The sequence below is a fragment of the Oncorhynchus gorbuscha genome, linkage group LG07 (genome assembly GCF_021184085.1).
Source record: "Oncorhynchus gorbuscha isolate QuinsamMale2020 ecotype Even-year linkage group LG07, OgorEven_v1.0, whole genome shotgun sequence".
Lineage (NCBI taxonomy): Eukaryota > Metazoa > Chordata > Actinopteri > Salmoniformes > Salmonidae > Oncorhynchus > Oncorhynchus gorbuscha.
In genome coordinates, this window is record NC_060179.1 from 63,537,688 (window position 1) to 63,609,776 (window position 72,089).

General features: G+C 43.5%; 4 protein-coding genes across 7 annotated transcripts in view; 1 reads left to right on the forward strand and 3 right to left on the reverse strand.

The window, feature by feature from the left end:
• Window positions 1–1,412: 1,412 nt before the first annotated feature.
• On the reverse strand, window positions 1,413–16,043 carry rfng (RFNG O-fucosylpeptide 3-beta-N-acetylglucosaminyltransferase). The gene is given in 11 exon segments (XM_046357183.1): window positions 1,413–2,791; window positions 3,065–3,150; window positions 3,310–3,475; window positions 3,638–3,723; window positions 3,887–4,040; window positions 4,932–5,034; window positions 5,250–5,298; window positions 13,690–13,815; window positions 13,818–13,906; window positions 14,092–14,331; window positions 15,397–16,043. Coding segments are annotated over 10 exon segments (1,074 nt in total). The 5' UTR covers window positions 14,240–14,331; window positions 15,397–16,043; the 3' UTR covers window positions 1,413–2,724.
• Window positions 16,044–16,467: 424 nt separating this feature from the next.
• On the forward strand, window positions 16,468–24,997 carry LOC124040218 (COP9 signalosome complex subunit 1). 4 transcript variants are annotated; one of them, XM_046357180.1, is made up of 15 exons: window positions 16,468–16,893; window positions 17,015–17,147; window positions 18,399–18,491; window positions 19,419–19,600; window positions 19,767–19,934; window positions 20,247–20,382; window positions 20,626–20,703; window positions 20,810–20,870; window positions 21,154–21,239; window positions 21,462–21,556; window positions 21,676–21,781; window positions 22,015–22,095; window positions 23,173–23,310; window positions 23,581–23,715; window positions 24,351–24,997. In XM_046357180.1, exons 2-15 carry the CDS (start codon window positions 17,115–17,117, stop codon window positions 24,423–24,425), a joined length of 1,467 nt encoding a protein of 488 aa, XP_046213136.1. In that variant the 5' UTR covers window positions 16,468–16,893; window positions 17,015–17,114; the 3' UTR covers window positions 24,426–24,997. The 4 variants fall into 4 exon arrangements, with proteins under 4 accessions (XP_046213136.1, XP_046213137.1, XP_046213138.1 ...); XM_046357181.1 differs by having other exon boundaries at window positions 16,468–16,761; XM_046357182.1 differs by having other exon boundaries at window positions 16,468–17,147; window positions 18,373–18,491.
• A 5,100-nt stretch (window positions 24,998–30,097) lies between these two features.
• LOC124039029 (gastrin/cholecystokinin type B receptor-like) lies at window positions 30,098–31,237 on the reverse strand. Its single transcript, XM_046354913.1, has one exon. It carries the CDS (start codon window positions 31,235–31,237, stop codon window positions 30,098–30,100), a length of 1,140 nt encoding a protein of 379 aa, XP_046210869.1.
• A 40,614-nt stretch (window positions 31,238–71,851) lies between these two features.
• The window catches only part of LOC124040220 (fatty acid synthase-like), a 42,759-nt gene continuing 42,521 nt past the window's right edge, over window positions 71,852–72,089 (reverse strand). The window contains 1 exon segment of the mRNA XM_046357184.1: window positions 71,852–72,089. This exon segment is cut by the window's right edge and continues 1,885 nt beyond it. The gene's annotated coding sequence lies outside the window, so the exon portion shown is untranslated.

Sequence of the window (72,089 nt, forward strand, 5' to 3'; positions counted from 1 at the left end):
GTAAGTAAGCATTTCACTGTAAGGGCGCATGTGATAAATACAATTTGATAATCATGAAACACTCACCTCCACCTTTATTTATCTAGATTTCTTTCTTCCTTTCCACGCAATGGATGGCTAACCCTGCTGGCTGAATGTATGGGGACAGTATATCCGGAGAGAGCCATGATTCCATGAAACAGAGTATGTTACAGTCCCTGATGTCTCTCTGGACGGAAAACTGAAAACGCAATATGGTTGAATACCAACAGTGTAGTTATTTCCTCCGCAAGGCAATCAAGGCCCCACAAGGGTGCGTGCTCAGGCCCCTCCTGTACTCTCTGTTCACCCATGACTGCATGGCAATGCATACCTCCAACTCAATCAAGTGTGCAGACGACACACCAGTTGTAGGCCTGATTAGCAACAATGACGAGATAGCCTACAGGGAGGAGGTGAGGTCCCTGGTGGAATGGTCCCTCAACGTCAACAAAATGAAGGAGCTGATCATGGACTTCAGGAAACATATACAGGACCGCAGTGGAGAAGGTGGAAAACTTCAAGTTCCTCGGCATACACATCACTGAAAATCTGAAATTGTCCACCCACACAGACAGTGTGGCGAAGAAGGCGCGACAGCTCCTCTTCAACCTCAGGAAGCCTGTCTCTCTGAACGGAGATCCTTGCCTTGAGCTCATATATTTTATTGTCCAGGGACTGAACGCTATTGAGTAATATACTCGGAAGTGGTGGATGGTATGCATGCCACCTGAGTGTAACTAAAAGCCCACTTCTTATTCCTCTTCTCTGGCGACGTCGTCTTGCGGCAGACCCTGGAATTAATGGAATTCGCTCTGGAAATTCAAACAAAGGAACCAATTCAAGTTGAATTTCTGTTCGAAATGCTGGTGAGTGACTGCCGATCTAAAATCCTAAAGTTATTTCCGGCTGTAGGTAATAATGCAAGAAACTTTGTGAGCAAATATTGTAAGAAATAACACACAAAAAAACACTGCATAGGTGGCTAGAAGCTAGAAACAGCATGACAGTGTATTTCGGCACCATCAACATTGTTCCACTGTCCTCCTGTACATCACTGTGTTGGTAATTGTGTCTTAATAAGTATAATGATAAAATGAATCTGTAAAGCAAAGGGCAGCGAGGAGTGTTTGGTAATGCTGCAAAACATGCTTTATGCTTTATTAAACAAAATAATACAGCAATGGTGAAACGGATGACAGGAGAAGATGAGGAAAAATATCACATCCTGACTCGAATCTGAGTCAGACTCCTCTCTCTCAGCCACTGACCTGCAGTGGGAAAGACAGATTCTGTATTTGTATTATAGTGTTTTCGTGCAAAAAGGAATGTGAGACATCAGTAAAACACACCTACTTCCAGCTCAAGCTCACACATTACAATGAGTCAACAACTCGAATGTAACTTTTAATACACAGAGATATTAAACACGGGAATTGAGATGAGTGCAAAATGTGGAGTCCTTTTGACAGACAAATAACATGTATTGGGGGAAACGCAACAAAGGGTTCTAATGACTGATCTTTAGGATAATGTGCTCACCTTCAAGGAGTCTGTTTTGGTTACTGCAGGGCTGTGTGTATATGTGTGTTGGACACTTGTTTTAATTCCTACTGTCACACATACGATCCCTTTCTTGCCTTCAATTCATTTTTCATTATGTGCTCTTAAGCATTTCCAAAGTCTAGTTGATTGAAACACAAGGCACAAAGTATCATCTTTGGCTATAAGATATTAAAAGCATTTGGATTGAGTGGTTAAACTATTAGGTTGCACACAAACCTGCACATATGTACACACACCAGTTTGAAACCTCTTCTGGTAAGACATTAACTTCAGGACATGAGAGACACAAGGGTAGTCTGTGAAGTGAATCCGACGTGCAGCTAACAGTATAGCTCCCTCCACTGTCCCTCTCCCCATACCGGGCTTCGACTAGTGATCCTCTGCTCGCAAACACACGTGACCAACCTCCTTGACAACGTACCAATCGATTGAGCTATACAAAAAGATCCAATTGGATAGCTCCATCTGCGACATTTCAAGCCAGCCTTGGAGTCAGCTTACGGTACATTCTTAACTCCGTTACATTAGCACAAACGTCTCTCACTCATTACGTAAACGGTCTCTCTTTTCCTGTAACACTGATATCAGATAATCATCTCTGATGACTTCTGGTCATGAGCTCTTGTAAAAAAAACATCAGTTCCGGTAAATGTTTAGACCTAAAAGCAAATAATTTAACATTTCACCCTGTTCAGCATCTTAAGGTACCTTTTCATCAGTAATTTAAGTACCTTAACACTCCTTCAAAAAACCCTCGACCACAATACTAAAAGATTAGAGTTTGGGATTTAAAGCAACAACTGGTGATACACATCGCCACAGCAACAGCCAGCGACGACAACTTACTGCGATGAGTGGAGGGTACAGTACTGATAAGAGTAGTGGGGCATTTCTTCATCACCCCACCATGACAAAAGTGATCCTCACTCCATTTACCTCCGCTTGTCTCCTCTCAAAGAAACACAGACATTTAACCATTTTATCTGAGTGAAGTGGTTCTGTTGGGTTAGCCAGGGTGCCAGTCTGGTTTTGCTTTGGCCAAATTGTCATTTTGCCATGGCAATGATATAGCTAGCATATACACAGGGACACCAGTCAAACAGGCTGGTAGGAAGTATTGTAGATATACTTTAGTGGCCATCAATGGTGACCCTTACTAGGACACCAGTCAGTCTCTGGGTAGAGGAGGCAGTGGACAGTCTTAAACCTAGAGCGAGAGAGACAGAGAGATAGAGGGAGGGGAGGAAGAGAGAGGGGGCAGATGGATGAAGAGAGAGGAAGAGATGAGCAATGCCGGGGGTGAGGGAAATGGTAAGACGAAAAAGAGTTGGTGGAGAGAGAGGGGATAACCATTTACATGTAATTCACAATTCAGCTAGAGCAAACTTTGCACTGAGGCAGAGGTTTAGTAAACCAGTGTCATGTAATTGTCTTGTGCATTACTGAATGCTGGTGGGATGTTGGGTTAATGTCTGATTACCGTGAGGGGTCCTCCACCAGGGAGAAGGCTCCTCCAATGCTGACCACATTCCTCCTGTTCTCAAAACCCCCATAGCTCAGAGTGACCTAGACACACACACAAACAATTGGTATCTGTTGTATACATCACAGACAAAAGACAAAGTAGGGTGTCTCTTTCTCTTTCACCCACACACTTGTGTGTAGACAATCTCTCTCTCTCTCACAGACAGACCCCCTCCTACACACACAGCCCCCCACCCCTACCTGTTCCAGCACGGTGTCTGTGGGCAGCCTCTGCAGGTTCTCCAGGTGGGAGTGGAAGAGGTGGGTGTGTGTCAGGGTCACCTCCAGCAGCGCCTCGATGATGTAACCGATAGTGCAGTCGTCAGGGAGACGGATCTTCTCTGCCGTGCTGATGAAGTTCCCCAGACTAGGGAGGAGGAGGACAGGAAAGAATGAAAAAGAAAAGAAAGGGGGGTTAAGATGTGAGGTTGTGAGTGAACTGCTCAAAACAGTTTGGCTTAATAGCTTAACAGCTACAATAATATGTGCAACTGAAGAACATTGAGAGTGTTGAACTGTTCAAACTCACCTAGCCCATGGACTCATCTTGAGGGCCAGACCACGACTGATACAGAACCCTGCACCTCCTGTGGCGAACCAGAACTTCACTGACACCTAGGAGAAGAAAACAAGGGTCAGAGGTCAGGAGTAAGGGAGAGAGAGATAAAGAGAGAGACAGGAAGGGAGGCATAGACAGAACGACCGAGGTGGAAGGGATGGAGCGAGAGAGAAGGATGGTCTGGAGAAAGAGACAGACAAACAGACAGGGTGTACTCACAGATCCATCACTCTTGACCCTCTCTGCAGCCTCTATGGGGTGGTCGAGGCTGGGCCGGCCCAGGTAAACATCCTGGGTGTGTTGGAAGGAGGACAGCAGCTTCAGCAGACTGGGTACAATCACATAGTTATCATCATCCATATGGCAGAACCATCTGGGAGAAGGAGGAGAGAGAATAGAAAGGGAGGGGGGAGGACAGAGAGAGATGCAAGTTATTACATTAATACAGTTATTATAAAGTTATTACAAATCAATTGTATTAAGTGTTACTGACGTGTTAAGGTGTTGTTATCATCACGACAATGATGGTGTTCATTGGAATGTATAGCAGCTCATAAAGTATCATATATAATACATGGGACTGGAACAAATGTGTCTATATTTTCACTGTTTTTATTTAACCTTTAACTAGGCAAGTCAGTTAAAAACAAATTCAAATTTTACAATGACGGCCTACCCCGGCCAAACCCTCCCCTAACTCAGACAATTCTGGGCCAATTGTGCACCACCCCATGGGACTCCCGATCACGTCCGCTTGTGATACAGCCCGGGATCGAAACAGGGTCTGTAGTGACGCCTCTAGCACTGAGATGCAGTGGCGACGGACTGCTGCGCCACCCGGGAGCCAAATAGGCCAGTGTGTTCCTACAATCTGTGCTTGCCAGAGCTACTGTACGTGAAGACATACAGTCCTATCCATCTGTTGACCTCCTTAACTAAACACACAGAATCTAAGACATATGTGTGAGATGTATTCTCAAAATAGGCCTTTCCTTTTCTCACCAGTAAAGAAATATAAATATTTCTTTACATTAGACAGGCAGTCTTCTGAAACTGAGCGGCTCAGTACTCTTGACAAAGGCAGCATCTTAACCACCAAGCAAGTGGGACTACTTGGCCTCCCTGATCAGGGCAGGAGAACAAACTAACTTCTGAATTGGCTTCTTATTGGCCAAATAATGAAGAACTTAATCTATAGTTATGTTCTTAGCATGCAATGTGATGGTGAATAGCAGGAAGTAAGGTAAAGTATGTAAAGACTCACTTCCTCTGCGACTCGATGAACTTGTCGTATTCCACAGACATCTTACAGCACAGGGCCTGCCGCGTGTGTGCTGCTGAACAGTTAGTGTTGACGACATTAGCCCCTGAGAGAAAAGATGAGGATGTTGAGTCTACTTATCGTACTACTGAGACAGTAATGCTAAGGTATCAAATACACATATGCCTGATAACATATTACAAGTCTTTCTAAGAACACCAATCACATTTGATAAATAGTTACATTTAAGAAGGTACAGTGACACAATAATTGCTCTCCTATTTGTACTTCCAGTATCCACCTATTAGAGAGTAGACTGACCTGCTCTCCTCCTCAGCTCCTGATCCTCCCCATCAGTGAATATAAAGGTCTTGACGAGACAAATAGAGAGAGAGAGATTTGTTAACACTAAGTTCGTTTCCACGTATACACCCCCCTCACACACAAGACAGAGAGAACGAGAGAGCAAAAGAGAGAGGAGAGGGAAGAGAGATCAAAAATGTGGCTTGCACAATGAGGCCTCCATGTCCTAGACCTATACTGCTGATTCATGGAGTGAAGCAGTTGGGTAAAACAATAACCAGACTATGCTAACTCAAACACTGGGCCCATTCTCCCTGGCACTCAGTCCCCCTCCTCCCCTTTACCCTGCTCGCCTCAACTATGGCATGCTCCCTCTTTCCTTTCCTCCTCTCTCCTAATTGTCTGTTACCCCTCCCTTCCTCCTGTCATTTATTCTTTCCCTCCCTCCCTGCTGCCCGCCTGCCTCGTGCCCAGTGGCATGCCTTCACTTTCTATCCCTCTGTCCCCTTTTCATCTTTCTTCCCTCCCTCCCTCATCCCCCCTTCTTTTATCCTCCAGTTGTCTCCTCCCTGCCTCGTGCCCGGTGGCATGCCCTCTCTTTCCTGTGTGCCCTGGGAGATGCTGGGCATCCGTGCCAGGACTGGTGGAAAACTACACAGGACACCACAGGCATGTGACACACACACACACACACACACACACACACACACACACACACACACACACACACACACACACACACACACACACACACACACACACACACACACACACACACACACACACACACACACACACACACACACACACACACACACACACCACCACCAGGACGAGCCAGACCATGCCAGGCAAACAAAGACCTTCCCTGATCAAAGAGGGGAGGACCCAGTCACCCTGGCAACTCAGCAGATCCCTGGCCAGCCAGCAGGGCATAAATGGCCTGGAGAGCAGTGTGGTTGCCAGGGCCCGGAGGCAGTGTGGTTGCCGGGGCCCGGAGGCAGTGTGGTTGCTGGGGCCCGGAGGCAGTGTGGTTGCCGGGGCCCGTTGGCTGAAGTTTTAAACAGATTTCTACCATGTTAAGTCAACCTGCAAGCCTGGGGATATTCTGGCTCACTGTAGATGGTGTAAATTCTCTGACAGGCTGTTAAAACAACACAACTGCGCAAAAAGACACGAGAAAAGTGATAACATCTTGTTAAAACATTTCAAGATACCCTGGTTCTACTCTCGTTCATTCAAAGTTGCTACACCGTGCAGGAGAAAGCCTCCAATCCCTTCAATCTACAGTACCTTTCTTCCCTCCCTCCCGTAAGTCATTTTCCAACAGCTCTATTATGAACACTGTAGAAGGATTCCTAGAATAGTTTCCACATTTGAAATACTCAGAGACTAAAGCTGTGACTCAGTGTGGTTCCATGTCTTCTTTTCTTTCCAGAGAAATCTCTCCACATATATGGAGAAAAGGTTGGCCTCGTGATCACTCAGCAAGACTGGAGCTAAAGAGAAATGGCTGCTCTGTGTTCTCACGGACTCCCCTCATAGGGTTTTAACAGGTCCAAATAAACCCAGCAGGCATCCTTTAAACTCCACTCCAGGTATACATTGCCCATAGTCACAGACCTAGGATCAGCCCACCATTATTCTGAACCTTAAACACTAGTGAGGAAAACACAAAACTGACCATAGATCAGTGTCTTGGAATTAGGACCAACTTCACACTACTCCATAAACCTCACAAGAGCCAGAATGTCTGTTGAAAGCCCATTCTATTTGACCCCATACACCAATCAGACGGTCTGTCTGACTGCCTGTCTGTAGATCCCACTACTCTTTAAACCCTCTCGATTTCCAAACAGTAAAACAACTGATGAGCCTGACACATCCATATGATCTATAAATGAGTGGAACTACCCAGCTGCTGCTCTTAACTGAGGCTCATAACATTTTCCTTAGAGTGGCTCAACCTAGGCCGTCATTTTAAATAAGAATCTGTTCTTAACTGACTTGCCTAGTTAAATAAAAAAAAAATGTTTTGTTAAATTGTTGACCTAAAAGACTGAGAACTAGGCCAATGCTATATACCTGTCTGAGCCAATGGTCAGAACAGTAGCGGTGGTCACACTTGTTCTTTTAGTGAATAGTTGTGCAGGTGGCCATTAGAAGGTAGACACACAGTGGAACGGTGGCACAATGCGGTCTTTGAACACTCCTCTCCTGGTCTGTGTCCCAAATTGCACCATATTTCCTATATAGTGCACTACTTTGACCAGGGCCTGTAGTGTATTACAAAGAGAATAGGGTGCCATTTGGGATGCACCCCTGGAGCTGCCTGGGAGATAGGGTATTTTTATGTCAACACAAATGGAGCTGTGACGTTAGTTACTGAGCAAATTGGGCCAGTGTGTTTGGTCCTGTTAATGTGCAGCTGAACACTGGAACTCTTTGTCTTAAAGGGCCTCACTGCTGATCTGTTTTATAGGCCCAGAGCAGACCCAGGATATGAACCGGTCACCCTATTCCCTATATCCCCCATAATCAACTGGCGAACAACAGTCCAGACTCAGAATGGGGTCGAACTTCGACCCCTGGTATCATTTAAACACAAGTAAGACATGGGAAAATGTGTAGAATTGCAGAAAATTAGCTTCATAACAGCAAAAACAATTCTCTGCCCAATGCAAAATGTGTAGAATTACAGAAAATTAGCTTTAAAACAGCAAAAACAATTCTCTGCCCAATGCAAAATGTGTAGAATTACAGAAAATTAGCTTTAAAACAGCAAAAACAATTCTCTGTCCAATGCAAAATGGTTAGAATTGCAAGAAACATGTTCTCTCCACCAGAAAGAGTTGTGTGAACATTTTGGGGTTGCGAGGTGGAGGTTTGTTACTACACCGATAAATGACTATATCCATCCAGACCTTTGCCACCTAGGAAATGTGTGTGACCAGACATTCTAAAATAGTACTTGTGAAATAAGCATAAGTGTGAAAGTATGTTAATACGTGATGTATGTTGGCTATGGAAAAAAAAAGAGTATGAAGTAGCCTACCCCTTCACTCACACAGCCTACCCCTTCACTCACACAGCCTACCCCTTCACTCACACAGCCTACCCCTTCACTCACACAGCCTACCCCTTCAATTCAACGCTACACACCATTTAACACATGGGTATCTTTCTATAATATACTAGGTTATGGTTCTACCCTATGACACAGTTCTCACCAGCTGTGCTATTTTGCCTGTTGATCTATAATAAATTCTACAGCCTCCAGTTGATTACTGGAGTCAGGTGTGTTTAGCGGAGGCTGGGGCAAAATCAGGCCCCCAAGGACTAGAGTCGCCCATCCCTGTTCTACAGCCTCCCATAGATCCCTGCGTGGAGAATGTTGATCTATATTCTACAGCCTCCCATAGATCCCTGCGTGGAGAATGTTGATCTATATTCTACAGCCTCCCATAGATCCCTGCGTGGAGAATGTTGATCTATATTCTACATCTTCCCATAGATCCCTGCGTGGGGAATGTTGATCTATATTCTACAGCCTCCCATAGATCCCTGCGTGGGGAATGTTGATCTATATTCTACAGCCTCCCATACAGGCCTCCGTGTTTGGAGAAGGATAACACCAGAGAATTCTCCCCACCTCCCCCTCCCTCTGACTTATCCCCTAAACACATCTCTCATTCCTCCTGTGGTGGTAGACCCTGGGCCCCCAGGGGGAGGAAGTTCCTGGGCAACCAGAGACTAAAGGAGAGCAGGAGACGTGTGCAGGAGGAACACACTGCTGTGTTTGCTCTCTCTCTGGAATCTTTGTCCCCCATCCCCTTTCTTCCCAGTTCAACCAGCCTTGCTCCCACAGATTCCTCCTGCCCTCCAGCCTTCTAAATGGTGGGGGTGGGCAGAAATTCCTGCACAGAGAGAGAGCAAACACAGCAGTGTGTTCCTCCTGCACACATCTCCTGCTCTCCTCTAGTCTCTGGTTGCCCAGGAACTTCTTCCCTCTGGTGGCCCAGGGTCTACAACCACATACAGGCCCGCGCGAGAACACTTCCCCACGCTGCACAGGGCATGCCTTTCCACCCTTCCTGCACACACACACCATCATGTGCTTAACCATTCCATGTCCCCTGGCCACCATGGGTACATACCCACCCACACACACTACGACCAGCAAGACACTGTTCTGTAGAGCATCAGTTCTCTCTGTCACGGTCTGACCATCGTTCGTATGTGTTTTCCTTGTTTTAGTGTTGTTCAGGACGTGAGCTGGGTGGGCATTCTATGTTGTGTGTCTGGTTTGTCTATTTCTATGTTTGGCCTGATATGGTTCTCAATCAGAGGCAGGTGTTAGTCATTGTCTCTGATTGGGAACCATATTTAGGTAGCCTGTTTTGTGTTGGGTTTTGTGGGTGATTGTCCTTAGTGTCCTTTGGTCCTGTCTCTGTGTTAGTTTACGCAAGTATAGGCTGTTTCGGTTTTCGTTACGTTATTTGTTTTGTAGTGTTTGTATTTAGATTCGTGTTACGTTTGTTGAATAAAAATGGATCGCAATCTACACGCTGCATTTTGGTCCGACTCTCCTTCACCACAAGAGAACCGTTACACTCTCCTTCTGTACCATCACTACAACTCCTTAAATTCTATCAGCATATCGATTGTGCTACCAGGGCTGGTAAAACCCTGGATCATTGTTATTCTAACTTCCGCAACGCATATAAGGCCCTCCCCCGCCCTCCTTTCGGAAAAGCTGACCACGACTCCATTTTGTTGCTTCCAGCCTATAGATAGGAAGCTCCCGCGCTCAGGTCTGTTCAACGCTGGTCCGACCAATCTGATTCCACTCTTCAAGATTGCTTCGATCACGTGGATTGGGAAATGTTCCGCGTTGCATTAAACAACAACATTGACGAATATGCTGATTCGGTGAGCGAGTTCATTAGCAAGTGCATTGGCGATGTCGTACCCACAGCAACTATTAAAACATTCCCAAACCAGAAACCGTGGATTGATGGCAGCATTTGCGTGAAACTGAAAGCGCGAACCACTGCTTTTAACCAGGGCAAGGTGACCGGAAACATGACCGAATACAAACAGTGTAGCTATTCCCTCCGCAAGGCAATCAAACAAGCTAAGCGTCAGTATAGAGACAAAGTAGAGTCACAATTCAGAGACAAGAGGTATGTGGCAGGGTCTACAGTCATTCACGGATTACAAAAAGAAAATCAGTTCCGTCGCGGACCAGGATGTCTTGCGCCCAGACAGACTAAACAACTTCTTTGCTCGCTTTGAGGACAATACAGTGCCACTGACACGGCCAACTACCAAAACCTGCGGACTCACCTTCACTGCAGCCGACGTGAGTAAAACATTTAAACGTGTTAACTCTCTCAAGGCTGCAGGCCCAGACAGCATCCCCAGCCGCGTCCTCAGAGCATGCGCAGACCAGCTGGCAGGTGTGTTTACAGACATATTCAATCAATCCTTATCCCAGTCTGCTGTTCCCACATGATTCAAGAGTGCCACCATTGTTCCTGTTCCCAAGAAAGCCAAGGTAACTGAGCTAAACGACTACCGCCCGTAGCACTCACTTCCGTCATCATGAAGTGCTTTGAGAGACTAATCAAGGACCATATCACCCCCACCCTACCTGACACCCTAGACCCACTCAAATTTGCTTACCGCCCCAATAGGTCCACAGACGACGCAATTGCAACCACACTGCACACTGCCCTAACCCATCTTGACAAGAGGAATATCTATGTGAGAATACTGTTCATCGACTACAGCTCAGCATTTAACACCATAGTACCATAGACCCTGGGTCTCGACCCCGCCCTGTGCAACTGGGTATTGGTCTTCCTGACGGGCCGGCCCCAGGTGGTGAGGGTAGGTAACATCTCCACCCGCTGATGCTCAACACTGGGACCCCACAAGGGTGTGTTCTGAGCCCTCTCCTGTACTCTCTGTTCACTCACGACTGCGTGGCCATGCACGCTTCCAACTCAATCATCAAGTTTGCAGACGACGCTACAGTGGTAGGCTTGATTACCAACAATGACGAGATGGCCTACAGGGAGGAGGGGAGGGCCCTCGGAGTGTGGTGTCAGGAAAATAACCTCACACTCAACAAAACAAAGGAGATGATTGTGGACTTCAGGAAACAGCAGAGAGAGCACCCCCCTATCCACATCGACGGGACAGTAGTGGAGAGGGTAGAAAGTTTTAAGTTCCTCGGCGTACACATCACAGACAAACTGAAATGGTCCACCCACACAGACAGTGTGGTGATGAAGGCACAACAGCTCCTCTTCAACCTCAGGAGGCTGAAGAAATTTGGCTTGTCACCAAAAGCACTCACAAACTTTTACAGATGCACAATCGAGAGCATCCTGTCGGGCTGTATCACCGCCTGGTACGGCAACTGCTCCGCCCACAACCGTAAGGCTCTCCAGAGGGTAGTGAGGTCTGCACAATTTATCACCGGGGGCAAACTACCTGCCCTCCAGGACCCCTACACCACCCGATGTCACAGGAAGGCCATAAAGATCATCAAGGACAACAACCACCCGAGCCACTGCCTGTTCACTCCGCTATCATCCAGAAGGCGATAGCGGAGCAAGGTGACCAGTACAGGTGCATCAAAGCAGGGACCGAGAGACTGAAAAACAGCTTCAATCTCAAGGCCATCAGACTGTTAAACAGCCACCACTAACATTGAGTGGCTGCTGCCATACATGTAAAAAATGTATCACTAGCCACTTTAAACAATGCCACTTAATAATGTTTACATAGCCTACATTACATATGTATATACTGTACTCGATACCATCTACTACATCTTGCTTATGCCGTTCTGTACCATCACTCATTCCCATAGCTTTATGTATATATTCTTCATCCTTTTACACTGTGTATATAAGGTAGCTGTTGTGAAATTGTTAGGTTAGATTACTCGTTGGTTATTACTGCATTGTCGGAACTAGAAGCACAAGCATTTCGCTACACTCGCATTAACATCTGCTACCCATATGTATGTGACAAATCAAATTTGATTTGACTCTCTACCCCAGCATCTGTCTCATTATGGTCTTGTATATACAGATCACTGAATCCCAGCCAGAGATACAGGTAACTCAAACTTAAGCATAAACCATGCACTGATGGGACAATACATTAGGATTGGGCCATAGTAGCTGACGTTATGAGGGGTGGAGAACACATGGACTTCTCATCTCAGAGAATCTGCTTCAGTTTTACTTTATGGCTCCACTGAACATCAACCATTGCTTTAGTGGAGGATTCTAACCGTGCAGATGAGGAAACACCCAATATCACACCAAACAACCACAAGACCAACAGAGATTGGCAGAAGAGCCAATAAGATGGCTTGGCATCAATTCATCAAGATGAGTTACGTATGTGGTTTGTTAGAATCGTTATAGAACCCGATCCAAGCAGTCAATTGATTCCAACTGGCCTTTATGCTCTTGACGCACATCTCGTCATTCTGAACCACAGGAGCTGATACTCTTGCCAAGGGGGGAGAAGTTGTTTATTTAATGGTTGAGATGTTTTTCTGAGATGAGTTCCAAGTGCTTGAGCTCTGTGCTGACAGGGAGTGAACTGGGTATCTGCAATGCCCCAGATGTCTCTACTTTTGTAATAGCAATAGGAAACCCAGATGTGGGCCAGCATGGGGGCATGAATCTGCAGTGTTGGCTACAACAAAAAAAGTTGTTGTATTGGATAGGTGCAGTGAAACGTGTTGTTTTAAAGGGTCAGACATAGTAGCATGACATCCCTTGAGCAAATTATGTTTAAATGATTTTTTTTTTACCTTGTCGGCTGGGTTATTCAAACCAGCGACCTCTTGGTTGCTGGCCCAACGCTCTAACTGTTAAGCTACCTGCTGCCCTATGACTAAAACCATCCCTATGAGCACATGAAGACATTGGAAAGATGTTGAAAATAAATCTTTTCAAAATCTTGTGTTCACTGGGACAGAATCTTAAACCAGAATTTGCCATAGCAGCACATTTCCTCCACTTCCATGTTCTATATGATAATCAAACCCTTGTTGAAGGAGTACAGTCAACTCTTAAGAGAAATGGACCTGCAGTGTAGTTGCAGTGACATGCAGCCCATGGCGCTAGAAATTATGTTCACTCTTTACTGTTACTACAGCTGCTTGGAGAACAGAGAAAGGGGAAGGAGTCATTGTGTACTCTAGAAACATGCCCTGTCTGGAGGTCTTGCTAACAGTACAAGACAAATGAGATGATCTACCCTGTCGACAAAACATAACCTGGGGGGGGGGGGGGGCTGTGTTTGTATTGACATAACAAATACCCTTATCCAGGGCCATAGGCTGCATCTGAACCTCTTCCAAGTTCAGACTTAAGTGTGTGTGTGTGTGTGTCTGCATGCATGTGTCTGTGTTCCTCCCTACCTGTTCTTTGGCTTTGGACACCCAGGTCTGGAACAGTAAATCCAGTCTGGACTTGTGGTACTTCCTGGTGGTCTTCACCGCTATGAAAATGTCTTTCAGCTCTAGAGGGGTCCTGGACCGAGACCCTCCAGCCCCCACCACAACTCCAGCTCTGTGGGGGGAAGTCCTCCTTCGGCCCTGTCTGAGAGTCTGTATGCTTCCCATTGCCCTGGGTGTCACCTCGACCAGCTGTATACACCCAGTCCCCATCCCCAGTCCTCTTGGTCTCTCTGGGTGTGCCCTGCCCTATAGATCCACCATCAATCCCATAATTTCCCACTGTCACTTTCCCCACATCTGCCTGGAGAGGGACAACCAGACCTCCAGGGTGCTGGGGGATTTTGCTGGCACCTGTGCCCGCCCGGGCAGGCTTGGTGTGGGCCCGGGGCTGAGGCAGGTCCCCCTGATGCTGTGAGGGCTGGAGGGCAGGGATGAGGAGCAGCAGGAGGGCACAGAGGGCCAGAGAGAACAGAAAGCAGAACTTGCTGACACCCATCGAGGAGACATGCATCCTGATTGGCCGCTGGAGGGGCCTTTCAGCCCCCGGCGCCAGCTTTGCTTCCCACTCCACCACGTCCCATCTTTATGACATCACACAGGAACCTGAAGAGACATCACCACCACCCCGCATAATAAGATGACAGTGACACACTTGAAAACCTAATCTGAGTGTATGGATACTGGCTCCTGCATGTGTTTACTCTACCCTGGGTGCCAGACAGACTAGTTCATTTCTGCATCTTGGCCAGGTCACAATTGTAAATGAGAACTTGTTCTCAACTTGCCTACCTGGTTAAATAAAGGTTAAATAAAAAATAAAAATCAATAAAAGGGACAAGATTTCACTGTACAACTCTATATACATTCTGATTGAGTCCCTCTTAAATGGCAGACACTATTTCTTCTCAGTCTGACCACTAACTAAAACAGGCCTGTAAAGTCTGGAAGTTCTCCTCTTGGCACATTGTCACTCATGCCCTTCCATTTGCCAGTCAGTTTATACAGGTCACATTTAATTGACAGACTTACCTTCAGTGTGTGAGCAATTTCCTGTTTGCTGCTATTTTCAGAGGCAATGATACCTCAACCAGTAGCAGATGTCAGTTGTAGGAAGCAGAGGGATGTAATCAAACCCTTTTTTCTTTACTAAAATTAGCCCCCTTAGTAAAATATGAGCTCTCAGAACAGATATGTGGATATAGCATGAAGGATAGTATGGTTTATGAAGGAGTTATACATAATTTACAGGGGGAAATAAATAAATAAACATAATGCATAACATTTCATATTTTGGTGCCTGGTTTGGGATTATGCAAATCTGCAAATCTGGTAGATGCAAATCTGCCAGATTGGGTCACTGCCAATAGAAACAGGTCTGACTGCTGTGGGCTCGGTCATTTAACTGTAGAGTTCACAACAAATGTATGAAAACAACAACGCGATTAACCAAAATTATTGGGTCTTATAAAGGTAACTTTAAAGTTTACGGGTATGTTTAGGAGTTGTTCCGTGTGCATGTCGTGCACATACGGGTCTATAGGCTGTCCTACGGTAAACAAAAGAAAGGCAAGAGTGTTCAGTCAATAATTTGTTTTCTATGAAAACCCCGGTTTATGACGAATTACTTAAAACACTTATTCTGTGATCACGAAAATGCCTTATACTTACATGGAAACAAAATAAATCACGTATTTAATCCGATGTGCCTCCTCCCAAATGCAGCAACAAAACACCAGAACTGGTCACCAAAAATGAATTAAGTGAACAGAATCTGATCAAAGAAAATTAAAATACAATACAGGGTTTCCAGACGCTTTTATACTCAACGATCTTCTCTTTTTTTGTCTCCTTGTCTTGACAATGATTGGATTGGGCTCAGATTTTAACCATTAGCAGCCCGTTTTCTCTATTCGACCGCGATTAAGAAACCTAGCTGTGTGCACTCATCCAGTCAAGTGCAAGCGAGTCAAACAACGTCATTTGTTTCTATTGCGATTATAAACGACCTCTGTTTCTCGGATTCTTCTCAAATCACCTACTGTGTGATTCTCGCTCCAAACGCAAATTATCTGAAACTGAGCGCCCTCTGGTTGATGCTGACCTGGCCTTGCAAATTAAATGTCCCTGTAGTGTAGTAGGCTACAGCTGTTGGGGTCGCCACTGTGTTGCTATTTTCGCTCTGGATGTCGTAGGATCTCGTAGCCTATTTTGTGCTGACAATGGAAAAAGTTGTCAGACAAAACAGCTCGCGGCAAAATCCCTCCTGTAGACTTAGCCAACTAGTGTTACAAAGTAATTTTAAAAAAAACACGTTTTCATCTCAAGGGTGACCTCAAATAAATAGTTAGAATTTACAATTTGAGTAATTCATTTTTAATATCTGAACTAATATCTTAACTAGTTGTATCTTAATACAAATTACCATCAGTTTGCAACTGTTTTTTGTTGATAGAAATATTCCACGTTCAAAACAACTGGGAACTCGGGAATCTCTGACTTTAGTGCGTTGAAACAACTGGGAACTCGGAAACAAACGATCTCCCATTGGTAAAAATCGATCTGGGAATATCGGGCCTCTTTCTATTAATTCCGAATTTTCAACCTGAATATCACTGACGTCAATGTTTGACCTCGTATTTTTCCGAGTTCGGCGTTGATTTGAACGCTGCAATAACACTGCCTCGGACACATCTGGAGCAGCGCTGACGTCATTACGTAAAAGAGCCCTGTGAACCCATGCCCCGGATGTGATAGCGAGCCGTTGTTTGTTGCTGTAGACTCAGATTATCCATCATATTACATTTTAGTCATTTAAAATACACTCTTATCTAGAGCTATTTACAGTAGCGAGTGGATACATTGTACATTTTTCTGGTCCCACATGGGAATAAAACCCACAACCCTGGCGTGGCAAGCGCCATGCTCTACCAACTGAAACACGGGACCATATGGACCAGTTAATCGACTGGCTGCTCCAACAATGAAAATAAATGTCTTCAGAAATGGAAGGCAGTCTGGAGAAGGCAAGATCAGGTGGGACCACTCTAGCCAATGAGAGGACAGATACGAGTGTGATAACAGGCACACATCATATATGAAGTGTTTTTTTTCTCAAACTTGGCAGGATATCATGTGTCCTACTTATATCAGTACACTCATAACAACGTAAGCATTACCAAACGTATATTCGATCAAATAAGCCTCAAGTAGAAAACAAGACATTACTTTTTTGTTAACTAAATTCGACATTCATTGATCTCCATACAACAACTCCTCCCTTGATCAGCGGGGAAAACGCCACCTGCTGGAGAAGACAGATTTTGTCCCAGTTATCCGTCTCGCTTCGCTTCTTCCTCTCTGCCGCTGAACGTCACAAACCGTGAAAGATGCCTTTGCCCGTGCAAGTATTCAACTTTCAGGTAATAATTCATCTATTTTGATGCATGTTTACACAAACGATATGCGGGTATGCACGTGGAGAAGGCTTTCCTCACGCTTAACTGGGACGGTGTGTACTCCGATAAACACGCAAGCCTTGCATACATCGGGAGTAGCTTGGGCCGCTAGCAGTACTGGCAAGCTAACTAGCTAGGCTAACTTTAGTAAGTTCATATAGCTAACTCTACAGCATTATATTTCCATTCACTGTTATTCTATACCAACTGACTAATGTTAGAATGACAAAAAATGAGAAAGGTGCACCCCAGGAAACTGTTCGCTGGTCATTTATGGTTTCTTCAGGCACTTTGACAGTCATGCTAACTCGCTAGTTTTCTGTTATTGTAGTTAGTTGATTGACCTGTTATCCAGCTAGTAGTAGTTTAGCCATCCCTTTTTAATTTTGTTCAGTAACACATGTACATTGTGTCTCCAATGTAAGTATCCAGTGGGACATGAGCGATCTGTCTATTGTGGGAGTGTCGTGTATGTATGGCTATTTATTACCTTGGTAACCTGGTTGCAGACTGTCACTATTCCCCTCATTGTGCCACGCTGCTATGACACTTATCAACAGTATGTACAGATAACTGCCAAAATAAAGATAACACTTGATAAAATCAGGGATACAAAGTATGGTTCCTGAGTTAATTAATCAATTAACATCTCATCATGTTTAGGGTCATGTATAAACATTGCCGGTTATTTTGGCTATCATTGCTAGTAGAAGATATCTGTGACTTTGAAAGAGGGGGTCTCAAAAGAGCAAAGGGGGTTTAAAGTGTGTGTCAGTCACCTGATCTCAACCCAATTTTTTTATTTTACCTTTATTTAACTAGGCCGTCATTGAAAAGTCTTATTTTCAATGACGGCCTAGGAACAGTGGGTTAACTGCCTTGTTCAGGGGCAGAACGACAGATTTTTACCATGTCGGCTCGGGGATTCGATCTTGCAACCTCTCGGTTACTACAAAACTCTAACCAGTAGGCTACCTGCCGCCCAAATTTTAGGAGGTTCTGTAGCGGCACCTGAGACAGTTTTCCATCACCATCCACAAAACAACAAATTATGGAATTTTCGTGAAAGAATGTTGTCGCATCCCTCCAATAGAGTTCCAGACACTTGTAGCATTGAAGCTGTTCTGGTAGCTGGTGGCCCAACACCCTATTAAGACACTTTATGTTGGTGTTTCTTCTATTTTGGCAGTTACCTGTATGTTCGCTCTTCTTCAGGGGGTTGTTGAGCCCATGCAGATAGATGCTGACCCACAGGAGGACCAGCAGAATGCACCAGATGTCAACTATGTGGTGGAAAACCCCACGCTGGTATGGTCTATCTATCCAGAATTCCCCCTTACTGGCATTGTAAAGGCGGGCCTGTTTCATGTAGATGGGACTCAAATACCACACAAATGACATGGAACTCTATTCACCATCAGGTAACTGATGCAAGCAGTATAATCCGATTTCAAAACAGATAAAAGTACACCTTATGGCACAGCAGGGACTGTGAAGAGACACACACAAACATGAGTATACTTATCATGTTGTATGGTGGTATCAAATCAAATTTGATTTGTCACATACACATGGTTATCAGATGTTAATGTGAGTGTAGCGAAATGCTTGTGCTTCTAGTTCCGACAATGCAGTAATAACCAACGAGTAATCTAGCTAACAATTCCAAAACTACTACCTTATACACACAAGTGTAAAGGGATAAAGAATATGTACATAAAGATATATGAATGAGTGATGGTACAGAGCGGCATAGGCAAGATGCAGTAGATGGTATCGAGTACAGTATATACATATGAGCTGAGTATGTAAACAAGGTGGCATAGTTTAAAGTGGCTAGTGATACATGTATTACATAAAGATGCAGTAGATGATATAGAGTACAGTATATACGTATACATATGAGATAATATAATGTTTACATACCCTACATTATTTAAGTAGCATTGTTTAAAGTGGCTAGTGATATATTGTACATCAATTCCCATCAATTCCATTATTAAAGTGGCTGCTGTACATGTTGTATTGTAGATATGTAGTGGTGTAATAATGTTATGATGTACTGTTTTATGTAATAATAATAATAATAATAATATATGCCATTTAGCAGACGCTTTTATGTAAGTGCGTTAATGGATCCTTAATAAATAGAAATGCAGACTATTGAGTGAAAAATCAACATGTTTTGGCTTTTTTCCCACTGAAGTGTGTGTGTCTTTGTCTCCCTCTCTCTAGGACCTGGAGCAATATGCATCCAGCTACTGTGGTCTGATGCGTATTGAGAGGCTGCAGTTCATCGCAGAGCACTGTCCCCAGCTCCGCGCCGAGGCCCTGAAGATGGCCCTATCTTTTGTCCACAGGACCTTCAATGTAGACGTGTACGAGGAGATCCACCGCAAGCTCACAGAGGCCACCAGGTAGGTGTATCACAGCCCACAGCCCCTCTAGCATAGCACAGAGAAGGTACAACAATGCACAGTGGTTACTACTAGTACATAGTATGTTATTTTTCATTGTTGGTTTGGAAAGTGCTTTTTGTTTTTGTTGAGTGTTTGATTGATTCGAGTGTGTGTGTATGTTCAGAGAGGTCCAGGGGGCTCCAGATGCTGCGGTGGAGGGCGGGGCAGTCGAAACCCCTCCTCTGGACACAGCATGGGCCGAGTCGACCAGGAAAAAGGCCCTGCTCAAACTGGAGAAATTGGACACTGACCTAAAGAACTACAAAGGCAACTCCATCAAAGAGAGCATCAGGTGAGTGGGAAACGCTACGGTTGTTAGCATCAAGTAGATAAACCGATTGGGTAATCCTCACATCCAAGAGGATCGGCCTGAGCAATGTTCTGCGTCTGTTTGCAGATCTTGAAGTAATCACTGAGTAGTTTACTAGTAGTAGTAGCTTTTTAATTTAAGGTCATTTGGAATGGAATATTTATTTGTTGATCAGTGATTCTGCATAGTGCTTTGCTCAGGCTTAAGAGGGGGATCTGGATGTTTCTTTCCTGGCCTCTCTTCCTCTCTGGCACTGGCCCAAACGCTCTCTATAATAATTTTATTTCGCCTCAGGAGGGGTCATGATGACCTTGGGGACCACTACTTGGACTGCGGTGACCTCAGCAACGCCCTTAAGTGCTACTCCAGAGCCCGAGACTACTGCACTAGCGCCAAGCATGTCATAAACATGTGTCTTAATGTCATCAAGGTATGTCATCATTTATCATAATGACAGTTAGTGGTCCTAGTTTTTTGGTCAATGCTCTTAATCCTGATGTAAAGTTTGGAGGGCAGAAGAGCTATATACCTCTTTCGTTCTCTCTCAGCCTCACTTGTTCTCAGCCTCTTCCTTTCTCTGTGATGTGATTAACTTCAATGATGAGCACTAGAGGGCGGTATTGATATGTGTCCTACAGGCTTTCTTACTGAGTTTACTGTTTTCATCTATCAGGTTAGCGTCTACCTCCAGAACTGGTCCCACGTCCTTAGTTATGTGAGCAAAGCTGAATCTACTCCAGAGATAGCAGAGGTAAGTCTTGGTTCCTCTGAGCCAGAGAGCATAAGTCCTCTACTGTCTTAAAAAAGACACAGACATGTCCATCTTTACTGAGGGAATATATTTATTTTTGTTTCAGCAAAGAGGGGAGAGAGATTGCCAGAGTCAGTCAGTCCTCACCAAATTAAAATGTGCTGCAGGTAATTCACTCACTCTTTGTTGTTCTAAAAAGAGATGTACAAACTGTAAGTGTTTTCACCTGTTGTTCTCTAGAGGGTATACAACTCACTAACAGATGCCAATCTTCAACAGGTGCAGACACTCATGCTAATGTTTTGTTTCAATGAAAATGTATTTGTTTTAAACCCCTTCTGCTTTGATTAGATTACAAAGTTCTCTTCCCACACTCCGGTTCATTTGACCTCTCGTTCTTTCTCCTTGTTCCTCCTCCTCCACGTCTGTATATCTGTCACTCTCCCCCAGGCCTAGCTGAACTGGCCTCCAGAAAGTACAAACAAGCAGCCAAGTGCTTCCTGCTGGCCTCTTTCGACCACTGTGACTTCGCTGAGGTTAGTCAGTCTGCCTGCCTGTCTTAGTACTTTAAAGGTGATGTCTGTGACTTCCCTGTGTTGTTCTGTGATCATTTGTATTGTTTATCAACAATTGGGAAGGCAACAACAACTAGGACAAGGGTACTTGGACAATTGTAAAGACGATTGCTGCTTGACAAATTCTAATATTTGTATTTTTTTCTGTTGGCGTTGTACCAACCTCCTGTATTGTGTGTCCAGCTCCTGTCCCCCAGCAATGTAGCTGTGTATGGAGGGATGTGTGCCCTCGCCACCTTCGACAGACAGGAGCTACAGAAGAACGTAATCTCAAGCAGGTGTGTGAGCACGCAATCGCCTGTGTATCTGCTGTATAAATGGTGTATGTTTTTCATGTAACTGACCGAGCTGTGTTACCATCCACAATACTCTATTCGTGTATTTTATGTCCTCCCAGCTCCTTTAAATTATTCCTAGAGTTGGAGCCTCAGGTCCGTGACATCATCTTTAAGTTCTATGAGTCAAAGTATGCTTCCTGTCTCAAAATGCTGGATGAGATCAAGGTGAGATTGATCTAATTAATGATCTATGATTATCAATCGATCCAATGATTGCATTGATGTGAAAAACATAATATGGGTAGCAAAATAATTTGAAAACGGGAATTCAACGAAGTAAGAACCAAGTAACATGATTTTTTAGCAATGATGTAATTTCCTAGTGCTGTATTTTCATTATGTTGATAACACATATTTGAAACCTGTCCTAAATGCAGACTGCCTTTCTTATTTCTCAGGATAACCTGCTGTTAGACATGTACCTGGCCCCCCACGTACTGACCCTCTACACACTGATCAGGAACAGAGCCCTTATACAGGTGAGACAGACAGGTGAGACTGGGGACAGGAACACTTTTCCTCCAGTACTCCCATATAATACTGAACATCATGGACATCCAGAGTATTCTGTTGTTTTCCTTATATACTCACAACTACGGATGGGTTTGAATAGTCAATTAGTCAGTCAATGGCTCCCCCATAGTCGTAAAAAAATAAATAGGCAATCGTTGCGTCTGGGGGAAAGAATCGGATACAAAACATTTCTCTCTAACCACGTTTCCATCCACAGTTTTTATGCGAGTAAAGTCATAATGTAAAAAAAGTGCCCGTTTCGGTCCAATTTTTGAAAATGCTGACGGAATTTTGTTGGTTCGACATGGTGGGGATCTTTTTGTGTCTGTAAAATTAATTATGTGAGAAATGGAGGTGTAAATGCCTCTGCGCACATATTGATATAATAACCATCATATCACCACCGTATGTGGATTCTAGAATATTCACATGAAAATCTGTCACTAATTGGATGGAAACCTGTCACTTCTAGCTCAGGCAGCAATCAATACTACATTTAGCTGAGGAAATGTGTCTGAATGACACTGACTCCTGGGGTCAAACATCTACAGGTGTTGCATTCCAAATGGCACCCTATTCCTTCTATAGCTCACTACTTCTGACCGTTAACTGGACTAGCAGGTGAAGTATGGCACCTAAAATGGTTGTTCTGCTAATGTTATTTAATATCATGCCCTAAATTAGACATTGTTCTTCTGCTTGACCTCTTGGTCTCCTTTTTCTGTTTTACTGCAGTGGGATGATGGTTGGGATACTTGTTGGAGGGTGTGAGTTACACTGGTGTTATTTAGATTGTAAATAATAAATATGTAATCAAAATAGTTTGATTTGGGATCATAAACATTCAGAGCAGGTTTTCTCTCCCCAGTATTAATGTGTGTGTGTGTGTTTGCTGTAATGTACACTTTTGTTTGTGTAGTGGTGTGGGCGAGGGTCATGCATGTGTGGGCGAGGGTCATGTATGCGTGTGCAGTACCTCAGTCTCTACTTTTCACTTGCATGTATGACTAAGATGTTAACGTGTGTGTGTGTGTGTGTTGCAGTACTTCAGCCCGTACGTGTCTGCAGACATGACTAAGATGGCCCAGGCCTTCAACACCACAGTGCTAGCTCTGGAAGACGAACTCACCCAGCTCATACTGGAGGGACTTATCAATGCACGCATAGACTCCCACAGCAAGGTAACACACACACACTCAAGAGTCAAGTCACATATACACCCCACCCCACATATACACCCCATCTCTCACTCACACTAGATGAGCTCCGATCAGTCTTTCATTGTTTAACAGTTTATAATCTTATAATGCAGCATGGGATGTTGATTTGACAGTGACTCAAATGGTTTGCCACAGCGCTCTTATCTCCAGCCTCTCTCTCCTCCTCTCTTTGAGATGCCGAGCACATTCATGTACAAAGAGACTATGAAATACTCTCCCTCCTCATCCCAGATCCTGTATGCGCGGGACGTGGACCAGCGGAGCCACACATTTGAGAAGTCTATCCACATGGGCAAGGAGTTCCAGAGGCGAGCCAAAGCCATGATCTTGCGAGCTGCTGTGCTGCGTAACCAGATACACGTCAAGGTACCTCTGCACACAGGGTCTCCCTGGGGTTTTCAGGCTGCTCTCTCTACTCATCTATCTTGACCCCCCCCCGATTTTTTTTGCCTTTTACCTTTAGGATATGGATATCTCTCAGAACTGCTATTTCTTTCTTTATTTTGACATCCTTGCCTCAATCAGCCTCCCTATCAGTGCCGCCATCTAATCATCTCCTTTCTTTCCCTTTTCCCATATCCGCTTTGTCTTCCTTTCATTCTATCTCGTTGACCTCTGGTCCACCCATCTTTTCTACAGGCCGTCCTCCTCATCTCTGTTCCTCTCAGCCATCCACTACTGCTCATTTCCACACATCATTGGCTCTGAAATAAAATACCTTAGATTCAGAGGAGGAATCTCTGTCGTCTGTCCCTCTCTTCCCAGTTTGTCATGATCTTACAGTACCAGAGAATAGTTGCAACACTTTTTATATTGTATGCTTGGTACGTTTTCCTTTTGATACATATACTGTATGTGTTCTTATGTCTGAAGACTGGTAAAGGTATCAGAATGCAGGATGAGAATTAGGTTTTCCCCCGTCTTTGCTTATAGAGGATGTCAACCGCTCAACCTTATTTTTCTCTCCCCCTCTCCTCCCTTTTCCCTCCCTCTCTCTCCAGTCTCCTCCCAGGGAGGGCAGCCAAGGTGAACTCAACTCTGCCAACAGCCAATCACGAATGAGCACCAACATGTGAACATTCCCATGAGACCTCTGTCTTACTGGAAGTTACCATGTCAGGGGGGGATCTGCCAGGGGGACCGATCACCCCCCCCCCCCATCTGAGGATCCCCCTCCTCCTGCTGACTCAGTGCTGCATCTCTTGCCTGCAGAAAGAAAAATACTGAGACATCAACTTCAATAGGCTGTGTCTTAAATGGTACCCCTATTCACTATATAGTGCACCACTTCTGACCAGGGCCTCTAGAGCTCTGGTCAACTAGTGCACGATATAGAGAATAATGGAGACATTTTGGATGCACACAAGACTCTGGTCATGTGGGAAATGAACAGTGGTAGTCTGTGGAGATACTTGATGAGCAACCTGAGTGTGTTAATGTTGTATTGGAGAGGCTGTGTGTGTGAGTGTTTAGAGTTGAGTGGCACTCAGTCGCTTCACAGTACTGTCCTTTTTTTCCTAAGATGCACTTTTTTTTCTTTCTCATGATGATTGATGTGATGCATCCATTAAGAAATTAACAGAACACACACTTCAGAACCAATGTCCACAAGATCTGATTTTAAAATAAATGTGTATGATAATCGGAAGCTTGGTCAGGACTTTTGTCTTCTCACAATATACCTTTGTTTACCAGTTGCACAATAAGCCAATTTCCCGCGCACCCTTAACATAGTTTATTTATGACCTCTAAAGAACAGAATGTTGATACTGACATGTCGTTTATTTTAGGAAGATTGCATTGAATTTCAATGTTATGTGATTTTATGTATTCTTTTACAAAGTAATTGGATATAAATCAAGTCCAGAGGGACCGTACCGTAAGCAGAGGTTGTCATCTGATTCCTGCTTCTCCCACATTAAAACCTCACAAAATCACTGATCTCTGACAACCAATAGCATGCACTTGTTTTAATTATTCGAATGGATGAGTGGAGCTACATAGCAACACAATTAGACCCAACCGAGTACAAAAAGACAATTACTTGACATATTGGAAAGAATTTACAAAGTAACAGCTATTTGGTCTTAAACAAAGTGCACAGTAGCAGAATACCTGGCCACCGCGACTGGCACAAAATTAAGGAAATCTTTGACTATGTACAGACTCTGTGAGCATAGCCTTGCTATTGAGAACCAAGTTCCAAAAATAAGCTTCACTTCCTAACCGGCTGCCAAATGTATGACCCTATTAGATACGCATATTTCCCTCATTACACAGACCCACAGAGAATTTGAAAACAAATCCAATTTTGATAAACTCTCATATCTATTGGGTGAAATACCACAGTGTGCAATCACAGCAGCAAGATTTGTGACTTGTTGTCACAAGAAAAGGGCAACCAGTGAAGAACAAACGGCATTGTAAATACAACCTATATTTGTTTATTTGTTTTCCCTTTTGTACATTAACTATTTGCACATCATTACAACACTATATGGACGTATGACATTTGAAATGTATTTATTCTTTTGGAATGTTTGTGAGTGTAATGTTTACTGTTCATTTTTTTATTCTTTATTTCACTTTTGATAATTATCTATTTCACTTGCTTTGGCAAGCCAATAAAGCCCCTTAAATTGATATGGGTGACAACTTTACTCACGGGGAAAATTAGTATTCGTGTGTTAGATCCAATTATTTTGTCAACATCAATCATTGCTATTGAACTGTAATAACAGGTTTATTTGTATAGCCTGGCTGAAGCGACCCACGTGGTGCACAGCGAGGGAGTGCTGTCCCCCACTTGTATTCAAAACAGATAGGAAACAATTAGTTGGACTTGTTGGGAAATGACTACGCTTACCATTAAAAATCAAATAGTAAATGCAGCATCTTGAAAGCGGTTAGATGTGTGTGGGGGAGGTTGTTCTGTCTGTCTGTACTCGCTGGTCTTCCTCAGCCCTCCCTTCTCTGTTTGTGACGCCCATCTTTCCTCTATATTTGTATGTCTTCTAGTCAATTAAATGATCATTTAAGGGATTTATTGGCATGGGAAACATATGTTAACATTGCCAAAGTAAGTAAGTAGATAATAAACAAAAGCGAAATAAACAATAACAATTAACAGTAAACATTACACTCACAGAAGTTCCAAAAGAATAAAGACATTTCAAATGGCATGTCTATATACAGTGTTGTAACATTTACATTTAAGTCATTTAGCAGACGCTCTTATCCAGAGCGACTTACAAATTGTATAAATAGTTAAAGTACAAAAGGATCTCTACCTGTCCCTCTGTTAACTGATCTGTTTCTTTCACAAATGACTGCAGAGTCGTCATAAAACCTCTAGGGGACTGAGGTATTGACCTATCTAGAACGACCACTGACCCATAAAATGTAGAAACTTTATTCTATGCTTGTTTCCTCCCAGGACTTTATTGTATTGATTTGTTTGGGATATGTCATTTTCTTTCCAAACCACAGAGCCTTTTGCAGGGTCAGGTTCTATCTTCAGAAATGTATCATAATCATGGTTAAATTCTGTCCTTCTGCAGGGGAAAGGTCTAAATATTCATGTGGTTGTCGGAAGCCTTTATTTTAAAAGACATTTTAATAGCGGTACCTCTAGGGATTGATTAGTCATCACTTACAGAGGCTTCAGAAAGTATTCACACCCCTTTAATTTTTCCACATTTTGTTACAGCCTGAATTTAAAATGGATTAACTTGAGATTGTGTCACTGGCCAACACACAATACCCCATAATGTCAAAGTGGTATTATTTTTTTGAATATTTTACATATTAATAAAAAATGAAAAGTTGAGTCAATAAGTATTCAACTCACTCTGTGCAACATGATTTTTGAATGACTACCTCATCTCTGTGCCCCACACATACAGTATAATTATCTGTAAGGTCCCTCAGTTGAGCAGTGAATTTCAAACACAGATTCAACCACAAAGACCAGGGAGGTTTTACCAAACTGCCATTGAATATCTCTTTGAGCATGGGGAAGTTATTAATTACACTTTGGTGAAGTTATTAATTACACTTTATATCAATATACACAGTCACTACAAAGATACAAGCGTCCTTCCTAACTCAGTTGGGGGAGAGCTCAGAGAAACCGCTCAAATCCAACACAACACATCCTTTGACCACCACTCTTCATATTTGCAAGCATGGTGGTGGCTGCATCATTATGGATATGCTTGTCATCGGCAAGGACTAGGGAGTTTATAGGGTAAAAATAAACGGAATACAGCTATAAGCACAGGCGGAAACCAAGAGCGTCTGCTAAATGACTTAAATGTAAATGTAAATGTAGTTCAGTCTGCTTTCTAACAGACACTGGGAGATAACATCACCTTCAGCAGGAAATACATTTTGCCAATTTATTCATTAATAAATGTAGCTATTAGATAGTTAATCCAGAGATTCTTACCTTTACCTTCGGCAGTCTTGTCCACATCATCATGGCATTTGTAGTTCTTTATGATAGCCACATTAGCAGCTAATTAAGGAGGGGGGGGGGTAAATATATTGATTGAAGTAACCTTGTCCTATATATTTATACTGTTATTAAAACAGCATGCCAGGGTAAGTCTACACGAAACACAGCCCTTATTTGAAGTGTTTCTGAAATCCCCTATGGGAGAAATGAATGGAACCATTTCCTTGTGTGACTGCTAGGTTTTATGGGTATTATGACTCTATAGCCCACATCAGCGTTTCCCAAACTCGGGACCCCAAGGGGTGCACCTTTTGGGTTTTTCCCTAACACTACACAGCACATTCAAATAATCATAACTTGATGATTAGTTGATTATTTGAATCCGCTGTGTAGTTCTAGGGTAAAAACCAAACTGTGCACACCTTGGGTTCCCAAGGACCGAGTTTGAGAAACCCTGTCCTAAATGATGATTATTATATTATTATTTGTTAAATTGGCAGCCAAGCATCGATTATCATGTCCCCAGAATAAGCCCCTCGATATTTATTGGAAAGGAACATCAACCTTGCACTTTCACCACCCTGTGAAGTTCATCATAAATTATTGCATCTGTAGCCTAATAAACTGCATGGTTTCCTGAGTCGTAGTGGGAGGACCACACAACATGTCATCGCATGACTCCAAGTTTACTTGGATATTATGGTTATAATATCAATATTTGCACATAAAAGCGTTTCCACCGACATTTCTCGCGTAATTCATTTTACCGACACAAAAAGATCCCACCTTGTCTAGCGTATTTTATTTTGTCAACATGTGGAATGGTTACCCATTTTATATATATATATATATATATATATATATATGAATCCAATTCTCAACGGAATGCTGGTATATCTCACATGCACTAAAATACCCACTTGGCTAAATGATCTTGGAGTGATCAAAGCCTTACAGAAACACTGAGGTAGAGAAGCTTGAAGGGTTGTGAGAGTCCATGAAGGAAGGCTTCGTTAATGTAATCTAAGATCCCTTCTCTCTCTCATGTCTCTGTCAAAACCATTACAGACAATCAGTCATTCACAGGAGGTTGGAGGCACCTTAATGCGGCGGGGGGCTATAAGTGTATCCGTCAACCTTCAAAGAACCAAAATGGCTTTTAAGTAAAACTTTTACAATTTATCCAGGGATCTTTCATGTTGTGTGGAGACACATCAGGCCTCAGTAACTGCAGATGGTAGGAGATTGATTTTGGTGCCAGGGCTCTGTGGCCACCCACCACCAATCATGCGTCAGCAGCGGTAGGTGACCACAGATCAGGGTTCGGGCCGTCTCAGCAGTACCATTTTTAATCTGGAAATCAGGCTCCATGTCCCGGCCACCAGCGGGGCCCCATCCCACCCTGCCAAGGAGCCAACTCGACTCATAATGGTGCCAGTCAGCAGGGAGCGATCCGTCTGCCAAAAAACATGTGTCACAGCCTTGCTAGAGAAAGGATGAATGGAGATATCAATCTATACCATCTATAGGCAAATGAAATGGACTTGGAATAATAACTAGGAATATAAAATATGATGGTCCTACAATTCTCTAATTTAACAATTATGGAAGCAATTTGAATGGACTTGGACAAATAACTACATAATTATAGTCATACAATGTAGCTTTGTAATTGAACTACTACATAATGGTTTTTATAATTGGCACGATTTAAGTTTTGGATACAGCTCATTTCGTTGACATGGAATTGAATGTTGATGGATGAGTTCTACTTCATAGGACTTGAGGGTAAATTAAATATATTCGAGTTTTTAAACAGGGTCTATACATTGTATACATTAATCATTTTGTACCACTATATAAAGACAACTAGCCTATTATGCACAATCGAATGAGATGCACATTATTTTGTACAGATGAAAACAACATCAAATAGCCTGCTTGAAATTAGATTCAGTGAAGCCAAGTCCCAAAAAATCATTAGGTATAGGACATGCTCAACATTTACATTGACCGTTTGATTCTTCAACAATCCTAGAATCATGGGCCGTTTTTAAAGCGGCAACACACTCCATAATACAGACAACACTACACTTCATATTTAAAAGGGCAACACTCTAATCTGTTCCTTGCATTTATGGCAAATATCCCCATTTGCATTGGAGGTTTGCGTTGAAAAAGGGACAGATTTTCACAGAATATCTCATTTTGAACTGTATGATGAACGCTTTCCAGTCCATTGGAGAAATAACTGTGACCACCATGGAACCAGGTAGTTGTCTCTGTCAATCAGTCGAAAACAGTCTCACACGCAGTCACAGAGGACAGGCTCTTGCTCTTGGTTAATTTATCGCCTAAATTGGCGTACTTTCTCGATGCGCCCATCTCTGCGCTGCGATTCACTGATTGCGCCCTGCTATATGGCACGACTTTGGGCACTGAGATGCCGCCCATAGGCATGGAGGACTGCTGTGGCAACAGACTGCACACTGACGACAGTTTCAGTCGGTAGCTTTTCCTGAACCGTTTCGCAGACCTGTGCAAGTTCCCCACGAAACAATAACAAAGCGGGTTGAGAGCGGAGTTGGTCAGACCCAACCATAGCGCAAATGGTCTCCCGTGAAGAATCCACTCGTGGTTGACCTGGTTCACATCATCCACATTCTTTAAAGATGCAGTCATGTTCAAGTCTAACCATATGTCCACTACATACAGAGGTAGCCAGGACAGTGTGAAAAGCACAACTAGTGACAGCACCATCTTGGCTATCCTTTTACGCACTTTGAGGCGGGACAGTGATAGCTTAACGCCAAATGTATTTGAATCTTGCGTCCGTTTGTCGTCGGTGCCCCACAGCTTCCAGCCGGTCAGCACGCTTATAACCAGGTTAAACAACACCGGAAAGCCGTAGAGAGAGCAAAAGAGCAGGAAGCTATATCTCTGTTTCAGTTTGACTTCGTTCCAGCTCTCCACGCACACAGTGACGGTGATGTCCAGCAGCGACAGAGTCTGGGTGGTATTCATGAAGAGGAGCGGTATGCACAACCCCGACGACACGCTCCACACCACACAGATCATACACAGTATCCGCCGCCCGGTAAAAAAAGAACGGGCGTGGAGAGGATTGTGCACGCTGTAGTAGCGGTTCAGACTGATCACAGCCAGGCTCAGGACGCTCGCAGACACTGATACCGCTTGAACGAACGGCACGGTGCGGCACAGAAACTCACCGAACACCCAGGCGTTGTAGACCTGGAGTCCCAGGTTAACTGGCATGCACACACACACCACCATCATGTCACACACCGCCAAGTTTACCAGCAGTCTGCGGGTCGCCGACACTCCCGCCAGACCCGTCCTCTTTCGGGTGAGGACCAGGAGAGCCATAATGTTCCCTCCAAGCCCCGTGAGGAAGGACAGGGAGTACATAACCACCAACACGATGGTGCTCGGTTCGTGTCCCGAAAATAAGAACAATTCCGGGTAGGGGTTGTTATCCTCCTGTAAACTCCAGTTGTTGTGCTCATGTTGAGGTCCCAAAAGTGAAAGATTTGTTGAAAATGAATGTCCAAAATTGGAGTAAAAATTCGTTAGATTCATCTCTCGCTTGTTCTCACATCGTTTGCGCTGTGTGGAGTGTCCAATTCAGATACGCACACAGGTGAGACCCAGAGAGATGCTCTGCGCTCCGCCCCTGTTCTAGTTGTGAGATTGGGATTACACCCATACATCTAGAGTTAGTTGTCGCCTTGCCGAAAGAGATCATAATAGTCCAATACCCAGGCATTTAACAGAAAAACAGTATACACATTTCACCACCGAAGTGCGGTCCTCCTCGATAATACTCGACTGGAGCGCGCGCAGAATGTTCATTCGGACCCTGCCCAATGCCATATTTATCTGTGTGGCTAGAGGAAGCAGGAGCTGCACTGTCCCGCGCTCGTACTCATACCTGGCCTCCTCTTTGTCCTCGTTCCCTCTCCTACATCTGACAGGAATGGATAGATGACAGCTAACTCTTTTGACAGGATCAATTGATCTTACTTAAGCTACTGAATCTGATCAGTGAACGGAAAGTGAGTGTAAGAGGGCAGATGAGAGGTGGAAGGTCTTTGGAATGGAACGTAGCCAGAAATTAATCTCTCTCTCTCTCTCTCTCTCTCTCTCTCTCTCTCTCTCTCTCTCTCTCTCTCTCTCTCTCTCTCTCTCTCTCTCTCTCCTCTCTCTCTCTCTCACCTGTGCTGTGTGAAGTAGGGTTGCTGTGGCAAAACATATATAGCCATCTGCAACACCAGTCTGTAGGACTACTTAATTAGGTGTATAGAGATTGTGTTAGCGGGAGACTGTGTTCTCCTCATGCCCAAACCTTGCTCTGACAATCAGTGCCATGCTCAAAGTGCCAAGTCACATTTTCAGAGCATGCACAGATCAGCTGGCAGGTATTTTCACAGTCATTGTCAACCTTGTCCTAGTCTGTCATCTCCACGTGTTTTAAAATGATAACCATTAGTCCTGTTCAGAAGAACTCTAAGGCGTCATGCCACAATGATTACCGCCCTGTAGCACTCACATCTGTAATCATGAAGTGTTTTGAAAAGCTGGTTATTGCACACCTCAACTCCATCCTCCCAGTCACCCTAGACCCATTCCAAATTGCATACAGCCCCAAACAGATTCAATCATGCACACTCACATGACTCTAAACACTCACACACACACTGACACTCCAACACACACATAACATGCACACACACTCACATACAATCTTCATTTACGCTGCTGCTACTCTGTTTATCATACATCCTGATGCCTAGTCACCTTACCCCTATACCTATCTACCTATATCCCTGCATTCTAAATATGGTATTGGAACTGACCCTGGAACTGACCCTGGAACTGTATATGGCTTCTTACTTTCTTGTGTTTTTCTTCATTTTAATTTGAATTCCTCTTCTGTTTTTTGTTCTACCCTGTTATTTTCAGTACTACATTGATATTGATTACTGCATTATTGGCTTTAGAGCATGAAAGGCATTTCATTGTACTTGTGCACTTGACATTAAAACTTGTTAAAGAACGCCAATCCTCCTCTAGTCTCCTTTCATCTTGACATTTAAATGTCACTAGCAGCACTCTGCCCTAAAGGTTTTGATTAATGCAATTCAATGCAATTTAATCTTTCATGACTGTAAGCATAGAAAAATAATTGTGTTATATGCAAATGCAAGTGGGGCCACGGAAAGACTTGTCAGTCTACTCATTTAGAATCCACCAGGGTCCTCTTTGTGTGACGCTTTACACCCGTGGTGGAGTCTTGTTTAGCGCTTTTCGTACAGTTGTGGTGTCTCTCCAGGGCCCTGAAATCAGATCTTCGGGCACCATCTGATAGACACACAATTGTTACCACAGATTATATTGAGTCTCCATTTTACCTGGGCCTTGTCCCATAGACGGGTTGCCTGACAACGTCACAAAAAATGATGTGCACTGGGCCATTTACTTATATGCACATGTATTTGATGGTACAGAAGGCCATGTGTTATGATTCTGAATGGTCAGATAGCTAGCAACAATGACAAGAAGCTGCCATGTTTCAGCTAGTTGTATCTTGTTCTTGAAACCATGTTTTGTTATAAGATGTTTTTACTTATGTCATGTCTATGCTAATGTGGCAAAAAAAACTCACTAGCTAGCTAACCAACACCTGTAAGGTTGTATTTGAGACACAAGTGTAAATGTAAATGTATTTCTGTTTTCAATAAACATTTGAATGGGCCAAAATACCAGCAACAGTGTGTGAAAACCTTGTGAAGACTTACAGAAAACGTTTGACCTCTGTCATTGCCAACAAAGGGTATTTAACAAAGTATTGAGAAACTTTTGTTATTGACCAAATACTTATTTTCCACCATAATTTGCAAATAAATTCATAAAAAAATCCTACAATGTGATTTTCTGGATGTTCTTTTCTCATTTTGTCTGTCATGAAGTGTACCTATGATGAAAATTACAGGCCTCTCTCATACTTTTAAGTGGGAGAACTTGCACAATTGGTGGCTGACTAAATACTTTTTTGCCCCACTGTATATACTGTAGTTCGCCTACAACATATAGACTATTGGCTTATCTGTTTTGGATCATATAGGCATTCTACAGATTCAAAATGGTCCTAGAAATGTTTATTTAAATTATGATAGCATGGTCTCGCTTAGCAACCATTACATTCGGAACACAAAAAAAGCTATAATAATAAAAAAAATGCACAACACAGCGGAATTTTAAGTGGCCAATTACCTGTGCTTGAACTGTACTTGAGCATTTGTAATGGCTATTCAAGTTCAATGAAAAACAACTTCAGTGGGTGAATGGTTAATAAAAATGCCACTCTAGCATGACGAAGGACCTAACACGAGACAGCCGATGTGAGAGGGTCAGAATAACACAATAGAACTCACCATTAGTGACCTAGCCTTAATCCCTGTGTGTACTGTATGTCAACCCACTCATTGTGACATCATCAGCCTGTGCTGGTGAGGTGTTACTACACGCTGAACAAAACTATAAACGCAACATGTTTCATGAGCTGAAATAAAAGATCACACAAATTTTCCATACGCACAAAAAGCTTATTCCTCTCAAATTTTGTGCACAAATTTGTTTACATCCCTGTTAGTGAGCATTTCTCCTTTGCCAAGATAAGACATCCACCTGACAGGTGTCACATATCAAGAAGCTGATTAAGCGTGATCATTGCACAGGTGCACCATGTGCTGGGGACAATAAAAGGCCACTCTAAAATGTGCAGTTTTGTCAAACAACACAATGCCACAGCTGTCTCAAGTTTTGAGGGAGTGTGCAATTGGCATGCCGACTGCAGGAATGTCCACTAGAGCTGTTGCCAGAGAATTTAATGTTCATTTCTCTACCACAAGCCACTTCCAGCGTCGTTTTAGAGAATTTGTCAGTTGTCCAACCGGCCTCACAACCGCAGACATGGGTATGGCGTCATGTGGGCGAGCGGTTTGCTCATGCCAATGTTGTGAACAGAGTGCCCCATGGTGGAGGTGGGGTTATGGTATGGACAGGCATAAGCTAGGGACAACGAACACAATTGCATTTTATCAATGGCAATTTGTATGCACAGGGCAATGTGAAAATTGATAGTTTTTTATAAGATAAGTTTAATGCTAGCTAGCAACTTACCTTGGCTCCTTGCAGCCACAAGGTCCGTAAGACACTGCACTCGCGTAACGGATGGTCAGCCTGCCAGGCAGTTTCCTCGTGGGTTGCAACGTAATCTGCCGTAATCAGCGTCCAAAAAGGCAGATTACCGATTGTTATGAAAACTTGAAATCGGTCCTAATTAATATTTTATAGTTGAGATTCTTCAAAGTAGCCACCCTTTGCCTTGGCATTCTCTCAACCATAAGTTAGTCACCTGGAATGCATTTAAATCAACAGGTGTGCCTTGTTTAAAGGTCATTTGTGGAATTTCTTTCCTTCTTAATGCGTTTGAGCCCATCAGTTGTGTTGTGACAAGATAGGGGAGATATACAGAAGATAGCCCTATTTGGTAAAAGACCAAGTCCATTTTATGGCAAGAACAGCTCAAATAAGCAAAGAGAAATAACAGTCCCTTATTACTTTAAGACACGAAGTTATGTTAATCTGGAAAATTTCAGGAACTTTTAAAGTTTCTTCAAGTGTAGTCGCAAAAACCATCAAGTTCTATGATAAAACGGTCTCTCATGAGGACCACCACAGGTAAGGAAGACCCAGAATTATCTCTGCTGCAGAGGTTAAATTCATTAGAATTCCCAGCCTCAGAAATTGCAGCTCAAATAAATGCTTCAGTGAGTTCAAGTAACAGACAACATTAACTGTTCAGAGGAGACTGCGTGAATCAGGCCTTCATGGTCGAATTGCATGGCTACCACAGCATTCTGCATGGCTACCACAGCATGGCTACCACCGCATAGCTACCAGCAGCGATACGTCATCCCATCCGGTTTGCGCTTAGTGGGGCTATAATTTGTTTTTCAACAGGACAATGCCCCAACCCACCTCCAGGCTGTGTAAGGGCTATTTGACCAAGAAGGAGAGTTATGGAGTGATCCATCAGATGACCTGGCCTCCACAATCACCCAGCCTCAACCCAATTGAAATCGTTTGTGATGAGTTGGACCGCAGAGTGAAGGGAAAGCAGCCAACAAGACTTCAAGACTGTTGGAAAAAAATTCCAGGTGAAGCCGGTTGAGAGAATGCCAAGCGTGTGCTAAGCTGCCATCAAGGCAAAGGGTGCCTACTTTGAAGAATAAAAAAAACACATTTAGATTTATTTACCACTTTATTAGTTACTACTTGATTCCATATGTGTTATTTCATCATGTTGATGTCTTCACTATTATACTGCAAAGTAGAAAATAGTCAAAATAAAGAAAAAATGTGTAATGAGTAGGTGTGTCCAAACTTTTGACTGGTACTGTATATATATACACTCATACACTCAGGTTGGAGTCATTAAAACTAATTTTTCAATCACTCCACAAATTTCTTGTTAACAAACTATAGTTTTAGCAAGTTGGTTAGGACATCTACTTTGTGCATGACACAAGTCATTTTTCCAACAATTGTAAATAGACAGATTATTTCACTTATAATTCATTGTATCACAATTCCAGTGGGTATGAAGTTTACATACACTAAGTTGACTGTGCCTTTAAACAGCTTGGAAAATTCCAGAAAATGATGTCATGGCTTTAGAAGATTCTGATAGGCTAATTGACATCATTTGAGTCAATTGGAGGTGTACCTGTGGATGTATTTCAAGGCCTACCTTCAAACTCAGTGCCTCTGCTTGACATCATTGGAAAATTCTAATAAATCAGCCAAGACCTCAGCAAAAAAATTGTAGACCTCCTCAAGTCTGGTTCATCCTTGGGAGCAATTTCCAAACGCCTGAAGGTACCACGTTCATCTGTACAAACAATAGTACACAATTATAAACACCATGGGACCACGCAGCCGATGGCATCATGAGGCAGGAAACTTATGTGGATATATTGAAGCAACATCTCAAGACATCAGTTAGGAAGTTAAAGATTGGTCGCAAATGGGTCTTCCAAATGGACATCGACCCCAAGCACACTTACAAAGTTGTGGCAAAATGGCTTAAGCACAACAAAGTCAAGGTATTGTAGTGACCATCACAAAGCCCTGACCTCAATCCTATGGAAAATTTGTGGGCAGAACTGAAAAGGTGTGTGCGAGCAAGGAGGCCTACAAACCTGACTCAATTACACCAGCTCTGTCAGGAGGAATGGGCCAAAATGCACCTAACTTATTGTGGGAAGCTTGTGAAAGGCTACCCAAAAACTTCTGACCCACTGGGAATGTGACAAAATAAATAAAGCTGAAATAAATCATTCTCTCTACTATTATTCTGACATTTTACGTTCTTAAAATAAAGTGGTGATCCTAACTGACCTAAGACAGGGAATTCTTACTAGGATTAAATGTCAGGAATTGTGAAAAACTTAAAATGTATTTGGTTAAGGTGTATGTAAACTTCTGACTTCAACTGTATATATATATATATGTAGTATCTAAACTCAGCAAAAAAATAAACTTTGTTTTTCAGGACACTGTCTTTCAAAGATAATTAGTAAAAATCCAAATAACGTCACATATCTTCAAACAGATTACCGACCATTTTGAATCTCACCATACCTTCTCTGCTATGCAATCTGGTTTCAGAGCTGGTCATGGGTGCACCTCAGCCACGCTCAAGGTCCTAAACGATATCTTAACCGCCATCGATAAGAAACATTACTGTGCAGCCATATTCATTGATCTGGCCAAGGCTTTCGATTCTGTCAACCACCACATCCTCATCGGCAGACTCGACAGCCTTGGTTTCTCAAATGATTGCCTCGCCTGGTTCACCAACTACTTCTCTGATAGAGTTCAGTGTGTCAAATCGGAGGGTCTGCTGTCCGGACCTCTGGCAGTCTCTATGGGGGTGCCACAGGGTTCAATTCTTGGACCGACTCTCTTCTCTGTATACATCAATGAGGTCGCTCTTGCTGCTGGTGACTCCCTGATCCACCTCTACGCAGACGACACCATTCTGTATACTTCCGGCCCTTCTTTGGACACTGTGTTAACAACCCTCCAGGCAAGCTTCAATGCCATACAACTCTCCTTCCGTGGCCTCCAATTGCTCTTAAATACAAGTAAAACTAAATCCATGCTCTTCAACCGATCGCTACCTGCACCTACCCGCCTGTCCAACATCACTACTCTGTACGGCTCTGACTTAGAATACGTGGACAACTACAAATACTTAGGTGTCTGGTTAGACTGTAATCTCTCCTTCCAGACCCATATCAAACATCTCCAATCCAAAGTTAAATCTAGAATTGGCTTCCTATTTCGCAACAAAGCATCCTTCACTCATGCTGCCAAACATACCCTTGTAAAACTGACCATCCTACCAATCCTCGACTTTGGCGATGTCATTTACAAAATAGCCTCCAATACCCTACTCAACAAATTGGATGCAGTCTATCACAGTGCAATCCGTTTTGTCACCAAAGCCCCATATACCACCCACCATTGCGACCTGTACGCTCTCGTTGGCTGGCCCTCGCTTCATACTCGTCGCCAAACCCACTGGCTCCATGTCATCTACAAGTCCCTGCTAGGTAAAGTCCCCCCTTATCTCAGCTCGCTGGTCACCATAGCATCTCCCACCTGTAGCACACGCTCCAGCAGGTATATCTCTCTGGTCACCCCCAAAACCAATTCTTTCTTTGGCCGCCTCTCCTTCCAGTTCTCTGCTGCCAGTGACTGGAACGAACTGCAAAAATCTCTGAAACTGGAAACACTTATCTCCCTCACTAGCTTTAAGCACCAACAGTCAGAGCATCTTACAGATTACTGCACCTGTACATAGCCCACCTATAATTTAGCCCAAACAACTACCTCTTTCCCAACTGTATTTAATTTATTTATTTATTTTGCTCCTTTGCACCCCATTATTTTTATTTCAACTTTGCACATTCTTCCATTGCAAAACTACCATTCCAGTGTTTTACTTGCTATATTGTATTTACTTTGCCACCATGGCCTTTTTTGCCTTTACCTCCCTTCTCACCTCATTTGCTCACATTGTATATAGACTTGTTTATACTGTATTATTGACTGTATGTTTGTTTTACTCCATGTGTAACTCTGTGTCGTTGTATCTGTCGAACTGCTTTGCTTTATCTTGGCCAGGTCGCAATTGTAAATGAGAACTTGTTCTCAACTTGCCTACCTGGTTAAATAAAGGTGAAATAAATAAATAAATAAATTGTAAAGGGTTTAAACACGGTTTCCCATGCTTGTTCAATGAACCATAAACAATTAATGAACATGCCCCTGTGGAACGGTTATTAAGACACTAACAGCTTACAGGCGGTAGGCAATTAAGGTCACAGTTATGAAAACTTAGGACACTAAAGAGGCCTTTCTACTGACTCTGAAAAACACGAAAAGAAAGATGCCCAGGGTCCCTGCTCATCTGTGTGAACATGCCTTAGGCATGCTGTAAGGAGGCATGAGGACTGCAGATGTGGCCAGGGCAATAATTGCAATGTCCATACGGTGAAACACCTAAGACAGCGCTACAGGGAGACCGGATGGACAGCTGTTTGTCCTCGCAGTGGCAGACCACGTGTAACAACATCTGCACAGGATCGGTACATCCGAACATAACACCTGTGGGACAGGATGGCAACAACAACTGCCCGAGTTACAACAGGAACGCACAATCCCTCCATCAGTAGTCAGACTGTACGCAATAGTCTGAGAAAGGCTGGACTGAGGGCTTGGAGGCCTGTTGTAAGGCAGGTCCTCACCAGACATCACCGGCAACAACCTCACCTATATGCACAAACCCACCGTCGCTGGACCAGACAGGACTGGCAAAAAGCGCTCTTCACTTACGAGTCGCGGTTTTGTCTCACCAGGGGTGATGGTCGGATTCGCGTTTGTTGTCGAAGGAATGAGCATTACACCGAGGCCTGTACTCTGGAGCGGGATCGATTTGGAGGTGGAGGGTCCGTCATGTGTCACAGCATCATCAGACTGAGCTTGTTGTCATTGCAGGCCATCTCAATGCTGTGCGTTACAGGGAAGACATCCTCCTCCCTCATGTGGTACCCTTTCTGCAGGCTCATCCTGACCCTCCAGCATGACAATGCCACCAGACATACTGTTCGTTCTGTGCGTGATTTCCTGCAAGACAAGAATGTCTGTGTTCTGCCATGGCCAGCAAAGAGCCCGGAGAGTGGAGGTAACACAGCAAGAACTGGCAAATCTGGTGCAGTCCATGAGGAGGAGATGCACTGCAGTACTTAATGCAGCTGGTGGCCACACCAGATACTGACTGTTGATTTTGACCCCCCCTTGTTCACATTATTCAATTTCTGTTAGTCACATGTCTGTGGAACTTGTTCAGTTCATGTCTCAGTTGTTCAATCTCATTATGTTCATACAAATATGTACACGTTATGTTTGCTGAAAATAAATGCAGGTGACAGTGAGAGGACATTTTTTTGCTGAGTTTATATATAAACTGTGTGTATGTGTATATGATTCTTGAAAAATATAATTTATACAGATATAGGATCTAAATTTGATCAGTCCTTTGTGGATAAAAAATAAATGGAGATGCAACTTTGTAATCTATTTGAGGATTAAAAAGGCTTCCACTCTGAAATATAAGACTTGATTTTCCCTTTTTTGTACGGGTTGAAAAATGTATCAACCTGTACAAAAATGTCCATTAATTATAATTCACATAATTTACATTTCCTGTTGCTGCAGGATTATATTTCCTACTGTAGCAAACTAGCTCAAATTAAGATCCTACAACTGTCCTATCCCTTCAGAACCCAAAATATAAGCTTGTTTTGTAAATGTAAACAAACATTGTATACCCTCAAAAAATGCTTAGAGCTATAATTGTGATATATTGGATGGTAATGATTTGCATCCATAGCTCTGCCTATGCATTTGACTGGTTATATTTCTCCAGGTCCATCCCTCAGCTTTTTATTTCAACAGAGGCAGGGACATGGCTTTGTTTTTCTTTCAGTTAAGGATTGGCCCTTTAAATGATTGGCTTGCAGATTTTACAAACACATGGGAATCTATTCAATCAAATCAAATATTGTTTCTAACAGCCCTAGACTGAGAATTATGTCAACTCTGTCTCTAGACACAACCTGAATTACAAATCTCCATTTCAAATGCCAAGGGGCTCAATATAGCCAAACACTTGCTGTTCAGTGAAATGCCACTCAGACTTTGAATATCACTTTCTTTGAGTCAGTATAATCTTAAAAGACAATATGGACACAATATATCTTTCAACTTTCACAATAATAGCAACAACAAATACTGTCTGCCTGTGATAGAGATTAGAAGCCACAAGATGTCTTCAGTTTCAGACAGAGATAGCTAAAAAATAAAGCATGAGAGAGAGAGAGAGAGAGAGAGAGGAAGATATTTCAAATGAGAGAGGGAGAGAGAGAAAGAGGGAGAGCGCAGGTGAACCTTTGAGGACTGTGTTGAATGTCTGATCAACAACTCCAACCATGTCCTTTCATTGCTTCGCTTCTTTGAAAAACTCTGAAAACATTCCACATGATTTGGTCTGTTGAATAGTAAAAGGTGTAGCCTTATACTAAACCTTTCATCAGAGCAAACAATATGGAAGGATTTCTGAGTTATAAGCACCTAAAATGTCAGACCAGGAAAAACTCTCTGTCCTCATTGATATAGCTTTATTCAGGACCTGGAGTTTTTACTGGTTTGGTGACATGGTCAGAAGAAAAAAAACTCCAGTCCCTAGTTATGACCAGAGATGGGCAAAGCTACATCTAAAAGTATCTTGTTACAAATACAAAATACCTGACAGACCAAATGATTCAAATAAAATAATAGATATTTTACTAAGCATTGCATTTAGATAAAATACAGGTATTTTAAGTATTTTGTATTTTCAAAATGCATTTGCAAGTAGAGGCCTTAACTACAACAGCATTCTCAGTAATGGAAACAAAAAAAACTTTAATTGCTAAGACGATGATGTTTTTAATTATTTATTTTTTTAAATCAACCTTAGTTGAATGACCTAACTGTGAGTCACTCTGGAGAAGAGCCTCTACTATATGACCAAATTGTAAATGTGCATGTTAAAAATAACAAGTGGCCTTGTTTTGGGGCAGATATAGAATAATGCCCAGCGTGCCTTGTAATTGTTCATATTTACGTTGACATTTTGGTCATTTAGCTGATGCTCTTATCATACCATGATGCCATCAGACTTCTGATACCAATGCAGGGTGAAAGGAGGCCACCAAATTGTGAACTGTAAAAAAAAATGCTATAGAAAAGTATTTTGAGTTTTGAAAATATAAATGACAAATCTCAAATATCTTGTTACAAAAAACACTTTCAAAGAATGCCCTTATCCGCTCCATTCCTCTGCTTCTCCTGTACTCTCCTTTCTTTCCACGCGAGGGGACAGATGTGTACAGTACATCCAGCCCAGGCAATATTGGTTTACGCTGGAGAGGGGGAGGTGTGAGAGAGGGTGTGAAAAGAGGAATTAGGAATATCCCATGTACTGTACTTACTGCTAGGTGCTAATGGTTAACATAATGTGATAGGGATGAAATGAGGAGGAGGGAGAGAGAAAGAGAGAGAGAGAGAGAGAGAGAGAGAGAGAGAGAGAGAGAGAGAGAGAGAGAGAGAGAGAGAGAGAAGAGAGAGAGAGAGAGAGAGAGAGAGAGAGAGAGAGAGAGAGAGAGAGAGAGGACATTGTCGTCATTGTATGTTTTGAATGAAAGGAAACTGAAGGACAGATATTCAACCCACATACTTTTATTCTTTAGTATATCTAAGCAATTTCTAACAATAGCAGAGGACATTTTGACAAAAGGACCACAATAAAAAAATTACACAATTAGGGTAGCAACATTCTGGGAACTTTCAATAAATGACCTGGTTTTCCAGAAATCCTGGTTGGAGGATACAGGATTTCCTGCTTATTCCCTCCTGACTACAGGAATCATCAAACTGGGATTTCGGGAATACTGGGAAATGTATTGAAAGTTCCCAGAATTTTGCAACCCTAGACACAATAACGACTAAATACTGAGATTAGTGAAATGGCTGTCTGACAATGGTTTGGGCTACATCTTCAAAACCCCCAGGAACTCATCGCAACTGAACATTATGACTCTCCTACAGCAATCACTGTGTTAATCCTCAGCCCCTCATGGGTCTCATCTCCTGTAAGGAGTGGGTCGGGGGCAGACTAACACTAAAAATCGGCCCTGGCATTTCTAACAAACCGGACCATTTCTTTCCTTGAGGCCCCATACCGGTCCAAAAATGTTTTCTCAAAGCCCCCACACAAGCATATTTTTTCCTTGTGGCTCCCATTATCAGCCAGATAATTGTCATTGTGCAACAAAATATGGACCAGCCTATCTGGCATTTACTCGAAATGCCAGATGGCCAGTCTCCAGTCTGCCCCTGGAGTCGGTACATGGATGGACAGACAGACGGAAGGACAGAAGGTTTCCTCCCCTTCAGAGAAGTGAAGAGAGTCAGAGGCAGAATGACTCTTAGGAGAGCTTTGCAAGAGCCTCCTCCTCGCTTACATACACCCAAAGGAATTTACTAGTTCATGAAATATATGAATAAACATATGGATAACAATGAAATGAAAGGATTCAATTTGTCATGGGATGAATGTGTGCATGAGTGTCAATCTGTCCAGCTCCTCCCTGGAAACATCTGACGAAAAAAACTCTTTAATTCATGACATTTTTATTGCACATTTCTTATAAAAGGTCCTTGTGTTATAATGTGAGGCTCATCATATGAAATGGGAACCCTGCATCATGATCAGGCCAGCAGAAATAATTATATGTAATCTTCCACAACTAATAGAGAAAATACAGGTTTCCCTTGAGTTTCTCTCAGTGGAACTAAAAAATCAGCTTCCACAAGAACGTTAATACATGCTTCTGAGTTTGTTGTGTCGCCTGCAGGATTTACCAGCTCAATTTCATAGAACTTAAACTATACAGGCGTCTAGGCGAGTGTGTATACAGAGGCAGCTTCAGCACACATTATTAACTGTCAGAAGGTAGACCAGGGACAGGCTAGAGTTTACTGGGAATCAGACATATTCCAGGAAGTGTGGTATCTTCATTTCCTACTTCATAAATCTTTACTTGTACCTCTACTTCCCAAAGATACACAGACAAAAACAAAAGTTTTTTTTCTCTCTCTCTCTCTCTCTCTCTCTCTCTCTCTCTCTCTCTCTCTCTCTCTCTCTCTCTCTCTCTCTCTCTCTCTCTCTCTCTCTCTCTCTCTCTCTCTCTCTCTCTCTCTCTCTCTCTCCTTCTGACAGAAGTGGATGAGTTAGAATTACGCTCATGGATGCAAACCACCTTAATTCATTTTCCACTTGCTCAAAAGCCGTTGGAGGGTTAATTTACCACTCACAGATGGAAACCTGTCCTCAGGGATAGAGACGGAGGGAAAGGAGGAAGAGAGGAAGGAAGGAGGATGAGAAAGAGAGAGAGAGAGACAAAAATAATGGTGTTCCAAAAAAGGTCCAGTTGCCAGGACCACAAATACAAATTCCATCTAGACACCGTTGCCCTAGAACACACAAAAAACTATACATACCTCGGCCTAAACATCAGCGCCACAGGTAACTTTCACAAAGCTCTGAACGATCTGAGAGACAAGGCAAGAAGGGCCTTCAATGCCATCAAAAGGAACATAACATTTGACATACCAATTAGGATCTGGCTAAAAATACTTGAATTAGTTAAATAACCTATTGCCCTTTATGGTTGTGAGGTCAGGAAGTGATTCCCAAACCTTCCATAACAAAGCCAACACCTACAGAAAAATGTACCCGGAGGCTCTTGCCCCTTAAGCAAGCTGGTCCTGGGGCTTTGCTTACAAACACACCCCACAGAGCCCTAAGACAGCAACACAATTAGACCCAACCAAATCATGAGAAATCAAAAATTGGAAAGAACATTGGAAAGAATTAACAAAAAAAAACGGAGCAAACTAGAATGCTATTTGGCCCTAAACAGAGAGTACACAGTGGCAGAATACCTGACCAGTGTGACTGACCCACTCACATATTTCCCACAGATTACACAGACCCACAAGAATTTGAAAACAAACCCAATTTGGATAAACTCCCCACATCTGTTGGGTGAAAAACCCCCGTGTGTCATTAGAGCAGCAAGATTTGTGACCTGTTGCCACAAGAAAAGGGCAACCAGTGAAGAACAAACACCATTGTAAATACAAACCAAAGGTATGTTTTTTATCTTCCCTTTTGTATTTGCACATAATACAACATTTGAAATGTCTTTATTATTTTAGAACGTTTGTGAGTGTAATGTTTACTGTTAATTTTTATTGTGTTAATTTCACTTTTGTTTATTATCTACTTCACTTGCGTTGGCAATGTAAATACATGTTTGCCATGCCAATAAAGCCCTGAATTGAGAGAGAGAGGTCATTTTTAGAACAAAGGACAGGGCTCTATGGAGTCGAGTGGTGCTTTTTTTCACTCAAAGGGGAAAAGTAATTTCTCTCTCGCTCTTGGAGATGTGTCTCTTGTCAAATTCCCCTTTAGGCTTTGTGGCTATAGAGGACAACCTGTGTCTTGGCATGGAGGAAGATATTTTGAGAGAGCCCTTAAGCCGTGCCTTTTACAGCAAGGACAAGCATGGAAGGAACGAGAGAAGTTGATGAAGACACACAGGATTCTGGAAGAAGATGGAGAGGATGGAAGACACAGTAAATGTCCCAGTGTTAAAATAAAACTAAAAGTGTGGACCTATATAGACAGTGTGAATTTGCACATTTCCAAGAATGCTTTGCCTTATGAGTGAATTGTAACATTAGCTGCACACATCCATTTTCAGTCCTATGAATTTGTTAGTTGCACACATCCATTTTCAGTCCTATGGACTTCACCAAGTGCAATCCTAAATGAATATGTTATTGTTAATATGTGATTATCTAACACAATACAATATGTATTTCATACGGCCTTATTTTGAGGGCTTTCAATCTAAAAAATACTGGGTTGTTTGGGTGACCCAACTGCTGGGTTGGAGGCATTGGGTCACTTAGTTGGGTTGTAGAAAAATAAGTAAATAAACAGTTGGTTTGTTGATGCTGGGTTATTGAGATATGACCCAGCGGGTCAGATCAGAAGACTGGAGGCTTAGCTTAGTAGGGGCGTGGCTTTCAGGAAGTTATTTTTGGCCAGCCTTGAGAGTAAATGTCATTCCAATGAATCTGTGCTGTTGAATTGTTATCACATGTTATGGTTGAACACTGACACTTTCTTAGCTTTAATGAAGCTTACAGAAGTGTATGAATGTGATATCCGCAATGGGATAGTAACCACTTTGTTGCAATATGTAAATTATATTTTTTAATTACGTAACGTGAAATAATATTAAAGGAAAATGTTTAATTGCAGCGTTCAAACTTAACATGATCAACAGGAATGACATTTACTCTCACAGACAGCCAAATATAATTATCGAAAAGCCACACCTCCTGAAAATAACCTATGGGGTAGTAGGTTTTAAGTTCCTCAGCGTACACATCACGGACAAACTGAATTGGTCCACCCACACTGCAGCGCCTATTCAACCTCAGGAGGCTGAAGAAATTCGGCTTGTCACCAAAAGCACTCACAAACTTCTACAGATGCACAATCGAGAGCATCCTATCGGGCTGCATCACCACCTGGTACGGCAACTGCTCCGCCCACAACCGTAAGGCTCTCCAGAGGGTAGTGAGGTCTGCACAACGCATCACCGGGGGCAAACTACCTGCCCTCCAGGACCCCTACACCACCCGATGTCACAGGAAGGCCATAAAGATCATCAAGGACAACAACCACCCGAGCCACTGCCTGTTCACCCCGCTATCATCCAGAAGGCGAGGTCAGTACAAGTGCATCAAAGCTGGGACCGAGAGACTGAAAAGCTGCTTCTATCTCAAGGCTATCAGACTGTTAAACAGCCACCACTAACATTGAGTGGCTGCTACCAACATACTGACTCACCTCCAGCTCACTTTAATAATGGGAATTTATGGAAATTGATGTAAAAATGAAATGTATCACTAGACACTTTAAACAATGATACTTAATATAATGGTTACATACCCTACATTACTCATCTCATATGTATATGTATATACTGTACTCTATATCATCTACTGCATCTTTATGTAATACATGTATCACTAGCCACTTTAAACTATGCCACTTTTATGTTTACATACCCTACATTACTCATCTCACATGTATATACTGTACTCTATACCATCTACTGCATCTTGCCTATGCCATTCTGTACCATCACTCATTCATATATCTTTATGTACATATTCTTTATCCCTTTACACTTGTGTGTATAAGGTAGTAGTTGTGGAATTGTTAGGTTAGATTACTTGTTGGTTATTACTGCATTGTCGAAACTAGAAGCACAAGCATTTCGCTACGCTCGCATTAACATCTGCTAACCATGTGTATGTGACAAATACCATTGGATTTGATTTATTTGATTTGGGGGATTACATTAAAAAAGACCCAGCTGCTTGGTCAACCCAGAAGGAAAGTGATTTTTTTTTTAAACATGCAGGGTTATCCAAACAACCCAACATGTTGAGTTATTCACACAACGTGTCTGACTTGCAAAGTGATGTGTAAATCCAGTCCGAGTGGGGATATCCAACTTTCTGAATGTTTTGGTTGGGAAGACTGCAATATGAGACGACATAAACATCTAACTGGAACAACTATTTCAGTAACAGGTGCAATAAATGCAAGTAACATATTGGATAAGTTTAGAAAATTAATGTCAATTATATTTGAGAAGCATAACATTAATTAATCAATCAATGTACATGCAAAAATATAGATATTGAGACCAACATTTTTAAAAATCAACTTGCAATAGAGCATGCTGAGAAATATGTTTATGAAGGGCGTGGTTTTGGTTAAACTCTGGTTATTCATAGCAACACTGTGGTTATTTTATGCCAATGAGTGTTACTTTGAATCAAATCAAATTGTATTTGTCACATGCGCCAAATACAGCAGGTGTAGTAGACCTTACAGTGAAATGCTTACTGACAAGCCCTTATCCAACAATGCAGTTTTAAGAAAATACCTAGATTTTTGTTGTTGTTGTAAAAGTAGGAGATAAGAATAACAAATAATTAAAGAGCAGCAGTAAAAAAACAATAGTAGGGCTATATACAGGGGGTACCGGTACAGAGTCAATGTGCAGGGGCACCGGTGGTAATATGTATTAAAGTGACGATGCATAGATAATAACAGAGAGTATCATCAGCAGCAGCATAGAGGGGGGGGCGGGACAATGCAAATAGTCTGGGTAGCCATTTGATTAGCTGTTCAGGAGTCTTATGGCTTGGGGCTAGAAGCTGTTTAGAAGCCTCTTGGAGCCAGACTTGGCACTCCAGTACCGCTTGCCACGTGGTAGCAGAGAGAACAGTCTATGACTAGGGTGGCTGGAGTCTTTGACAATTTTTAGGGCCTTCCTCTGACACCGCCTGGTATAGAGGTCCTGGATGGCAGGAAGCTTGGCCCCGGTGATGTACTGGGCCGTACGCACAACCCTCTGTGGTGCCTTGTAGTCAGATTCTGAGCAGTTGCCATACCAGTCAGAGATGCAACCCGTCAGGATGCTCTCGATGGTGCAGCTGTAAAACCTTTTGAGGATCTAATTACCCATGCCAAACAATTAACAGAGATAATTGTCATGTTTAGAGTGTAGGCTCTCAAAATAAGACCTTACGAAATACATATTGTGTTATAGAATTTTATTCTAATGATAACATATTTGCTCAGGATTTCACTTGATGAAGAAAACAGGAGAGAAAGCAGATGAATGCAACAACCATGTCTCTGTCACTAACAGTCATTGGTGGTAACTCTACAATTTGAGATGCAAGGAACTCTGGGAAATAAGGCTTTACATGTCATGTTTTGTCTTATATTGTCTTGTCATTTTGCTTTCCCTTCTGTTCGTTTTCCCCCCTGCTGGTCTTATTAGGTTCGTTCCCTTTTTTCTCTCTCCCTCCCCTCTCTCTCTTCTCTCTATCGTTCCGTCCCTGCTCCCAGCTGTTCCTATTCCCTACTCAATCATCTAATCTTTTCACACCTGTTCCGTATCTTGCCCTCTGATTAGAGTCCCTATTTCTCCCCTTGTCTTCCGTTTCTGTCCTGTCGGATCCTTGTATATTGTTCGCCGTGCTGTGTCTTTGTCTCGCCCTGTCGTGTCTTGTTTCCCTCAGATGCTGCGTGTGAGCAGGTGTCTGAGTCTGCTACGGTCGGTGCCTTCCCGAGGCAACCTACAGTTTATGGTCGAGTCTCCAGTCTGTCCTCGTCACTACGAGTGGAATTAGTTTTTATGTTTTGTTTTCTGCTCTGATTTGTCTAGGAGTATTGCCTATTTCCTTTACTGGAATAAAGACTCTGTTTTCGCCAAGTCGCTTTTGGGTCCTCATTCACCTGCATAACAGAAGGATCCGACCAAGAATGGACCCAGCGACTACAGATGCTCGTAACACTGCCGTCGAGATCCAAGGAGCCATGATCGGCAGACACGAGCAGGAATTGTCTGCTGCTCGTCATGCCGTGGAGAACCTGGCCGCTCAGGTTTCCGACCTCTCTGGACAGTTCCAGAGTCTTCGCCTCGTGCCACCTGCTACTTCCTGGTCTGCCGAGCCTCCGGAACCTAGGGTTAATAACCCACCTTGTTACTCCGGGCAGCCCACGGAGTGCCGCTCCTTTCTCACCCAGTGTGATATTGGAGTTCTCTCTCCAACCCAACACATACTCTAGAGAGAGAGCTCGGGTTGCTTACGTCATATCACTCCTTACTGGCCGGGCTCGAGAGTGGGGCACAGCTATCTGGGAGGCAAGGGCTGATTGTTCTAACAATTACCTGAACTTTAAAGAGGAGATGATTCGGGTTTTTGATCGTTCAGTTTTTGGTAGGGAGGCTTCTAGGGCCCTGGCTTCCTATGTCAAGGTGATCGATCCATAACGGATTACTCTATAGAGTTTCGCACTCTTGCTGCCTCTAGTGACTGGAACGAGCCGGCGCTGCTCGCTCGTTTTCTGGAGGGACTCCACGCAGAGGTTAAAGATGAGATTCTCTCTCGGGAGGTTCCTTCCAGTGTGGACTCTTTGATTGCTCTCGCCATCCGCATAGAACGACGGGTAGATCTTCGTCACCAAGCTCGTGGAAGAGAGCTCGTGTTAACGGTGTTTCCCCGCTCCGCATCGCAACCATCTCCCTCCTCTGGCTCAGAGACTGAGCCCATGCAGCTGGGAGGTATTCGCATCTCGACTAAGGAGAGGGAACGGAGGATCACCAACCGCCTGTGCCTCTATTGCGGACTTGCTGGACATTTTGTCAATTCATGTCCAGTAAAAGGCCAGAGCTCATCAGTAAGCGGAGGGCTACTGGTGAGCGCTACTACTCAGGTCTCTCCATCAAGATCCTGTACTACTATGTCGGTCCATTTACGCTGGACCGGTTCGGGTGCTACATGCAGTGCCTTGATAGACTCTGGGGCTGAGGGTTGTTTTATGGACGAAGCATGGGCTCGGAAACATGACATTCCTTTCAGACAGTTAGGGAAGCCTACGCCCATGTTCGCCTTAGATGGTAGTCATCTCCCCAGTATCAGATATGAGACACTACCTTTAACCCTCACAGTATCTGGTAACCACAGTGAGACTATTTCCTTTTTGATTTTTCGTTCACCTTTTACACCTGTTGTTTTGGGTCATCCCTGGCTAGTATGTCATAATCCTTCTATTAATTGGTCTAGTAATTCTATCCTATCCTGGAACGTTTCTTGTCATGTGAAGTGTTTAATGTCTGCTATCCCTCCCGTTTCTTCTGTCCCCACTTCTCAGGAGGACCCTGGCGATTTGACAGGAGTGCCGGAGGAATATCATGATCTGCGCACGGTCTTCAGTCGGTCCAGAGCCAACTCCCTTCCTCCTCACCGGTCGTATGATTGTAGTATTGATCTCCTTCCGGGGACCACTCCTCCTCGGGGTAGACTATACTCTCTGTCGGCTCCCGAACGTAAGGCTCTCGAGGATTATTTGTCTGTGTCTCTTGACGCCGGCACCGTAGTGCCTTCTTCCTCCCCTGCCGGGGCGGGGGTTTTTTTTTTTAAGAAGAAGGACGGTACTCTGCGCCCCTGCGTGGATTATCGAGGGCTGAATGACATAACGGTTAAGAATCGTTATCCGCTTTCCCCTTATGTCATCAGCCTTCGAGATTCTGCAGGGAGCCAGGTTCTTTACTAAGTTGGACCTTCGTAACGCTTACCATCTCGTGCGCATCAGAGAGGGGGACGAGTGGAAAACGGCGTTTAACACCCGTTAGGGCATTTTGAGTACCGGGTTCTGCCGTTTGGTCTCGCCAATGCGCCAGCTGTTTTTCAGGCATTAGTTAATGATGTTCTGAGAGACATGCTGAACATCTTTGTTTTTGTCTACCTTGACGATATCCTGATTTTCTCACCGTCACTCGAGATTCATGTTCAGCACGTTCGACGTGTACTCAGCGCCTTTTAGAGAATTGTCTCTACGTGAAGGCTGAGAAGTGCTCTTTTCATGTCTCCTCCGTCACTTTTCTCGGTTCTGTTATTTCCGCTGAAGGCATTCAGATGGATCCCGCTAAGGTCCAAGCTGTCAGTGATTGGCCCGTTCCAAGGTCACGTGTCGAGTTGCAGCGCTTTCTAGGTTTCGCTCATTTCTATCGGCGTTTCATTCGTAATTTCGGTCAAGTTGCTGCCCCTCTCACAGCTCTTACTTCTGTCAAGACGTGTTTTAAGTGGTCCGGTTCCGCCCAGGGAGCTTTTGATCTTCTCAAAGAACGTTTTACGTCCGCTCCTATCCTCGTTACTCCTGACGTCACTAAACAATTCATTGTCGAGGTTGACGCTTCAGAGGTAGGCGTGGGAGCCATTCTATCCCAGCGCTTCCAGTCTGACGATAAGGTTCATCCTTGCGCTTATTTTTCTCATCGCCTGTCGCCATCGGAACGCAACTATGATGTGGGTAACCGCGAACTGCTCGCCATCCGCTTAGCCCTAGGCGAATGGCGACAGTGGTTGGAGGGGGCGACCGTTCCTTTGTCGTTTGGACAGACCATAAGAACCTTGAGTACATCCGTTCTGCCAAACGACTTAATGCACGTCAAGCTCGTTGGGCGTTGTTTTTCGCTCGTTTCGAGTTTGTGATTTCTTACCGTCCGGGTAGTAAGAACACCAAGCCTGATGCCTTATCCCGTCTCTTTAGTTCTTCTGTGGCTTCTACTGATCCCGAGGGGATTCTTCCTTATGGGCGTGTTGTCGGGTTGACAGTCTGGGAATTGAAAGACAGGTTAAGCAAGCACTCACGCACACTATCGCCGCGCGCTTGTCCTAGTAACCTTCTTTTCGTTCCTGTTTCTACTCGTCTGGCTGTTCTTCAGTGGGCTCACTCTGCCAAGTTAGCTGGTCATCCCGGCGTTCGAGGTACTCTTGCTTCTATTCGCCAGCGCTTTTGGTGGCCTACTCAGGAGCGTGACACGCGCCGTTTCGTGGCTGCTTGTTCGGACTGCGCGCAGACTAAGTCAGGTAACTCTCCTCCTGCCGGTCGTCTCAGACCGCTTCCCATTCCTTCTCGACCATGGTCTCACATCGCCTTAGACTTCATTACCGGTCTGCCTTTGTCTGTTAGGGGAAGACTGTGATTCTTACGGTTGTCGATAGGTTCTCTAAGGCGGCACATTTCATTCCCCTCGCTAAGCTTCCTTCCGCTAAGGAGACGGCACAAATCATCATCGAGAATGTGTTCAGAATTCATGGCCTCCCGTTAGACGCCGTTTCAGACAGAGGTCCGCAATTCACGTCACAGTTTTGGAGGGAGTTCTGTCGTTTGATTGGTGCGTCCGTCAGTCTCTCTTCCGGGTTTCATCCCCAGTCTAACGGTCAAGCAGAAAGGGCCAATCAGACGATTGGTCGCATACTACGCAGCCTTTCTTTTAGAAACCCTGCGTCTTGGGCAGAACAGCTCCCCTGGGCAGAATACGCTCACAACTCGCTTCCTTCGTCTGCTACCGGGTTATCTCCGTTTCAGAGTAGTCTGGGTTACCAGCCTCCTATGTTCTCATCCCAGCTTGCCGAGTCCAGCGTTCCCTCCGCTCAAGCGTTTGTCCAACGTTGTGAGCGCACCTGGAGGAGGGTGAGGTCTGCACTTTGCCGTTACAGGGCACAGACTGTGAGAGCTGCCAATAAACGTAGGATTAAGAGTCCTAGGTATTGTTGCGGCCAGAGAGTGTGGCTTTCCACTCGTAACCTTCCCTTACGACAGCTCGTAAGTTGACTCCGCGGTTCATTGGTCCGTTCCGTGTCTCCCAGGTCGTCAATCCTACGCTGTGCGACTGCTTCTTCCGCGACATCTTCGTCGCGTCCATCCTGTCTTCCATGTCTCCTGTGTCAAGCCCTTTCTTCGCACCCCCGTTCGTCTTCCCCCCCGTCCTTGTCGAGAGCGCACCTATTTACAAGGTACGTAGGATCATGGACATGCGTTCTCGGGGACGGGGTCACCAATACTTAGTGGATTGGGAGGGTTACGGTCCTGAGGAGAGGAGTTGGGTTCCGTCTCGGGACGTGCTGGACCGTTCGCTGATTGATGATTTCCTCCGTTGCCGCCAGGAGTCCTCCTCGAGTGCGCCAGGAGGCGCTCGGTGAGTGGGGGGTACTGTCATGTTTTGTCTTATATTGTCTTGTCATTTTGCTTTCCCTTCTGTTCGTTTTCCCCTGCTGGTCTTATTAGGTTCGTTCCCTTTTTTCTCTCCCTCCCTCTCTCTCTCTTCTCTCTATCGTTCCGTCCCTGCTCCCAGCTGTTCCTATTCCCCTACTCAATCATCTAATCTTTTCACACCTGTTCCGTATCTTGCCCTCTGATTAGAGTCCCTATTTCTCCCCTTGTCTTCCGTTTCTGTCCTGTCGGATCCTTGTATATTGTTCGCCGTGCTGTGTCTTTGTCTCGCCCTGTCGTGTCTTGTTTCCCTCAGATGCTGCGTGTGAGCAGGTGTCTGAGTCTGCTACGGTCGGTGCCTTCCCGAGGCAACCTACAGTTTATGGTCGAGTCTCCAGTCTGTCCTCGTCACTACGAGTGGAATTAGTTTTTATGTTTTGTTTTCTGCTCTGATTTGTCTAGGAGTATTGCCTATTTCCTTTACTGGAATAAAGACTCTGTTTTCGCCAAGTCGCTTTTGGGTCCTCATTCACCTGCATAACATTACACCAAGCGTGTTAATTTAACACTTTCCAGTGTCTATACAGGTTCACACATTCAGTGTTAATTTAACACTGGATAATTTGCCGTGCAGGATGGGAGAGGGAGGAGAGGGGAGGGATGGTGGTTGGAGAAACAGATGCACCTGAAAGGTAGGAAATCCCAGTAGCGAGAGAGAGAGAGAGAGAGAGAGAGAGAGAGAGAGAGAGAGAGAGAGAGAGAGAGAGAGAGAGAGAGAGAGAGAACATAGAGAAGAGTCCCCTAAGCAAGCTGGTCTGGGGTTCTGTTCACAAACACAAACAGACCCCACAGATCCCAAGGACACCAAATGCCAAAAGCAACACAATTAGACCTAACCAAATCATGAGAAAACAAATAGATAATTACTTGACACATTGGAAAGTATTTACCAAAAGGTTAGTTAGAGGAGCAAGGCCAGGTACTGACTTAGTAATCCTAATCACACACCCTCTCCGTGCCAGGGAAATAACAATAGAAAAAAGGAAAGGAAACATCAACATATTGAGATCAGATTCCATTTTCAGATTGATCTTTGCTGAGCTCAATGGTAATAGCTGGGTGTGTACAGTATATCCAACAGATCTGGTAATCATGATTACCCAACAATATCTGATGACTTGGACATTAGCGCAGCGGCTACCGCTGCTGTCAGAGGGGCCCGAAGGATGTTTTTCAACCAATCAAACCACCATCTGGAATTAGTTTATCCTACCGGTAGTGCTCTCACCTGATTACATTTTTTTCTCCTTTATTTACCAGGGAGGACAATCGTGACTCAATTCACGTCCAAAGATAAAATGTACAAAATGTACGATTCTGAAAGCTGGTCTGATCAAACTGTGATTTACATTCATCCACACTACTGAGAGAATAATAATGATGAAACCAAAATTATATAGCTCACTGGCGAGCGAGATGGAAAGAACGAGAGAGAGTCCAGGACACACAGACGGGCAAACATGCTTCTATACTGTAGAACCTAAGTAGATGTCACAGTTGTGATCTGAACCCCGGCCTCCAATAGGAGGAACCAAAGTCCTAACCAATAGGCCAAGTGGAAATTCTGAGGGTGACTGATTTCGAAGTCGCAGGAAAGGCGACCTTATCACGACTCGCTTCTGCTTCATAGACACACATCTCTACACACATGCTCATCATGTACACCCACACACACACCTCTATATCCATAATCATAATGGAGTCAAAGTGTGGATTATCACAAGGTCTTTATTACAGTTTTTCTCAATTGCTAAAACACTACAACACACCCATTGGCTGAACAAAGTTCTCAGTTGCCTGGACTCATTTAGCTAATTATGCAGTCTGTTGTCAATACCTTAAACCATTTCACATGGTAAAACACAATTTGCAGATCTCACTTAGACTTTTCAGCAAAACTCAAAACACATTCTCAAAACACATTCTGCACTCTAATGCAGATGTCATCCATACTGGTAAACACAATTGGCAATAATCAAATACAAATAGAGAACATCTGTCATTGATTGAACACAACCACTCAAAATGGATTTAACCTGTTTCAAATGATGCGACACAACCAATATAGGCCAGTTCAGAGAGCAAACAGGTTGTTGAAGGTGGGAAGGAGAAAGTCTGAGAATGGATAAGTCGCTCTGGATAAGAGCGTCTGCTAAACGACTTAAATGTAAATGTAAATGTACTGTAGTACAATGCATTGTAGGCTGTATACTGTAGAATGGACAAATTGTATGGCCCTGAACATTGTGCTTTCCAATTATTAACAGTACTGACTGCTCAATAGATTTTGACTGGTTGCAGGTTCATATCAACAAAGAACAAGAATTACAGCATCACAGCGACAAAGGACAAGTTTGTGAGATGCAGGGTACAGTACTGTAAAAATAGGGGTACAAGGAGGAGGAAGAACAGAAAACAAAATTGCAAAGAGCAAAGCAGAGTAGTAATTTCTGATCAATGCTACTATGATAGAACATGTTTTCGCTCATCAAAAGACAATGACGGAAAAATATGAATATTTCTTTAGATTAAAAAATGTACTTCTCCCTGAGAATTGTATGTTTTGAACAATGTGTTTTCTATTTTTCGGTGTATTGTTTACTGACTGCTTGAGAGTATATATCATTTTGATCACTTTGTTTATGATTCGAGAGCAGTGTTTGATTTTGAACACAGGTAAAACTGTTTTGAGGCGAATGTTTCATTTTGCAAGAGGAGTCAGAGGTTATGTAAATAGTGCTTGAAGATGAGGTTTTGTGTTGAATGTTTTCAGGAAATGGAGCAAGGTTTCAGAAATTGTGTTTTAGCAATTGAGAAAAACTGTAACTGAGGACAAGCTGAGGGTAATAATCATTATTGCTGCATTATTTAGCGGTATGATGATGATCCATGCATCTATTGCATGAAGCCTGGGGGTAAGGCTACAGACGCTAATGTCTCCAAACTGCTTGGAAGACAGAATGAAAGATACATGTCTCTATTCTTTGCCATTCAAAGGGAAATAAGGGCGAAAGAAAGTAAATGACTCACTTCTATACATGTGAATGAGAGAGCGGGATGCATTTATTTTAAGAGAGCAAGTTCTCACTTGCAATGACAACCCATTCATAAGGTGAATAATGAAAAAACTTCCACTGCCAAAGCTCAAGTGTTAGGCCTATCCGTCTCCTTGGTCTTAGTGGACGTACCTTTGTACCTTTGGGGGTGTCCTCGGATGGGGCCACAGTGTCTCCTGACCCCTCCTGTCTCAGCCTCCAGTATTTATGCTGCAGTAGTTTGTGTCGGGGGGCTAGGGTCAGTTTGTTATATCTGGAGTACTTCTCCTGTCTTATCCGGTGTGTCCTGTGTGAATCTAAGTGTGCGTTCTCTAATTCTCTCCTTCTTTCTTTCTCTCTCTCGGAGGACCTGAGCCCTAGGACCATGCCCCAGGACTACCTGACATGATGACTCCTTGCTGTCCCCAGTCCACCTGGCCATGCTGCTGCTCCAGTTTCAACTGACCTGAGCCCTAGGACCATGCCCCAGGACTACCTGACATGATGACTCCTTGCTGTCCCCAGTCCACCTGGCCATGCTGCTGCTCCAGTTTCAACTGTTCTGCCTTACTATTATTTGACCATGCTGGTCATTTATGAACATTTGAACATCTTGGCCATGTTCTGTTATAATCTCCACCCGGCACAGCCAGAAGAGGACTGGCCACCCCACATATGCTCTCTCTAATTCTCTCTTTCTTTCTCTCTCTCGGAGGACCTGAGCCCAAGGACCGTGCCCCAGGACGACCTGACATGATAACTCCTTGCTGTCCCCAGTCCACCTGACTGTCCTGCTGCTCCAGTTTCAACTGTTCTGCCTTATTATTATTCGACCATGCTGGTCATTTATGATCATTTGAACATCTTGGCCATGTTCTGTTATAATCTCCACCGGGCACAGCCAGAAGAGGACTGGCCACCCCACATAGCCTGGTTCCTCTCTAGGTTTCTTCCTAGGTTTTGGCCTTTCTAGGGAGTTTTTCCTAGCCACCGTGCTTCTACACCTGCATTGCTTGCTGTTTGGGGTTTTAGGCTGGGTTTCTGTACAGCACTTTGAGATATCAGCTGATGTACGAAGGGCTATATAAATACATTTGATTTGATTTGATTTTGTTTGAGGGCTGTAACAGCTGTGGCTTGAGCTCAGTGAGAATCCATCGCTGTGGTAGAGCTAGTTTTAAGGAGAAAACTCACCAGACCGATTGTCGGCCTGTACAGTAAGGGGGGGGGGCGTTCATTTGCCGTTCGTTCATTTACTGTCGGCTTGTTGTGTATAGGGATCACCTGCCAGTAGTCGACTGATAGCCTTCATTTTTGCTAATTTCTATATGCAAATTACGGCTGGCACTCTGTTCAAAGGGGCTAAGTTCTCTCGGCCCTGGTTTGTCCGTGCCTTTTCTGTAGGCCACTGGTGTCAAAGGCTAATTTCTTACTAGTGCATTGTTTCCACGTCTCTTCTCCTCGCCTCCTCTCCTTGCTTCCCTCTGATGTTTTCAAAAGGAGGCTAGGAGTGGACGGGAGGAGTGGACGGCAGGAGAGGACAGGAGGAGAGGACGGGAGGATGAGGAAGGGAGGAGAGGGCGGGAGGAGAGGACGGGAGGAGTGGACGGGAGGAGTGGACGGGAGGAGAGGACGGGAGGAGAGGACGGGAGGAGTGGACGGGAGGAGAGGACGGGAGGAGAGGACGGGAGGAGTGGACGGGAGGAGTGGACGGGAGGAGAGGACGGGAGGAGAGGACGGGAGGAGTGGACGGGAGGAGTGGACGGGAGGAGAGGACGGGAGGAGAGGACGGGAGGAGAGGACGGGAGGAGAGGACGGGAGGAGAGGACGGGAGGAGAGGACGGGAGGAGAGGACGGGAGGAGTGGACGGGAGGAGAGGACGGGAGGAGTGGACGGGAGGAGAGGACGAGAGGAGAGGACGGGAGGAGTGGACGGGAGGAGTGGACGGGAGGAGAGGACGGGAGGAGTGGACGGGAGGAGTGGACGGGAGGAGAGGACGGGAGGAGTGGACGGGAGGATGAGGAAATCCAATCAAAATAAATCCAATCAAAATAAATCCAATCAAAATAAATCCAATCAAAATAAATCCAATCAAAATAAATCCAATCAAAATAAATCCAATCAAAATAAATCCAATCAAAATAAATCCAATCAAAGTGTATTTGTCATATGCACAGGATACACGTGATGTACACAGTATAATAAAAAGCTTACTTGCAGGTTCATCTCTCGACAACAGAAAGGAGAAAGGGCCCATGACTACACTAATATCCAGAGGAGTGCAATGACCTCTCAGTGGAAATACCCTCCTCTTCCTACTTCTACTCCAACTCCTACTACAAATTTCAGTCTTTCGATGTGCAAAACTGATAGAGACATACCCCAAGCGACTTACAGCTGTAATCGCAGCAAAAGGTGGCGCTACAAAGTATTAACTTAAGGGGACTGAATAATTTTGCACGCCCAATTTTTCAGTTTTTGATTTGTTAAAAAAGTTTGAAATATCCAATAAATGTCCTTCCACTTCATGATTGTGTCCCACTTGTTGTTGATTCTTCACAAAAAAATACAGTTTTATATCAATATGTTTGAAGCCTGAAATGTGGCAAAAGGTCACAAAGTTCAAGGGGGCCGAATACTTTCGCAAAGGCACTGTATAGCGTTTTGGAATGAAATTCTTCATATTCAAATGAATTGATTCAAGGATTTTAAATTCAACTTGAAATCCTTGAACAGCATGCCTGTATTCTTATCTAAGTTCATCACTGTGTTTGTGTCACAGAAGATCCATCATTAACACAGAACCCAGCATAGAGTGGCTGACTGAATGTGGACTGGACTCTGTGGAGGAGGGTCATTGTGTCAGAGACGCTGTAGAAGGACAGAGTTCTTGCCCTATAGTTCAGGTACACTCCTACTCTGGAGGAGCAGGGGACACATGTGACAGTCAGTTTATTATTGTGCCAGAAAAAGACCACCAAGTGTGATCGGACTCCAGGTCTGATCACGGTCTCCAAACCAATACTTATGCTCCTTTCCTGCTGATCCCTTTATATCAGACAGTGCCCAAAATCCTTAAGTTCCGATCCCTGTATATATACTGTATATACACTGAGTGTACAAAACATTAGGAACACCTGCTCTTTCAAATCACATTTTTAATTGGTCACAAACACATGTTTAGCAGATGTTATTGCGGGTGTAGCGAAATGCTTCCATTGTATAGACATGACATAGACTGACCAGGAGAATCCAGGTGAAAGCTATGATCCCTTATTGATGATTATTGATAGTTGATAGTTACTTGTTAAAACTATTTCAGTCATTGTAGATGAAGGGCAGGAGACAGGTTAAATAAGGATTTGAAAGCCTTGTGACATTTGAGACATGGATTGCATATGCGTGGCATTCAGAGGTGAATGGGGAAGACTGTGAATGGGGAGGCCTTTGAACGGGGTATGGTAGTAAGTGCCAGGCGCACCGGTATGAGTGTGTCAAGAACTGTGACGAAGAACTGTGACCCTGCTGTTTTCTCTTGTCATGCTAAACATTTTCCTGTGTGGATCAAGAACGTATGGGGGGTGATTCATGCCAGAATTAAGCCTACTGATACCTCTCACAAAGTCACCTAATGTCTTCCTAGCGCCATAAAATACCACTATGAATAATATGGACTGTCAATGGAGACAAGTTTGCCTCTAAGGCATCAAACTTCTGAACCGTTCACGTCACGTGACACGCACACATCATGTAGCTGTAGTGTTCACATCGCGTGTCAGTTTGTGTGTAAGTTTATTATGAATGATCTTACCATGAACGACTTAAAAATGTCTACATGTGTTACACGTCACGTGTAAGTTTAAGTGTCTGTTTAGTTCATTATTAAAGATCTCACCACGAATGGCTGACAAATATCTACATGTTCGTGATTTTCAAAAACTATTTTTCATTGCCAGAGTAATCTAATTCATTTCATTTGTCGATTTAGCTCAAATAGGGCTATCACCTCAATACAAACTTATTAGACTAGTTGATATCACAGCCAGTCAACATTACTGTGTAGATATGCCTATTTCTCACATCAATACAGACACAAGAGCTTCTTTGTTGGCGGTAGCCCTATTCAGAAACAAGAGGTAGCCTAGGTCTCTAGTGGCGCATTCAAAACAACTCGAAAGTCGGCAATCTCTGACTTCCGACTTCAGTGCGTTCAAGACAACTGGGAACTCTGAAAAAAAAACAGCTGACTGGATTTTCCTTTTTTTAATGGTCATCCAAATCGGAATTCCAATTCAGCGTCATTCTCTGACCTGAAAATCACTGATGTCATGATTTGACCTAATTTTCCCCCCACTTCCCAGTTTACCGGATTAACATGCACAATCACTGTCACCACACAATCCTTAGGCTATACATGTCTGTGGACATGTCTTATGGTTAAAAGCAGGGTTCGAATTGAGGGGGTATGTGAGGATATAGACCGAACCCTTGTTATAGAGATGGACAAAAAGCAAATGCAACCACTTGCTTGCTTAGCCATAGGAAAAGCAACGGTCCAGATGATATAAAGTGATCAGGCTGTAACAATGATTAACTCCACGATTATTTCCGCAGTCTACTAGCCTGTCGAATGTCTTGCTCAGCCTCAACACCACAGGAAAATATGTTTGGTTTATTAAATGCTTTGCGATTTAGAGCTTTAAATACTGAAAAGTACAGGTTTAATTATTCAAATTATTTTTCAATTACTCAGGAGGCTTTACTGTTGGCATGACACAGGACTGATGGTAGCGCTCACCTTGTCTTCTCCGGACAAGATTTTTTCCAGATGCCCCTGTAACAGAATAACTTTACGTCCGTCCCCTCGCCCATACCCGGGCGCGAACCAGGGACCCTCTGCACACATCGACAACAGTCACCCTCGAAGCATCGTTACCCATCGCTCCACAAAAGCCGCGGCTCTTGCAGAGCAAGGGGAACTACTACTTCAAGGTCTCAGAGCAAGTGACGTAACCGATTGAAACGCTATTTAGCGCACACCGCTAACTAAGCTAGCCGTTTCACATCCGTTACACCCCAAACAACCGGAAAGGGGATTCATCAGAGAAAATGACTTTACCCCAGTCCTCAGCAACCAATCCCTGTATCTTTTGCAGAATATCAGTCGGTCCCTGATGTTTTTCCTGGGGAGAAGTGGCTTCTTTGCTTCCCTTCTTGACACCAGGCCATCCTCCAAAAGTCTTCACCTCACTGTGCGTACAGATGCACTCACACCTGCCTGCTGCCATTCATGAGCAAGCTCTGTACTGGTGGTGCCCCGATCCCGCAGCTGAATCAACTTTAGGAGATGGTCCTGGCGCTTGCTGGACTTTCTTGGGCGCCCTGAAGCCTTCTTCACAACAATTGAACCGCTCTCCTTGAAGTTCTTGATGATCAGATAAATGGTTGATTTGAGTGCAATCTTACTGGCAGCAATATCCTTGCCTTTTTGTGCAAAGCAATGATGACTGCATGTGTTTCCTTTCAGGTAATCATGGTTGACAGAGGAAGAACAATGATTCCAAGCACCACCCTCCTTTTGAAGCTTCCAGTCTGTTATTCAAACTCAATCAGCATGACAGAGTGATCTCCAGCCTTGTCCTCATCAACACTCACACCTGTGTTAACGAAAGAACCACTGACAGATGTCAGCTGGTCCTTTTGTGGCAGGGCTGAAATGCAGTGGACATGTTTTTGGGGGATTCCGTTCATTTGCATGGCAAAGAGGGACTTTGCAATTAATTGCAATTTATCTGGTCACTCTTCATAACATGGAGTATATGCAAATTGCCATCATACAAACTGGAGGCAACAGACTTTGTGAAAACGAATATTTGTGTCATTCTCAAAACTTTTGGCCACAACTGTAGTGGAGGGTAACCACCATTTATGCACCTTTTTATTTGTGAAATAGCTTTTCGTCACCATTTTATTTTATTTTCCCACTTATTAGTGTGTTCCAAGCGTTGAACTCCTCATATTGATCAACGTTCAGAACTCTAATATTCTTGATCTGAGCTCTAATCTGCCTCTGCTAACGAGTGCAATCATGACTCAGGTATACTCTTTATGTTCGCCTGTTCCTCCCACATTTGCCTTGTTATCAGAGTATTCATTCACCACGTGTCCAGCAGCAAACACCGCCCACCGCACAGGCCGAGATGTTGAACAAACAACCTCAGTTCAGACCAACGCTGGCAAGTGGAAACCGCTGACAGTAGCTTTGCAAGATGCCGGACATAAGGCAATTATTTTAACGTCCCTCGACAACAGACCTCACCCAAACAGAAAAACCACGACTCTCAGAGAGTACAAGCATATATGCACAACAATTCACTGTTGAATGCGAAATGAGGTCGAGCTTGGTTTGTTGTTTTGGAAAGTTTGCTGTTTTGAAAAGTTTTCAAAGTCTTGAAAAAGTTTTGTTTACAAGCTGGCTACCTTTTAAGTTTGGATCCTGCAACGCGGTTGGCATCAGTTGCTGGGACCACTACTATCTGTCCAGTGATCCTGCCGACCAAGGCCGTGTCTGAGGAACTGCTTGGCGTAGCAGCTAGCCCAACTGCTAGCTAGTCGCCTATCAAGCTAGCTGAGTTTTCTTGAGGGCTTGAACGCAGCCCCGAAGCTGTTAGCCATTGTGGCTGGGACTGCGGATTATCCCGGGCTTGTGACTTTGTAGATCCCTGCTGTTTGTGGTTTCCTATCTTCCCTGCGACCTACCATGTCCGGAACTGCGAGGAGTAACAGCGTAGCCTAATGTTCGTTGCTACCGTGACAAAGACCAAAGCCGGCAGGAGTACCGTTGAGGACAGTGGGGTCTCTCTATCACAGGTGAAGGATCTTTTAAACAAACAAAATAGTTCTCAAAGCAGTTGTTACAGCAACAAGAAAATTACTTCATGTGTTGTGTCCAAATACTGGTGGTCCAGGACCTGAAGAACAGTTTGCAGTTCTCCCAGGGTCAGCTCGACGAGTTAAACAGGAGAACTGCAAGTTCACAGCAATCTGTAAGTCATTAAGAGAGGACATTGAGAGAGGACATCAGTTCTGTATGTGGATTTATGATAATAATGACAGAAAAATCTGATAATCTTGAGGGACAATCAAGGCGGAACAACATGGTTCTGGACAGAATTGCAGAAACTCCACAAGACCTGGACAGAGTTTTAGGACAAAGTGAGGGAAATAATCTCAGAGAAACTGAAGATGAACCACAGGAAGATTGAGGTGGAGGGCACCCACAGGACTGGAAAACCCACCACCGGCCCAGGTGACAGGCCCAGGCCAATAGTGGTCAAGGTTCAAGTATAAGGTAGCTGTTCTGTAAAGAACCAAGAACTTGAGAGGAACGAATGTACATCTTCCTCAACGAGGACTATCCTGAAGCTGTGTGCCAGAATAGGAAAGAACTTATCCCAGCCATGAAAGCTGCCAGAGTGCGTGGGGACATTACTTATATCCACTATGACAGGCTCATTGTCCACCCTCCGTCCCAAAAACCTGGAAGGGACGAGAGAGCCAAGCCTATGGGTTCGTAGCTTTCAACCCCGCAGCACACACACCAACTGATTAATGGACTGCTGAATGTATATATTCTTTCTCTTGCTTTGTTTGATCTTTCCCATATTTTGTCTATTTCTGATAAGCTACCCAGGAAAGGACTGAAAACAGCCCATATTAATATATGTAGCTTTAGAAATAAGGTTCATGAAATCAATAACTTGCTAACACCAGATAACATTCATATATTAGGTATTTCTGAGACTCACTTGGATAATTCATTTGATGATACAGCAGTAGCAATACAAGGATATAACATCTATAGAAGAGACAGGAATGCTTATGGGGGAGGTGTTACTGTATATATTCAGAGCCATATCCCTGTAATGCTTAGAAAATATCTTATGTCAAGTGTTATTAAAGTGTTGTGGTTGCAGGTTCACTTGGCACATCTAAAGCCTTTTCTTTTGGGGTGTTACTATGGGTCACCAAGTGCTAACAGTCAGTATCTAAATAATATGTGTGAAATGCTTGATAGTGTGTGTGATGTAAACAGAGGTCTACTTTCTTGGGGACCTGAATATTGACTGTTTTTTATCAAGCTGTCCACTCAAGAGGAAGCTTCTTGCTGTAACCAGTGCCTGTAATCTTGTTCAGGTTATTAACCAACCTATCAGGGTGTTTACAAACACTACAGGGACACGATTATCCACATGTATTGATCACATTTTTACTAATACTGGAGAACTTTGTTCTAAATATGTACCCATTGGATGCAGTGATCACAATAGTGGCTATATCCAGCAAAGCCAAAGCTCCAAAAGCTGGCCCTAAAATAGTGTATGAGATCATACAAAAGATTTTGCTGTGACTATTATGTGGATGATGTTAAAAATATTAGTTGGTCTGATGTGATTAATAAGAAGCATCCAGACGCTGCACTTGATGAATTTATGAAATATTTTCTTCCAACTATTGATAAACATGCATCTGTTAATTAAGAAACTGACTGTTAGAACTGTGAAGTTTCCATGGATTGATGAATAATTGAAAAGGTATATGGTTGAAAGAGAAAATAAGTGGCTAATAAGTCTGTCTTCACATCTGACTGGCTGACTTACTGCAAATAAATTGTGTGACTAAACTCAACAAAAATAAGAAGAAACTGTATGATGAAGCCAAGATCAATGACGGAAATAATGATGGAAAACACTTTTGAGTACTTTAAATGGAACGATTGGCAGAAAGACACATTCAACTCCATCTTTCATTGATTTGAGATGGTATATTCATCACAAAAACCATTTGATGTTGCCAGTTAATTTAATGATTACTTCATTGGCAAAGTGGGCAAACTTTGGCAGGAAATGCCAACAACGAACAGTGAGCCATCGTACTCATTGTAAGTTTGAATTTTGTAAAATTAGTGTAGGAGAGGTGGAAAAATGATTGTTATTGATCAACAATGAAAAACCTCCTGGTATTGACAACTTAGATGGAAAGCTACTGAGTATGGTAGCTGAGTCTATAGCCACTCCTATCTGTCATATCGTTAAACAGAGCCTAGAGGAAAGTCTTTGTCCTCAGGCCTGGAGGGAAGACAAAGTCATTACGCTACCCAAGAGTGCAAACTGTTGGAAAAAATTGTGTTTGACCAAATACAATTCTATTTCTCAGTAAACAAATTAACAACAGACTTTAGGTATACTTATAGAGAAGGGCACTCAACACTGACACAAATTACTAATGATTGGTTGAAAGACATTGATAATAAGAAGATTGTGGGAGTTGTACTGTTAGATTTCAGTACAGCGTTTGATATTATTGACCATAACCTGTTGTTGAGAAAACCTATGTTTTATGGCTTTTCAACCTCTGTCATTTTGTGGATTCAGAGCTATCTACCTAATATAACCCAGAGGGTTTTCTTTAATGGAAGCTGCTTCTCTAATGTCAAATATGTGTGTACAGTGTGGTGTACCGCAGGGCAGCTCTGTAGGCCCTCTACTCTTTTCTATTTTTACCAATGACCTGCCACTGGCATGAAACAAAGCATGTGTGTCCATGTATGCTGATAATTCAACATTACTGTATATGCATCAGCAACCACAGCTAATGAAGTCACTGAAACTCTTAACAAAGATTTTCAGTCTGTTTTGTAATGGGTGGCCAGTAATAAGTTGGTCCTGAACATCTCTAAAACTAAGAGCATTGTATTTGGAACAAATCATTGCCTGAGTTCTAGACCTCAGCTGAATCTGGTAAGAAATGGTGTGGCTGTTGAACAAGTTGTGGAGACTAAATTACTTGGTGTTGCCTGAGATGGTAAACTGTCATGGTCAAAACAGATTCAATGGTTGTAAAGATGGGGAGAGGTCAGTCCATAGTAAAGAAATGCTCTTGTTTTTGACACCACACTCCACAAAGAAAGTCCTGCAGGGTCTAGTTTTGTCTTATCTTGATTAATGTCCAGTCATATGGTCAAGTGCTGCAAAGAAAGACCTAGTTAAGCTGCAGCTGTCCCCGAACCAAGCGACACATCTTGCTCTTCATTGTATTCAGAGGGCTAATATTAATACTATGTATGCCAGTCTCTCTTAGCTAAGAGTTGAGGAAAGACTGATTGTGTCACTTCTTGTTTTTATAAGAAACAATGTGTTGGAAATTCCTAATTGTTTGCATAGTCAACTTACACACAGCACTGACACACACACGTACCCCACCAAACATGCCACCAGGGGTCATTCACAGTTACCAGGTCCAGAACAAATTCAAGGAAATGTACAGTATTATACAGAGCCATGAATGCATGGAACTCCCTTCCGTCTTAGTGAACAGTGAACCTGGTTTCATAAAACAATCAAAGCAACACCTCACCACACAAAGCCTCTCCCCCATGTGACCTACTTGTTGTGTGTATGTACTGACATGTATGTGTAACTGATAGATGCACAAGAGACACACCCTATGTTAACGTTTTTAAATGTATGTAAATTGTAAAGTCTTTTGTCTGTAATGTATTTTTCGTTATGTGTCGGATCCCAGTAAGACTAGCTGTCACCGTTGGCGTCGGCTAATGGGGATCCTAATAAATAAAAAATAAATCAAATCTAGTAAATAGTCGATGATATTTCAGTCAGATGGCTAGCTAGCTAGTTCAAGGTCTCTGGCTACTGTTAGCCAGCTAGCTATAACTAGCTGGCTAGAAGGATGAAGTTAAAAGCTAACGTTACAAGGAGCCTGACCTTAGCAGGAGCAGTTGAATGAAATTAGACTAACTATAATCTTAACAAAAGGTAACTTAAGTTCTCATAACAAAATAACTTTGCTTTACAGGGAGTAGTGAGACAGAGAGTGGTGATGCAGGCTGAAATGCAGGAGGCAAAGGAGCCAGAGAGGATGTAAGCAAAGAAAGGTTAGTAATACAGTGGTTCCCAAACTTGAGGTTAGGGACCCATGTGGGGTCCCCTAAAGTGTATATAGGGTCCCCTGAGAGAATCTTTAACCTTATCCAAATGAATAACTAGTTGAAGATCACCTTTGGTAATTCATCTCCATTCAGAGAATCACACCAATCTATGCACTTTCAAAACAAAGGAATGTTGATGTATAGGGGCGGTGTTCATGAGAGAATTGAGCAAGTCTACCATCCAACAGCCTACTCTAGTCCCACCCCAGACACACATCAGCTCATTGACCTGTGCTGAAGATCTCTAATGGAATAAGTGAGAGGAATTGACGCGAGAGAGAAAGGAAGAGAGACCAAGAAGTAAATAATAGAGGAAGAAAGAATGACAGAGAGAAGGAAAGAAGATCGAGAAAGCAAGCCCGGGAAAGAGGAAAAGTGAGAGAGAGAGAGACTAGATATACAAGAGTGAGAGAGGTGCAGAGAGCAAAAGTGGCAGCGAGAGAAAGAGTGAAAGAGAAAGAGTGAGAGAGATGGAGTCTGTGACTGATCCTCTGTGAGATGAGCTCTGAAGCGGTCGTCTCATAATCATTCAGTATAACATCATTACCTTGTCCTAGGCCACCACGCATCCACCCAACACAGATAACATCATAAAACCAATATATATCATTCATCATCGTTGAGGAAGACCAATCCTAATGGGCAGGTCTGTTGTAAACTCGTCCTTACTTCAACTCTGTGGCCGTGGATAGAATAATTACCTTGCTCCTCTGCAAGACCTTTCTTCTGAAGCTGATAAATTATACATTTTTGTCTTATTCTGTCGCCTATGAGGATGTCTGGACCAGGTACTGAAATGAGGGATTATTAATGCACACGCTTCATGTTAAATTCCACCTGTCACATGATAGGACAGTTCATTGACTTTATTTAAATTATGAACACCAACAGAGGCCAGTGAGGGCATATGCAGAATTCTCACTCACTCTGCATCGTAACAGTCTTTAAACATCCAAGGCTGAGGTCATTATCTGAGGAACAACGTGCTGCTCCACTATGAGTGTCCCAGCCCTAGGTGTGCGTCCAAAATTGCACCATATTCCCTACAGTGCACTACATTTGACCAGGCCCTGGTCAAAAGTAGTGCAGTATGTCTGAGCGCTAGATTGCCCCCCGGTGGACTGAAAGGTCAATTCATCTCCAGTGTCAATGTCTTGTTCTTATATTATTCAATGAGTGTAGAAAACATTAAGAACACCTACTCTTCCCATGACATAGACTGACCAGGTGAATCCAGGTGAAAGCTTTGATCCCTTTGATGTCATTTGTTAAATCTTCTTCAATCAGTCGAAGGAGATAGTGTGTGTGCCACAGAGGATGAATGGGCAAGACACAAAAATGTGAGGGCATTTGAACAGGGTATTGTAGCCATTGTAGGGGGGGGGGGTGCAACTCACTATTAGAGAGGTGATCCTAATGTTTGTATAATAATAATAATAAATGTCATTTTTATCCAAAGCAGCTAAGTACTGTGCATACATCTTATCACGCTCACTCACAGCACCTGTAGTAAACCTCAAAGGAACACACACACCCTCTGCCCGAAGCGTCCATAATAACTTCAGAAGCAGAGAAAGACCTATGACCTACTGAATTTGGCGTGACAGGTGGTCCTTATAGCTGGCTGCTGTGGGACTTTCTACTGGTACCTTCTATCTGACACAAAACACATCACCATATACACAAGCAGTTAGGAAAGCTAAGGCTAACTTTTTCAAGCAGAAATTTGCATCCTGTATCACAAACTCAAAAAAGTTGTGGGACACTGTAAAGTCCATGGAAAATAAGAGCACCTCCTCCCAGCTGCCCACTGCACTCAGGCTAGGAAACACTGTCACCACCGATAAATCCACTATAATTGAGAATTTCAATAAGCATTTTTCTACAGCTGGCCGTGCTTTCCACCTGGCTACCCCTACCCCGGTCAACAGCACTGCACTCCCCACAGCAACTCCCCCATTTCTCCTTCACCCAAATCCAGATGATCTTAAAGAACTGCAAAACCTGGAACCCCTACAAATCAGCCAGGCTAGACAATCTGGACCCTCTCTTTTTAAAATTAACTGCCAAAATTGTTGCAACCCCAATTACTTGCCTGTTCAACCTCTCTTTCGTATCGTCTGAGATTCCCAAAGATTGGAAAGCTGCCACAGTCATCACCCTCTTCAAAGGGGGAGACACTCTAGACCCAAATTGCTACAGACCTATATCTATCCTACCCTGCCTTTCTAAGGTCTTCGAAAGCCAAGTCAACAAACAGATTACCAACCATTTCGAATCCCACCGTACCTTCTCCGCTATGCAATCTGGTTTCGGAGCTGGTCATGGGTGCACCTCAGCCACGCTCAAGTTCCTAAACGATATCATAACCGCCATCAATAAGAGACATTACTGTGTAGCCGTATTCATCGACCTGGCCAAGGCTTTCGACTCTGTCAATCACCACATTCTTATTGGCAGACTCAACAGCCTTGGTTTCTCAAATGATTGCCTATCCTGGTTCACCAACTACTTCTCTGATAGAGTTCAGTGTGTCAAATCGGAGGGCCTGTTGTCCGGACCTCTGGCAGTCTCTATGGGGGTGCCACATGGTTAAATTCTTGGGCCGACTCTCTTCTCTGTATACATCACTGACGTCGCTCTCGCTGCTGGTGATTCTCTGATCCACCTCTATGCAGACGACACCATTCTGTATACTTCTGGCCCTTCTTTGGACACTGTGTTAACTAACCTCCAGATGAGCTTCAATGCCATACAACACTCATTCCGTGGCCTCAAACTGCTCTAAAATTCAAGTAAAATGAAATGCATGCTCTTCAACCGATCACTGCCCGCCCGTCCAGCATCACTACTCTGAACGGTTGACTTGTGGACAACTACAAATACCTGGGTGTCTGGCTAGACTGTAAACTCTCCTTCCAGACTCACATTAAGAATCTCCAATCCAAAATTAAATCTAGAATCTGCTTCCTATTTCACAACAAAGCATCCTTCACTCATGCTGCCAAACATACCCTCGTAAAACTGACCATCCTACCGATCCTTGACTTTGGCACTATCATCTATAAAATAGTCTCCAACACTCTACTCAACAAATTGGATGCAGTCTAATCACAGTGCCATCCGTTTTGTCACTAAAGCCCCAAAGAGCACCCACCACTGCGACCTGTACGCTCGCATTGGCTGGCCATCGCTTCATACTCATCGCCAAACCCACTGGCTCCAGGTCATCTACATGTCTCTGCTAAATAAAGCCCCGCCTCATCTCAGCTCACTGGTCACTATAGCAGCACCTGCCTGTAGCACCCGCTCCAGCAGGTATAGCTCACTGGTCACCCCCAAAGCCAATTCCTCCTTTGGCTGCCTTTCCTTCCAGTTCTCTGCTGCCAATGACTGGAACAAACTCCAAAAATCACTGAAGCTGGAGACCCATATCTCCCTCACTAGCTTTAAGCACCAGCTGTCATAGCAGCTAACAGATCACTGCACCTGTACATAGCCCATCCAACTACCTCATCCCCATACTGTATTTATTTATCTGGCTCCTTTGCACCCCAGTATCTCTACTTGCACATCTACCAGTCCAGTGTGTAATTGCTATATTGTAATTACTTCGCCACCATTGCCTTACCTCCCTTATCTTACCTCATTTGCACTCACTGTATATAGATTTATTTTTTCCACTGTATGTTTACTGTATTTGTTTATCCCATGTGTAACTCTGTTGTATGTGTCAAACTGCTGTGCTTTATCTTGGCCAGGTCACAGTTGTAAATGAGAACTTGTTCTCAACTAGCCTACCTGGTTAAATAAATAAAAAATAAACAAGGAATGTATGGTCAGTTATACACAGGGATTAACATTAAGGTGTGAAAGGCCATTAGTATTTTATGATTGCCTGAAGATTATGGTGAGTTGAATAAGCTAAGGAGACCACTTGCAGAGAACTATCAGGACCTGTTGTAGTTGCCTCAATAAGTTTACATAGAAACCAGGCAGACACTGAGGCAGGATGTTAGTGATCGCTCTTTATTTGGACTAATACAATAAATACTGGGAAAAACAAACTAAAAAAAAGGAGCACTGTCAATTCCCTCCTTTTTACTGCAGCCAATCACCATGCTCAAATTAAAGCCACCCGACTCTTCATAGACCTCATTAGTAGTCTCAGACGTCAGTCTGTTGCATTCTGCGATTGGACCTCTGATCTTGAAGGGCCTTCAGGGGTCAGCAAAGGTCATGGGAGTCAAA

Bases quoted from the DNA above. Each gene is read 5' to 3' on its own strand.
- LOC124040218 (XM_046357179.1), top strand. From the start codon at position 17,115: ATGCCTTTGCCCGTGCAAGTATTCAACTTTCAG. The intron at 17,148-18,398 runs GTAATAATTCAT...GCTCTTCTTCAG, and splicing joins TGCAAGTATTCAACTTTCAG to GGGGTTGTTGAGCCCATGCA. The intron at 22,096-23,172 runs GTGAGACAGACA...TGTGTGTTGCAG, and splicing joins GGAACAGAGCCCTTATACAG to TACTTCAGCCCGTACGTGTC.
- LOC124039029 (XM_046354913.1), bottom strand. From the start codon at position 31,237: ATGTACTCCCTGTCCTTCCTCACGGGGCTTGGAGGGAACATTATGGCT.